Source organism: Cygnus olor, chromosome 4, assembly GCF_009769625.2.
Source record: "Cygnus olor isolate bCygOlo1 chromosome 4, bCygOlo1.pri.v2, whole genome shotgun sequence".
In the NCBI taxonomy this organism is placed as follows: Eukaryota; Metazoa; Chordata; class Aves; order Anseriformes; family Anatidae; genus Cygnus; species Cygnus olor.
The window spans coordinates 29,581,170-29,653,258 of NC_049172.1; the positions used below are offsets into that span (position 1 = coordinate 29,581,170).

A 72,089-nucleotide genomic window follows, 5' to 3' on the forward strand; every position below is an offset into this window, starting at 1 on the left:
AGCTGCGGGAGCTGGAGCCGGGACAGCTGCGGGAGCTAGAGCTGGAACGGCTGCGGGAGCTGGAACGGCTGCGGGAGCTGGAGCCGGAACGGCTGCGGGAGCTGGAGCCGGAACGGCTGCGGGAGCTGGAGCCGGGACGGCTGCGGGAGCTGGAACGGCTGCGGGAGCTGGAGCTGGGACGGCTGCGGGAGCTGGAGCTGGAGTGGCTGCAGGAGCCGGGACTGGAACGGCCGCAGGGTCTGTCACTAGGTTGATAGTAGCATCAATTGCAGCTCGATAGGCACAAGCCAGACCCCAGCACGCCACAGTGATTTGTGTCACTTTGGAACTGCCAGAGTCATGACACCTTTTTTTCAAGCATTCTACCAGTTTTTTAGGATTTTGCAGTTGTTCAGGGGTGAATGTCCAAAACACTGGAGGTGCCCACTGCCCTAGAAACCTGCCCATATCCTCCCACACTCCCTGCCACTCGCAAATATCCCGCCTCAAGACAGATCTCCGGATGAGATTCCTAAGTAGTTGTTTAACCTTAAACAAAACCTGAAGCGCATTCAGGAGACATAACAACAAGAACATGCTGGTCTGAGTATCCCAAGGATATTCAACATCTTGGAGAGCTACCGTAACTAGCTCGGGGGATAAGAGGGTGGTGAAGGAGGAAGGGAGAGTGAACAGGTAGGAAAAAATATCTTCCCCTGTCCCCTCCAGAGACTGACTCCCTGATGAAAAAAGGCAATAGGTGTAATTGCTAATAGTTTCTGAGATATGGTTTCCGAAGTATAGAGTCGACGACAGTGCTGAGTACAAATACCAGGTTAGAGTCATGACCAGATACTTCATCATTTCATAAGCCATCGTTACACCACACAGTACCATAACAATCTTAAACCAGGGCCCGGAAAGGGTAAACAGCACGACAGGGAGCACATACAGAAAGTAACTTGCTATAAAACTCAATTTGGGAAACAGGCACAGCAGACTTGAGATTAAGGCAATCAACATTGTGACTAGCAACTATTAAGCAGGTCGAATACTTATACCAATTTTAGTTTAACACACTCTGGTCAAATCTGTCGATATCTCAACCCTTCGAGCCCCACGTTGGGCGCCAAATGGGCTGTTGTGGTTTAGCCCGGCTGGCAGTCAAACACCACACAGCCGTTCGCTCACCCTCCCCCCTCCCTCTCCGGGATGGGGGAGAGAAATGGGAAAGTGAAGCCTGTGAGTTGAGATAAAGACAGTTTATTAAGACAGGAAAATAATAACAACAATAATAATAATAATAATAGTATTAATAGTAATAATGTGTACGAAATAAGTGATGCACAATGCAATTGCTCACCACCCGTTGACCGATGCCCAGCCTATCCCCGAGCAGCCGGCCACCCCTCCACCCCGGCTAGCCACCCCTATATATTGTTCAGCATGACGTCAGATGGTATGGAATACCCCTTTGGCCAGTTTGGGTCAGCTGTCCTGGGTCTGTCCCCTCCCAGCTTCTGCTGCATCCCTAGCCTGCTCGCTAGCAGGACAGAGAGAGGCTGAAAAGTCCTTGGCTTGGTGTAAGCACTGCTCTACAACAATTAAAACATCAGCATGTTATCAGCGCTCTTCTCATTCTAATCCAAAACATAGCACCCTGCCAGCTACTAGGAGGAAAATTAACTCTGTCCTAACTGAAACCAGGACACCAGTTACTTACTACCATTTAGTGATGTCATTTACACAAATTTAAAATTGAATAGGATGCTGATTAACCCTTCCCACTTTTCCTTATTTTAATGAGTTAAAGGTATCTGAAGGCAAAGGAAAATATCTAACCTGAGGTCAGTGCAATGGCATGCGCTGAATACATTAAATACTCTATTTTCAGCTACTAAAGTATTATTTCATTTATCTAAATATGAGTACTTTGCATGGTGCAGACTTTTGCTTTAATTACTCTTTTTTACTCTAATTTTTTATATAGGAGAACTAACTAGGATGAATACCTCTGTTTGCACATAAATAAGATCATTCATACTCCAGTAACATTATTCACATGCATAAAAGCTCTTCTCCAAATATTTGTATGAACAAAAAGTTTGCATGAATTTTCGGGAGAAAACTGAGCAAACAAAGGTGCATGCATTACTGAATCACAGAGAAATCAGAATTTGTAAAAAAAAAAAAAAAAAAAATTAATGAAAAAAATTATTTGTATTGTACCTGACTTGAGATAACAATTCTCTAAACTTAATCAGTTTTCAATAAGCTCTGGACTAAATTTCTATGTATTAATTATCTAAAGATCAGTAGAAATTTCTCTCTTACCTGAAAGTTTGGATAATCCTTAGGAATTCTACAGACACTGAAACTGTCTGTACAAAATTCACCTGTGAGATATTATCAAATCCCTTTATTTAAATGCCACCTCTAGATCAGGAAATTTGTAAACCTTCATTAATTTGGAGACGTTCCACTGATGTCTCCATCCATTTTGTCACACAGCTCTTGGGCCATACAATTCCTGGATAAATATTTTGAACAGAGATTCAAAGAAAAAATCCATCTTACAGATCAAGAGATACTTGAATATACAAAAAAATAATAATGACAATTAAAAAAGTATTTGATGACAGATCAAGTTCATAAATCATTGGTATGATTTACAATTACTTTCACTCTCCATTAAATGAAACTTTCAAAAAAAGAAGTGAGGAAAAAGAGAGGGAGAAGAATAGGAAGAGAGGTTAGTAAGACTGAAGCTGCTCCACCTGGTATGAGGAAGCTGGAAGTTTAAGCCAGGAAAGTTCAGGGTTTTATCACATATTGAATTACTTACAAAATGTGGGAAATCTCCCAAAAAGTTGAGTAAGTAGATTTTACTCTGTGATGATAAGTAGCCTAATAGAAGCATTACTTGAAACAAATTTAATGGATTTAAGCACCTATTGTAAGTAAGGCGTTCCAAATGTGATTCTCTCACCTACCAAGTAAATAACATGAGCATCAGAGCATTAAAGTCCTAGGCTAGTCTGAGTCTCTACTCCTCTCAACAAATTCAGGTCCACCCAAACATGATACACACATCAAATAGAAGTTCTTGGGCTTTGATGTCTAGGTATTAAAAATAATAATAATAAAATAAAAATAAAAAGCACAAAATGTTTTCCATGAAAATTCACAGCTGTCGCTCCTGCATAGAACACTTCATCTCTATGTCCCTTTACTTCTTTACAGAAATTATCACCTTGGAGGGAAAGGGGGTGCAATTCCTCTCCAGATAATAGCTCATATTTCTTCCTTAAATCACGGTGTTACTTCAGCCTCTGTAATTATCTGGCAGCTATGACCAATCCTTAAGTCAATACTATTTGCAATCCTAAAGTCAATCTCTGTCTTTCTTTGTAAATCTTTCTGTGATTTTGAATGTTAATAGGAAATGCAGTCTCTCTTTTTCTCTTTTGAGGAACTTCGCTCATTACCAGCAAAGTGAAACTTGCACCATTTTCTCTGGCATCACCTTCAGCAATCCTGCCTTTTAATCTTCTGATGAAGACTGATGTATATAGCACAAGTCCTCTCATTATGCCAAACCCTGTCTTGGAACAGACCTCTGGGAACTATTAACAAATTCACACCAGCCTTGGAGCAGTCCTCAGAGCCCGATTTAGCAGCAGGAAGTGCTACATGCCATACCATGCCATGCACCATACAGCTATTCTCAAAAAGCTGGCAGTTACATTTGAACTCAAACAGAATCATAGAATGGTTTGGCTTGGAAAGGACCTTAAAGATCATCTAGTTCCAGCCCCCTTCCATGGGCAGGGACACCTCTCACTACACCAGGTTGCTCAAAGCCCCGTCCAACCTGGTCTTGAACACTTTCAGGGATGGGGCATCCACAGCTTCTCTGGGCAACCTGTTCCAGTGCCTTACCACCTCCACAGTAAATTTATTCTTAATATCTACTCTAAGATATTTTATTTTAAAGCCTGTTTTTAGTTTAAAGCCATTACTCCTTGTCCTACCACCACACTCCCTGATAAAGAGTAAATGCTCTGTAGTTTGTGTGCAAAATTGCTAAATTTTGCTTTGCTTTAATGAACAGGAGTCCCTGAACCAACTGGCCCTCACCAGTGTTGAGAAAGAACATTTTATTAGCAGAGTTCACAGAGACATGGCTTGGGAACACCTTCTAACTCTTGGTCTAATGGAGTAACATTGGTTAGTAGTTACAGAATTGATTGAGTTTATAAGGAAAATTAATTGGCCATGAAAGAGAAGAAAGGAAAACCGTACACTTCAGTTAAATTTCAAATAAAATAGACTGAAAGTTCCTTCTATAGGCAGCAAAACACTTTAATGAAGTTTTCAGTGCTAAAGTATGGCAGATAATTCAGAAAACTGCAAACTCCATATTAAGTAGTACTAGCTAAAGCAGGACAAGCTTTTCTAGTCTGACTTTCAGCCCATTTTTCTATCTTTATCTTTTCTTCAAGAACTGTAAGTGGAAGTGAAAGTATCATAATGTATTGGAAAGTGCTTGTGATACACTGTAGAACATTGCCTATTTCCCAAACTGCAGACAAAAATATTTTAATGGTATCTCAGCAGTGGTCTGAACTATGAATTGTGCAATACTACTGTAATTCCAACTAATACCTCTAAAGTGAGTGAGTTAAGCTTGATAGATTAGTTCAAAAACACAACAGCTGGTCCAAGATTTTCCGAAGCTATGAAAGTAAAATATGTTGATTTTGATAGAAGTGGGAAGAAAAATAAATAAATAAAAACTATGTTTAAGTTTATTAAATGCTTTTTTCTTTCTTTCTTCCTTTTTTTTTTTTTTCCACTCCTTCATGCTGAAAATATGAGATGACAGCCATAGTGACTTGCTAAAAGAGAATAGAAAACATTGTATTTAATGCTTGCCTAAAGCTGTGGAACACTAAACTCAATGAATCAATGACTACTTTTTTTTGAGTCTCTTCTCCTATATAAAAAGTTAAAACTATATTTTTCAAAAGGATCGTTATTACCAGTGAGAGGGATAAGAGCTTTCCATTCTCAATAGGTGAACCATGTATTTAGGTGCTTAAATATTAGGTAAAACGTTCAACTCGGGTGACCAGTGAACATAGGACCACTCTGGCAGATAGAAAGGTTATCTGCCCTTTGCCCAATTGTCTTTGCTCTCTAGAATAAGTAACCCATAGCTTATAACCAACTGTTTTAATGGACACAACAAATCATTCTAATTAGTGTATAATTCTAGCTGGTTGTGTTCATTTTATTATATTTCTTAACTGCTATTGTGTTGTTATACAGACAGGTTTTGTCTGTTTTCTTTTTATTTTCTCTCATTATATACTTCTAAGATGAATGTAAATGTGATAAAGACTTATTTTTCACACTAATGAACAACTTACACTATTGAGAAACATCTGAATTGTTGCCAAATTCACATCAAACTCAGCATTGCTTAATTTTATTTTATTGTGCTATGCAAACTGTTTTAAGGTTACAGAGAATGCCTACTGTATGTATGGTGCCTCATGGAGGTTAGACTTTTATCACACTTCAGCAAACATGAAACAATCGATCAATAATATTATTACTACTACTTGATTGTGGTAGGCCTTATATGTGTACAGAACTCTGCCCAGCTTCTCAAATGGCTCACAAAAGAACCTGAAGTGAAAACAGCCTCTGCATTCGTGCCTGATGCTCTTAACAGCTGTGAGAGAAAAAAAAAAATTCCACCGACAAATTTTCACAGAATCACAGAATGGTTGAGGTTGGAAGGGACCTGTGGGGGTCATCTTGTCCAACCCCCCTGTTCAAACAGGGTCACCTAGAGCAGGTTGCCCAGGATCGTGTCCAGGCAGCTTTTGAATATCTCCACATAGGGAGACTGTACAACCTTTCCACATCCACTTAAACCCTTTTACAGTCTGAAAATCAGTGATTAGAACTACTTGCAGATATTAAAACGAAGATCCCATCTCAGATTAATTTCTGACCTATTAATTTAATCCAGTCTATATGCATAATTATGTGTCTAACCACAATGTGTATTGGAATTGTGACCTGTTAACATTTGTACTATATTTAAATTTTTGCATTGAAGACGACAAAGCACCAGTATAGTGTGCCTTAAGCAACAAGGCATTCCCTTTACATGTACAAAAGAGATGATAAAGTGAACTTACAATACACAGAGTGCTTCCGCATAAATTTTTCAGTATTTGTCATGAATACCGGACACATGGGCTTCAATATTATTTATCCTTCCTGTTGTCTGAAGTCTCCTTTTTTTTTTTTTTTTTTTTTTTTTTTTTAACAATGAAGTAATCAGTGAAAAGTTTTGGTGCTCTGAAAACCTGTGAGGAAAAAATAAAAGAAAAAAGAAAAAAAATCAGTGCAGCTTCATATAAAGTCAACAAACTCAAAGGTCATAAGACAATCAGTGCTTTCTTATGTTATGGGAGTCATCTTTAGGTCAAGGTTCTACCTAGTGCTTAGGTGAACAACTACATCTAGAGGCTTACTTTTCATTACTTTGTCAGAGGCATAAATATGGAACCTGTCAAACTGTACTGGCAAGAGCTTTGTTGCACCAAATACAGCTAGACTAGACTTGCTATCATCTACTGGTTTTACTGCAAACTCAATAAATTACCCAAGGTATAAAAATGTTGTCCAAAACATCTGCTTGGGCAGTATTCATGGTGAGGAGTGAGGTTTTCCAGAATATTTGAAAAACCCAGGGTCCAACAGTGCTTCCATTAAGACCAATGTCTAAATTCTACTTCAAAGACAGATGGAGCCATGATGTATTAACCAGAATAAAGAAGACTTAACTAAAATAAAAGAGCCTAAGCATACCTGAAAATCAAAAGGTAGCTCTCTATTCCGCAGTGATAATGAGGTGGGTCTTTTGTTTATTTGTTTGGTTAGTTGGTTTTGGAAAGATTTCTAATTTGAGAGCTATCCAGCTATTCATACATAATTATGTTTAGATATTATTTATTATTCAGATGCTAAAAATACAAGTGTAGAGAACAATGACAGATGGGTCTGATACAATAACAAATTACATCCCATCACTCATGAAAATGTGGCTGCTAATCAGTGAGTATAAATGCTTCCTGGTGCCTGTGGCAAAATGCCATTTTAAAGGCTATTCTCTTTTCTCCACTTGGAAGTGAGGTCTTTGGCACTCCATCCCAAACTACAACAAAGGAAAACTCTCTAGACACTAGAATGTGAGTCTGTATGGCCTAGGAAAAGTGAAAAAAGCTTTAAAAAATGTATTATTTGTTTTTGTGGTCCCCTTTTTGATTGTTCTCTGCCCATGTCACACCTCCCCGAGTATGAAACAGGTTAATACACACTTTTGGGTATGATAAGGTCCTTGCAAGTCAGACATTCTGCTTATATTTAAGATCACTGTACCCATTCCTGCCCTCACTCTTTTCTTTCTCCAGACCTAACTTATTACTGAATAAACAACACAGTTCCCTGCTGTGTAACAATAAAGAATTATTCTGACACTGTAATCAAGGGGAGGAAAAATACTTTTGCAGAGTTACAAAGATAATATCCAGGAACTTGCTAGCTCAGACTTGCAATTCATTTAGTCTGGTGGTGGATTATTGCATATAATGTTGCATATAACAGAGCCAGCTAATAGAGGCATCAATTCATGCAGAAGGGCACACGGGAGGGGGGCAGGGGGGGGGACAACCTGAAACTCTGCTGAGGACATTATATGTACTGCTCAGCAGTGGTGGTGACATGCTGCAGGGCACAGTCCCCAGCAGTCCCTTGCAGGGGCTCAAACATTGCAAAAAGACTGATGAGGCTTGAGCCTTGGACAGTTTTCTCTGCTACTCTTCACATGCCAGAAAAAACCTGAAGCATATCAAGCGTGACTATACTACGTGGTGCTGGGGGTGACGATCAAGAGCATGAGACATAGGTAGTTTTCTCCTCAGCCTGCTGGTGACTCGCAGATGTTGTGAGATCAACAACCAGTTGAGTAGCAGGTGTTGGAAATAAGGATTCTTTTTTTTAATTATTATTATTATTTATTTTTTTTACCCTGAGACTCTCTTCAAAAATTGAGGACTTCTGGGAACAGACAGGGTCCACCTTAAAAAGTGGGTCAAAACTATTTTTGCCAACAGGCTGTGCAAATTAGAGAGGTGAGCTTTAAAGTAGGAACAACAGGGGAGAGAGGCAACAACTCACAAGCAGACCATGTTGGCAAACAAATATTGAAGGGTGATGTGAACTGGAGTATCCTCGTGATCAAGAAATCAGGGCTGAAAGAGGTCCATTTCAAGTGTAAGCACAGAAATAAGGGAGTGCCTTCAAGAAAAGAACGTATCATGGAGAAGGCACTTGTACCTTTTCTGGGAAATGAGCACAGCTGGGTGTCTCTCTGAAGTGCCTGTACAATAAAGTGTGTAGCATGGGGAGCAAACGAGGAATTAGATGGCAGTGTGCAGCTGCAGGGCTATGAACTCATCACAGAGGCAGGGTGGGATAATCCACACAAGTGAAGTGCTGCAGTAGGTGGATACAGATTCCACTTTAGGAAGGACAGGACAGGACGGCAAGAAGGGAGAGTCAGCCTTTATGTGATAGAAGCAGGAATGCATGGAGATCTGCCCTGAGATGGATGATGAGGCAGCTGAGAACTTGTGGGTCAGCAGTAGAAGGCAGACCAAAGTGGGTTATGCTGTGTGTGCCTGTTGCAGACTGCCTGATAAAGTAGGTGAGGCCTTCTTCAGACAACTTGGAGTAGTCTCACGTTTGCAGGCTCAGGTCCTCATGAGGGACTTGAACAACCACAGTATCTGAGACAGCACAAAAGGGCACCAGCAATCCAAGACACACTAGTGTTGTACCTCAAGCATCAATACTGGGGCCAGTACTGTTTAGTGTTTTTATTAATGACTTAGATGATGGGACAGTGTGCCCCCTCACCAGGTTTGGACATGATACTAAACCTGGGAGTTTTTCAGGTTTATCTGAGCTTATCACGTGCCATGACAGCATAAACTATATGGTTACTCTGCTATTCAGAGGAACTTTAACAGGCTTGGGGGGGGGGGGGGGGGGGGGGGGGGGGAGAGAAAGGAATCTCATGAAGTACAACAAAGGGAAAAACCTAGGCTGGAAAACAGCTTTGTCAAAAAGGACCTGTGGGTCCTGGCAGACAAGTTGAACATGAGGCCCAGGCCCATGTGCCCTTGTGGCACAGAAGACCAACAACAGCCTCATGGACCGTACTAGGAAGAGCATTGCCAGCAGGTCGCAGGATATGATCCTTCCCCTCTCTTCAGCCATAGTGAGATGCCTCTGGAGTGATGTGTTTAGGTCTGGGCTCCCCAGTACAAGACAGACATACTGGAGCGGGCCCAGCAAAGGACTGAAAAGATGACTGAAAGACTGGAGCTTGTCATACAAGGACAGGCTGAGAGAGCTGTGACTGATTGTTTTGGAGGAGAAATGGCTCAGGGGTGATCTTCAGTGTATATAAATGCCTGATGGGGTGGGGGGGGGAGTAAAGAAGACAGAGCCAGACTTTTCTCCGTGGAACCAAATGATAAGAGGCAATGAGCACAAACTGAAATACAGCAAATTCTGTTTAAACACAAGAAAAAGAAAATACTGTGAGGGTGACTGAGCACCTGCAGAAGTTTCCTAGAGAGTTTGTAGAGTCTCCGTCCCTGGAGATACTCAAAACCTGCCTGGACACAGCCCTAACCAACCTGCTCTCTGAGCCTATTTTGAGCAGGAGTTCAGAGTAGACAATCTCCAAAGAGACCTGCCAAGCTCAACTTGCTCTATGATTCTCTGATATAGTAGCAACGGTGATACATGCAGCCTGCCAAGGTACATGCAGAACAGTTTGTACAGTATAAACAAGTCTGGAGCTTGAAAAACATTTACATCAGTAAATCTATAGGTGAATATAATATACCTGAAAACAAATACAATGAGAAAATGTCACATGGACTATAGTGGTAACCTGTTTAAACTACTCTTAGAGTCAGAGGGGAAAGGCACGGGGAATAAAAAGAAACAGTTATAGCTTGCCATCAAAGCAGACACAATCAACAGCGTGAGTTTATCAGGTGTCATGACAGTAATAAAAATGAAGTATATAATAGGGTGTATTTTATCACACATTTTCCTTTTTATAAGCTATGCTATATAGAAGAGATGCTGCATGCCTTCCCCCCCCCCCCCCCCCCCCCCCCCCCCAAAAAAAAAAAGGTGCTGATTTCTTCCTCTGCCCTTCAGCATGCCTCTATTTTATGAACTTTCAGTTCCTGAGTCACCAGTCCCAAGGCTTCCCTTACGCTCCTTAATACTATGCACATTTTCAGAAAGATGCAAGAAAACTCTCAGGGGGTTTGTTTGTTCTTGTTAGGGAATATATATAAGTGCATATATATAAATGTATAAATTGTACACAAATGTATATACATAAAATGTATAAATATGACAGGACAGGTTTTAATGGCCAGCGGCTAGCTAAATAGCTACAAGATATAGATAGATGTTTTCATATATAAATATAAATTATCCACAGATATAAATAATATATATAATGTCTAAGAAATTTCTGGATGTTTTCACTCTCACTATACATATTTGATTCTTTTCTGAATCCCACAAGTCTATTTACTATAGAAACTCTTAATGACAGAATGACAGAGAGTTCCACGGGTTAATTGCAATGTGTACAAAGTAAAGTGTTTACTGTAGTTCTAAGCACATTGCTTCTATATCACTGAACTAGAGCTTTTAGTGTATAATGAAAGGTAAATCAAAATAGTCTTTTCCTTCTCTTTATGCTTTTGCAACTCTACCATATAGTCTTTACTGTAATTTCTCCCTATCTCTTTTTCCATATCTTTACCTTTTCCATCTCTCTCCATATAACTGTCTATCATATTCCTATGATATTTCATCATACAGCACTGTATCCTCTGGCTTACCCTTTCTAGAGACAGGATAATCAAACCCAAACACAGCACTCAAGACAACTGCATGATGCATATGTTAGAGTTGCCCCATTTCTGAGGAACACAAGAAGGATATTATTTTGGGATCACTAATGCACACTGAGCCAACGTTTAATGTGCTGTATAGGTGTTGTTTTTTGTTGTTGTTTGTTTTTTACACATTGATGCAGTTAGCATTAAACTCAGGAATTTGTATGATTTGGGATCAGTGACTGTAAGCCTGCCACTGGCCTTCGAGTCAGATCACACTCATTCAGCTTGCAGTGTATGGGCTATGCTAATTTACCTTGTAAACTGGAAACCTCAGCAAAGTGACAGTTGTCCTTCCTTTTGTCCTTCATTTTTCACATCTATGAATTTTCAGTTGTCACACAAGCAATCCCAGAGCTGCCCTTAAAATCTTCACATCATTCAGAGCTGGAGAAACTCATGTAGAGCCATTTGGTGCACCTCCATGGCCTTCCTACAGGTTCCTGGGCCTCTGTTTTTTTGCTTGCACATCCTAGGAGCCCTCTGCTTGAATAGAGAAGCACACACACAATTATGCTTAGGGCGTGCATATGAGCACTCACAAGTTGGCTGAAACTGCACATCTTGGATGTGCACGAGTATTCTCAGCCTCGTCACTAATGGGCAAAGCCACAGCACTGAAAGATATAGAAAGAAATTAATGCTTTCATATTTCCAACGATCTAGGAAATCAACACATAACAACACATTCTTTCAGCAATAAGTAGATGTTTGATGGGAAGATATGAACAGAGATAGTAAATGTTGCCAGAATAAGAAACCAATTAAGCAATGTCCATATGGATTACATTGTGAGCACAGCAAGATGCAGAGCAGAGGGATTGAGTGCCATATGGAGTGTAGACAGTGATCCCATCTGGGTGTTTTCTTTGCTAAAGAGACCCACAATTTTATTATACTCATTCTGAGCTTCAAATTATACACATCTTAAAAATGTTTGAATTATTTTTATTTTATTGTGATTCATTTATGGATACACACTTCAGTTGGAAGTGTGCAGATTTCAGTTATAAAGAATAAATCTCTGTTACTGAGATTCAGTAATGTAGGGTGAGACTGAAAGTTCTCTGGCAGTCAGTAGCAGGAGAGCAAAAAGCTGTAATGCCATGGGAACAGAGCAGGAAGAAAATTATGTAAGGGCACAGTTATGTCCCTACATCTTTCCCTACACTCCAGGGGGAAATTAACCTGCATTTTTTCTCAACTTGCTCCCATTTCTTGCTCTACTTTTCTAGTTTCTGTATATCAGCTTTGTTTGTTTGAGTTAATTCTCCATTCAGCCATATAGTAAGGTGAAAGGGAGAGTAAGGAAAGACAACTCAGTTATCAAATGCTCTGCAACGTCTTTCTTAGGTGTCCTGCCCAGAGGAAAAATAAATAAATCCCTATACACCTACTTGCACAGGATAAGCCACAAAATTTTCCTTAAATAAAGCAAGGGACTCCTGTATCTCCAAAATATAGAATGCTTTTTTTTTTTTTTTTTTTTTGGAGGACATTTTAGTGAGCCCATTTAATTTTGCACTGGAGCAGAATCACACAATCAATTACACGTCTCAGCTGAACTTTTAAAATCAGCATATCACGCTCTGAAGCGCTTACCTGATCATGCCTGGAGTCCTAATGCTTTACTTATTGCTGGAGTTGCATGTTTCTTAATGATAAATTAGTGTGTTGCCCCTAGACAGTTCATTAACATAAGGGCTGAAAAACATGCATTTTCTCTTTCAGCACAGAATGTATACAACCAATTTTAGAGTATTCAATGCTGTTAGCTTCATCCATTTTTACATGCCCTACCCACCATCAAAAGGAACACAAAGCACTGAAGCAAAATGGCAGAGATCATACTTACTTGCTCCTATGACTAACCACAGGAAGTCCTGCTTCCATATCCAGCCCACTTTCAAGGAATTAGTCAGTGATTGCTCAGAGACCCAAAGACCAAGAGATAAAATGAGTTTTGTGGAGTTTTTACCACCACCAATACTTACGTCAGGTTAGATATAATGTGCTGAATTAAACACGTTTATCTTCATTCAGAATATATAAGGACCTTTCTTCATTTTCCGGACTTAATATGGTTTCTGTGCTCATGGACCAAAATATATGCAAAATAATTCCCTGCTTAAAAACAAGATCACCAAATGAGACAGTAATATCCAGTTACCAACTGCAGTTTGAATTTCAGATGACTGAATTTCACTTTTCACCAGCTCAAGGGCATCAAGAACTTTCTGTCTCACTTCTCATTTCAGTGTGCTTGATAAATTGTAGTGGACAGTAATAAGAAACTGGAACTTTTTGAATGTGGTGCCATGATAACGTCAAATACAGTAGAAAAGGCAAGTAGTGGGCACGTTTGCAGATACATTTCAGAAAAAAAAATGTCTAGGTTCAACACGACAGCAATAGCATCAGTGTTGCTTTCTATAAACACAGCTGCAAGAATAGTGATCTGACTGCAAGCTTGAGGTGCTACAAGTTTTGCTTCACAAAAAAAAATAAATTTTCTTTCACAGAAGCAGTAATGAGTTTCTAAACAGAAAAAAAAAATGTTTTGAAATAGGAATATGGAGACCGTTCTTATATAGGTTTTCTGTAACAGAAAAGAAATGTGAAAGCAATTTAGGAGATGTATGGGGGAATATGCATGTTATTCTTGTTACCTTGCTAGAGTGACCAGAATACCACAATAAATCATTTATAGATGTGTGAATCCATTGGAAACATCTGTCATTCACAAAACATGTAAAGAAAATTACTTGCTACATCTGTAAGTAAAGCAACTAGTTTTGCAAACACTTGGTATTCCTGTCTTATAGTCTTTCAGCAGGTTCCCTTGGCCCAGGATGTCTCTCATCTGTGACTTCAGCCTCAAGAAGGGATCTATCTAGGCTAAGTTTTTCCTTTATCAGAGCAGGTATGATGTAAGCCAGAGGCTTATAGACTAGCTTGAATCCTTTGAAGTAACTGGAAGTAAATTCCAATGGGATTTGCATCAAAAACTAAGCATATCCTACATATTACCATTAAAAAGCCCCAGTGATACCGAGTACATTTATATGGTACTGTATTTGTACTTCAAGCTAAAATATTTGTGTTTATGTTTTCCTATGATTTTCATTTCAAATAAAATACTCAGTAATTTCTCATGTAAAATCTCCTTCCAGAAGGTTTCCAGTTTTATTAGTTTTCTTTAGCCATTTGAAATGTCAGGTGGATCTGTTTTCTTACAAAAACTCTTTTCATATATAAAACTTTACGTATAGTTTTCCAATAAAAACTAGCAAAAGTAGTTACCATATGCCAGTATAGTACCCAGAAATAGGTAACAAATATTATCTATAAAAGTGTTGCGTTATTTGTTCTGTGTATTGTTTTTCTGCTATGTCATAGAATCATAGAATGGTTTGGGTTAGAAGGGACCTTAAAGATCATCTAATTCCAACCCCTCTGCCATGGGCAGGGACACCTTTCACAAGACCAGGTCACCCAAAGCCCCATCCAACCTGGTCTTGAACAATTCCAGGGATGGGGCATCCACAGCTTCTCTGGGCCACCTGTTCTAGTGCCTCACCACGCTTCACAGTGAAGAATTTCTTCCTAATATCTAATCTAAAACTACCCTATTTTAGTTTAAAGCCATTACTCTTTGTCCGTTCACTACATTCCCTGACAGAGTCCCTCCCCAGCTTTCCTGTAGGCCTCCTTTAGGTACTGGAAGACCACTATATGGTCTCCCTGGAGCCTTCTCTTCTGCAGGCTGAACCCCCCCCAATTCCTTCAGCCTGCCTTCATAGGAAAAGTGCTCCAGCCCCTTGATCATCTTTATGGCCCTCATCTGGACTCATTCTGATAGGTCCATGTCCTTCTGTTGGGTGCCCTAGAACTGAACACAGTACTCCAGGTGGGGTCTCATGAGATTAGAGTAGAGGGGAAGAATCACCTCCCTTGGCCTGCTGGTCATGCTTCTTTTGATGTCAATCTACTATTTTGCACTTACTATTGATTGTTCTATTTAGTTCATATTCCCTGAGCTTCTTCAGTTTTTGTTGTTTCGTTTGTTCATGGGGGAAGGGTTGTTTGATTTGCTTGGTTGTGGTGTTTTTTTGTTGTTGTTGTTTTTAACTACAGAATAAAAAGCAAGTTCACTCTTTAGAAAGTATAACCATAAAAGGAATCAACTGGAACATTTTAAGATCAAATCTATGACAATGGAAAACCAGGCCTGCAAAGAAACCAGAACACTGCCATCAGAACCATAGAAGGAAAAAACTCTCAAAACAAAGAACAGAATGTTAAAGATGTACGAAATTTTTATCACTGAATATGAACAAAGGTCATATTCCAGGCCAGAAAACTATGAATTCAATGCAAAATTACAGACATACTAGACATTCATTTTGATGACTTCAAAAAAAAAAAAAGTTTGAAATTCACCTAAAGCAGTTCTTCTAATTTCCAGTCTAGTCATCACCCAACAACAAAACATCTCACTCAATATGCAACTCTAATAAAACACAGTAGGCTGAAAATATACTTGTTTGTTGTGTTTTGTTTTTTTGTTTTGTTTTTTCCCTAGCCTTTTCTTCCTCTTTTTCTTGCATTCTTTACAATGAAATTGTTCCAGCTGTGGTAAACGTTTTTCAGGCATGAATCGGCAATATATTTTGCACTTTGATGTTCATAAGTATACATTTCTTTCCAAAAGAACATTTATTGCATTCTGATTGGCAGTTAGTGACACATTTTCTAGAAGAAATATATTTTATATTTAGCTTGCTTTCCCAGTTTCCACTTTTCTCTGTAACTAGATTATCTTCCTTTTTATGTATGGGTTTGTTTTTTTTTTTCCCCCCACTTATTTGTACATCTTCGGCCTTACCTACTACGAACTACCAGTCCAGCTCTTTCATTTATTTTCTTTAGATAAACTGTGAATCAAATTCTATATTTTTGTTCTAATAATTTCATACTTCTTCAAAAAAACATCAAAGCACACTTTGATCAAATGGAAAATGATCAAAGACTAAGCTTGTTTAAAAAAAAAAGGTGGAGATTCTTGTGCTTTTCTTCACTTTTATCTTAGCTCCCTGCTTTGATTATGTGTTTTATTGTATGAAGAAGGTTGATGGTCAAATAATGTAACACAAATTGAGAGCCAATGGAAGTATAAGTATTACTGAAGTGCTTGACCATTTCACGGTAATGTTTTTAGTGCAATGCTGGCTTGTGGAACAAAAAGAGTTATATTTCTCACGTATACACATAGGTTTCCACCTCAGGTTAAATGGGACTTTCATTTCCAAAAGGATCTACCAGTAGTAAAATAATGCTGCCTGTACATTCCTGTTTAACCCTGTAATGCAATGGAGTCCCAAGTACTCCAAGAGGCTGATGCAACCATTTTGTTTTGCTAGTACTAAGCTAGCCTGTGGATCCAGCCTACACAATTTCTGTGTAGGTCTATCTCTACTTTTGCAATACAACCACTTGCATTACAGCTAAGGTCACTTCAGATGTTAATTCAAATATAGACAGTTTGAATTATCACCACATTGGACATAAGACATAAAACTGATAAATAAAAAGAATGAAAAATAATTATTGGTTATTTTCATTAATTTCTTAATATGTACTTTTCTAGTCTTGGATTAGAGTCTCGTATTTTATTTTTTTTTTTCCTAAATGTACACGAAATCAAAGTTGTCATCATATGTTCTGTATACAATTCCTACATGTATATATTACAAAGAATGTTTTAGGAAGGAATTAAAGCAATCCCTTTAAAATAACAATAGAATCAACACATTTCTCAAGTGTAAGAATTTATATTTTAGTCTTGGCTTATGATTTTTTTCAATGCTTGCCAAACACTACTATATCTTTATTAATTCAACCACAAATACAGAAAATGGGGATGATATGTGAGGGACATGTGAAAATGGGGGATATGTGTCAAAACAAAGTGTTCAGGCAGGCTTACCTTCTGAAAATGATCTGAAAGGAAGAAAACAGTTATTTTGTAAATCTTCAAATCTTCAGAATGTTAATGAAATCTAAAGTTTTTGAACAGGTGTTACATACACAGCCAAAAAGTTCAGGGTGACCAAGTAGTCAAACAAATAAACAAACAGCAGGGAAAAAAAAAAAAAAGCTGTGATTTTCTCTAGATTATTTATTTAGTCCCAGCAGAGGACTGGCATTGCCTTATTCCACTCTTACCTTGTCCTATCACATTTTTAGTACCACTTGCCTCTGAATCTTACACCTTAGCCCATCAACACACTTTTAACCCATACACTCACATTTCACAACCTTGATCATCCTTTAACCACCATAATAGAACTGATTTAATAATCTTTTTCTGCCATACCTGGATGGGAAACAGTGAATAAAAACAGGTGGGTTTACAGATGTATAGCGGGGGGTAGATCTTTGCTGGGAGAACTCCGTGTGATTTCTCAGAGATGAAATGCAGTTTGAAAGATGACTTGATCGTAGCTTCTAAGTATTCACCTAAAGAAAAAGACTGGCAGTTAATCTAGCAAAGGGAACATGAGAAAGAGAGGATTAATCACCAGTCAGAAAAAAAAAAAAATCAAACTAAAGTGCAAATTATTAACCATGTTTTATGTGCTTCATGACTGTAATTAATTATCAAGGAAATGTATCATTATACAGTTCTTAATATCTACATTTTACCTAGTAACTGCTCTTTTGGAAAATGGCCTCAATCTAGTGCTATCAATTGTTGGCAAAATACAACGATAACTGGTTGAAATGTAAAATCCTGTGATATACAGGAGTCAACAAAATACATTCATATATAGAAAAAGATCAGGGAAAGTGTGAATTTGGTAACAAGTGGACAAAAATATTAATATATTATAGTGAATGCTGAGAAAGCTGAAATGTGTCACATTTTTCATCAGCCTTCATTAAAACAATAATTTGCAAGCATGTAGCTACCTAATATTAATTAATAGTAACAACAAAAAAGTGGTAAGGTATCAGGGAATGAAAAGTTTAGAGTTACATATTTTCAAAACTTTGTGACTTGTTGAACTTCCTGAGATACTTAAAGGACATGCTGAAAAATCTTTTTACAAAATCATCAAGGAAGAGTGAAGCACCAAAAAAATGGGAAAATAATAAATTATTGTTAGTAAATGTTAATGTATTATAAGTGAATATAGTAAGTAATAGTATAGTAAGTATGTGTGTATATATATGTATATATATACATATATATATATGTACATATATATGTATATATGTGTATATATATATATATATATATATATATATATATATATATATAGTAAGCATAGTATAGTAAGTTAATGGGAGGGGAAAAATGAGCATAAGGAAACTAAAGAAATATAGCCAGCTTGTGCTCAGTTCTGAGAAAACCGTGACATAAATATTCCAGCAAGTTATTTGCAAACATTCTGCAGAAGCAGTACATATCATATACTACAATGTTATAAAATACTCTCATAAAAAGATGGGAAGCTGAGGTTGATTTAACTGCTAGATGCAAAACTAGTTGGATAACTCTAGTCAGAGAGTATTTAACATAGTGAAATTCAAAGAGTGTTTTGGGGGACATACAGAAGCCTGTACTGAGTAAGGATCTATTCACTCACTTCATTAATTTACATGGATGGGGGAGCAGAGGATGTTAAGTGTATTTGCACCAAGGTGAGAGGGACTGCACCTAAATTTCAGGACAATATACTGATGAAAAAGTGAAAATTGGTGCAAGCCAACAATAGCCACATACATATAGGACAGGGGAGACAGAATGGAAAAAAAAAATGCCTAGGTAGCAGACCTGCAGAAAGGGATCTGAGATTTATAGAGGCATCAAAGGCTGAACACCTGTTCCCTGCTCTAATTATCAAGGCTACAGCCCTCATACAAATAGTGCAGGCTTGGTAACTGTGGTCCAAGAAAGTGAATTAACTGGATACAGCTTAGAGGATATCAGCAGGTGGTCAGAGGTCTAGGCAACAGAATATAAGAGACAAGACTGGACAGCTTTTTGACCTTAAAATAATAATAATAATTAATAAAAAAAATCTTAATCGGGTCGTGAGGATAGCGTTAATTACATAAAAGGCTGTGGAATAAAGGAAAAGTAATTTATTCCTGCCTTGCAGTGTTGTATGGGACAAGAAGCAGTGGAGCAGCAAATCTGCAGCAAAAAAGGATAGGATATTATGAAAGAACTGTGATGGTGAGTACTGAGGTGCTGGCACAGGTGACTAGTGAACCCACTATTAGAATGATTCACTGTTTGGATAATGTCCAGGTTTTGGATAAAGCTCAAACTTTGATATAGGTGATATTGGTATAGATGGTGCAGCTTGTATAGTTATAATCCATGAAAAAATCCACAGTACCTAGAAAGATGAGGTTTACAAAGGTTATATAGGTATAGTCACATCACTTGCATTTTAGTTTATGTAACAAGTAAATGCTGTGGCTACCTTTTGGAAGGTCAAGGGGCATTTTGTCAAACACACGAAGCAAGCAAAGGATCATACATGATATTCATATGACATTTCCACAGAACAGGAACTTAGTAATAATAATAAACCTATAAAATCCTATTAAAAGACCTTGAAGAAGACACCTGCAGAGATCAGTTTTCTGCTAAATTTGCTAAAGCACTGGATTCACTCATCTGTATTTTATTAACTGAAGATAATTATATTTAAGATAGGCCACTTCATTAATAAGCTGTTTTAGAATTACTACTCAATAAAATAAGAATTCAGAGTTCTTCATAAAACTGGGAAAGTTTGACTTTGAAATTCCAAATACCAAAAGCAACAAGAGGAATATATATTTTTTTTTTCTCTCAGCTTTTTGATGAAGAATTAAAAACTTACAAAGTTGTATATACACTATTTGACACAAACCAATTCAGTATGATTGAAGAGATATTCTGTGGTTTTCTGCATTAAAAATGCAAATAAGATGAAAAAGGTGTGCATGATGACCAAGTGCTTTTTTTCCAAGTACATACTTAACAATATAGCAAACTCAATTATTCCTCCCAATCTACATTTCATGCTTATATACACATAAAATCCATTGTCTAGTGCCCTCAATGGTTTTCAAAGTTGTTATTTACAGATTTTCAAGATGACATCAATGTAGCTATAACTTTTTGCTGGACTTCAGTTCATTAGTCTGTTCCTCCCTGTGGTAATTTCATTATGTCTTCAACCTATGTTCTAACTCCCACTGCTACAATTAGGTGTGAAATTTAGAGCTACCAGATTGTAAAGATATGCTACCTACTACCCAAGGGTAATTTAACCATTAATTAGTGGAGCAGCAGCTAACATTCCTCCCTTCTACTGAACAAGATCTTCAGAGCTCAAACTACCTCATCTCTAGGTGTATACTCTGTTAATCTCGAGGCTGAATGTTCCCATTAATCTCATACCGAATAAGAAGCCTTAAAAGCACCCTTTAAATTACCTCATAATTTCAGTGGAAATAAAATCTGGAGAGCTGGAATGAAAGATGCCATGGAAATCCACCATGGAGAGCAGTACCTCTATGGTTCTGGATGCTTTCACTTTGCTGCATCTGTTCACGGATGAAAAGCCTGAAGGGGCTGTACGCTGCATAAACACAAATATAAATTTTGTTTTTGAATTCAGTGGAACTACACTCATGGAGAATAAGTCTTTGGGGATTGTATTCTTCAAAGGCAGGGGAAACGAACGGGAAGACCACTTGTTCCTTCTGTTCTGATGTTGCTATTCATCATCTGTATTTTACACATACAAAGCTTGCAGAGGGTCGGGAGTGGGGAGAATGAGTTGTTTTTTTTTTTTTCTTTAAAGTATTTTTTCATCTTGTGGAGTTCACAGTCCCATCCAAGCTGCCTCAACCCTTTTGTTAAGGTTATAGACAGGAAGTCTGGGAAAAGGAATTGGAGACCCTACTACCAGAACATAATAGAATATCCCAAGTTGGACGGGAGCCACAATGACTTTCAATTCCAACACCTGGCTCCATACAGGCCTACCTAAAAATCAAACCATATGTCTAAGAGCATTGTCCCTATGCTTTTTGAACTCCGTCAGGCTTGGTGCTATGACCATGTCCCTGGCGAGCCTGTTCCAATGCTCAAACACCCTCTTGGTGAAGAACCTTTCCCTGCCTTTCCCAGCCTGACCCTCCCCTGTCCCAGCCAATCCCTCGGGTCCTGTCGCTGTCCCCAGAGAGCAGAGCTCAGCGCCTGCCCCTCCACTCCCCTCGTGAGGGAGCTGCAGGCCGCCATGAGGCCTCCCCTCAGCCTGCTCTGCTCTGGGCTGAACAAACCAAGGGACCTCAGCCGCTCCTCCTAAGTTTTGTCCTCCACCATCTTTGTTGCCCTCCTTTGGAGACACTCCAATAGTTTTATGTCCTTCTTACATTTTAGCACCCAGAACTGCACACAGGACTCAAGGTGAGGCTGCACCAGTGCAGAGTAGAGCTAGACAATCATTTTCCTCAGCAGTGGTTTTGCACTTATAATTACTGGGTACCAAGGTGATCAGGAGTAAATGCTGAGGGTGAAAGAGAGGAACCTAAGTATTACATTTCTTAAAAAGTGAGGTGCCTAAGTCAGGACACTGATCAGTAGTAACTAGATTCTATCCAGAATTCACAAGCGTAAATCTTCTCCTGGGTTTAGTCATCTCTGCATCCCTAAAGAAATGAAGGTGTTTTTTTTTTTTTCCAGGCACTGAAGAAATAATTAAAGAGAGAACCTTACACATCCCTTAGGCTTTTTTTTTTTTTTTTTTCTCTTTTCTTCTAAGATAGTTGCTCTTAAAGAGCTTTTGGCTTAAGGAATGCCCTGTATATAAACACATTTGTGTGGGTTTTGCTAAGTTTAAGTATCTATCTTTCTATTCACACCTTTTTGCATTACCACATTGGGCATCAGAGGTCCAGTGGAGTCCTTTTTTTTTTTTTTTACAGCATCCATACTACAGCATACTACACAAATAAGCACTCACATTTACAGTTCAAATATGTTCCTTCATTCAGCCAAATTTAGGAATGTGTACTTTTTTCTTCTTTCATAAGGCATGCAGCTAGTGCGTCTGGAAGACAAAAATTACATTCTATAAACACTATTAAAAACTATTAAAAAATTAGATTTAGTTATCCTTACATTTGTAATGATGTCCAGCCAGTCTCCAAACAATGATTATGTGGAAAGACAACGCCCTCCCCATTTTTTATTGCCAAACATCATGTTAGGTGGTTTGGGATATCCCTTTGGTGAATTTGGGTCAGCTATCCCAGTTGTGTCCCCTCCCAGCCCCTTACTGAGGGGCAGAGTGAGAAACAGAGAAGGCCCTGATGCTGCATGAGCACAGTTCAGCTATAGCTAAAACATTGGTGTGTTATAAGTATGTTTTTAGTTACAAAGCTGAAAACACAAAATCATATAGACTGCTATGAACAAAAATTAACTCCATCCAAGCCAAACTCAGTAGATCCTGTCATGAAATTGTAGGTTAGTTACTCCTGCTCTAATCACTGGTAGGGCAATACAGATATTACCTACCTCAACAATTATAATGATGCAGGCATTCTGGGATCTTACTTTCTCTCCCCGCCTCTGCTTTCTCCCCTCCCCTACTTTTTTTTTTTTTTTTTTTTTTAAATATCCCCATCCTAGCTTAGCATCCAAGGCCAGAGACAAATAATATATTGCTTGGATGTTGATGCCGCTGCTGCAGACATACTGCTAAACTCATAGTAGACATAAAGCCTGGAGGCTTGTGTTACTGCCATTGTTTCTGTGGCAGTAACATTAGACTTAATCTCTTCAATCTGAGCTGTTTTCTTTCCTTTTTGATAGAAATCTTCCATTTCTACTGAAATGATGTGTCTCTTCTACCGAAAAAAAAATAAAAAAATAAAATTACCTACACTTTTTTTCTTTCCCTCTATTCTATACACTAGTATACTTATGAAAAACCCCCAAAACTATTCATAGGTCTATGAATCACAAATGGTTAATAGTTTATATTAATAGATTGTGATTTTATACAAAGTAAAAAAAAAAAAAAAAAAAAATGTTAGCATGTGGTAATGAGGGCACTTACCCCTCAAAATACAAGAAGAGTCTCTGAAAAAGGATGAAGGTGAGAATCTGCTTTAGGCAAAGGAAGTTGGAAAATTAGATTCATGATCTCCAGGTACTTGAGCTCAAGATGTCTTCTGTATTAATGGACTGAATTCAGTTGCAAAAGAAGGACTAAGGTGTCTAACCACAGGAGAGAGAAATGCTTCTTTTCCTGACACTAGAAAAAGACTTTGAAAAGCACTAATCATGTTAAGTCCACTATACATAACAACTCACAAAAATTTGTTTGGCCATTTTGATACATTACCACGCACCATATAAATTTTCATAACACAATTTACTCTGCTTCCTGAAGATGAACAACTATTTAGGCCTGAAGGAACTATCATTTTCACTGAACCAAGTAACCCAATGTCTCTGTGCCATCTAAAGTTTGGATTCACAAAATAGACCATATTCATTTGAAAAATAAATAAATAAATAAACAACATAAACAAAACAAAAAAAACTCAGATTCTCAGAGAATAATGAAAACATTCTATGTAAAGTTATACTGCTATGCTGATATTTTCTCACTGTTACTTCTGTATGAATGATGCTTCACACTGGAACCTGTGTTAATTTACACACAAACTTTCTCTGGGGCGAATAAAAAATAATTACAACTTCGGGGAAATTCAGGTGCACAGAAAAGGGTACAATGCTTTGGGGTTTCTCCTCTGTACATTTATAGATGCTACTGTTCATTGCACTGAATTTACAGCCATAAAAACACCTGCGTTACAAGCATACCTGGGGTTGGACGCACAGCCCACCTGTTCTGTCACAGCACAGAGAAGCACTTGCCCAGAAATTCAAGCATAGATTCTTACTCAGGATGTGTTCATTGTCAATAGTACACACTTTGTCTTCTTTTCATGCAACTTCAGTGCAGATTTACTTAGACTGTGAACTGTTCCTCAGTCTCTGACCCCACTGCCTATACTTCTTATGTATTTGAAAAGGAAATAGGAATAGGAATTAGTTAGTCCATTAGTAACTCCATTTCATGAATTAAAAGCAGAAACAATGCTTCACTGGCTAGTACCTTTTCCAATTGTCCTTATGATAGTTATAATCTCACGCTACAAAATTAATTACATAGATTTTAGAAAAGACTGGATTCCAGAGGAGCTTTTCTCTATGCCTTTTTTTTTCCCTTTTTTTTTTTTTTTTGGTCTGTCTGTATTATCATGCATAAAAAAAATATTTCAAAAATTTGAAAAAAATCAAATACAGCCTGTGTTCCTATTCAAAAAAGCAATTGTTATCTCTAAATTTGAAGACTCCTATACCAGGTCATTCGCTCAGGTCAGTCTGTGCTTGGATGTTACTTTGGATACATTTATTTTTCTTTCTGCCCAATAGGACTGTTTTCCATTTGACTGTCTATTAGCATTGACATTTTCTCCCTCAGGCTTTATTCTTGTTCTTTTAGAACTTGATTGGAAGAATTTCGTGGAGTTTATGAGGCTTTTATCCCAAGGAAAATGTTCCATTTCATTTTGTAGCTATTCTGCTGCTGACATTTCATGACATTTTCTCTTCTTGTTGACAGTTTTGTATTTCCTTAACGAGTATGCTAGTCCTAGTGAAAGTGTTTAATTTGCTTTGTCCAGTCTTTACCATATACAGCACATACAATACACTTCTTAGTTCATTCTTGCATTAGCTTTCCTCTCTGATTGCTTTTTTCTGCACATTTGTTTCCTTTACAGTCTCTGCATGGAGTTCCTTTTACTTTGGGCGGAATCTGAACATGTATTTGCTGCTAGCCTTTAAAAAAATAATCAGGATTACAGCAGAACATTTTGTAGATTTTCACTTTAAAAATGTAAGTAAACAAATCTTGTAACAATATGATGTTGGAATTTCCTGTTGGAAAAGGTCAAATACAGCCTTTTTGTTTCTCCTCTGGCATGCCAGTCTGAGTGATTACTAATCTTTACAGAATATTTAGTGTGCTGACTAAAATCCAAGGGATTTTTTCTCTAACAGCTGCTGCAAAGGTGAGCTAGAAGAACAGACTCCTGTGCCAAAATGAATGTGATTGGACCTGCAGCTGCACTGCTAATGACAGGAAATATGGAATACTGCTGAAGAGCTTTCAAGCAGAGATATATGATGTATTTCTCAGCCACCAGAGATGAAATACCTGCCAAGATGCAAATAGCATCGTGTCTTACAACTGCAGGATCATAAACAACTGATGTTTATAGCAGCATTTTTAAAGGCTGTTAAAGTCTGAGCACTAAACAATAAAAGTAATTGGTTAATTGCAACTCTGCTATTGAAAATTAGAAGCTTTAAGGTTAAGTTTTCCAGAGGTGATACACTCTTTCTTAATCAATTAGATTTCAGAACGACTTTGGTGGGGAGAGGGAAGATGACAGTGAATTATAGCAGTGCTAAGGAATTAAAGAAGCGTTGTTTTCTGAAAATAAAGGCTCAGCCACACGGCTATATTTTTAGTTATGTCATTTGATTTTTAACCGATCCAGGTTTTGCAGTTTCAGATTTTCACCTTCAATGCAGAGCAAGTGATCACCCACTGTGTATGCCAGAAAGAGGCAAAAAAATTGAAAGGAAACTGGATTTTCCATACAATTAAAACTTCACAAAATTTTCCAATTCTAACATAGACTAAAATCAAACATTTTCAGAGCTTTTTTCGTGGTACGTGTGTTTTGGGGTACAGGTGGCAAGACTGTAGTAGCTGGGGCATCTGCAGGGGTGGCTTCTGTGGGAGGAGGCCAGGTCTGTCTCCATGCTGGACACAGCCTGGTCCCATCAGCTCCGCAAGAGATCCACCACAGGGCACCGTTGAGCCCATCAGTGAAGCTGGTGATACCTCCATGAAGACACATTTAAGAAAGGGCATAAAATGCCAGGAGAGAGGAGGAGGGAACAAGAAGAGCAAGAAACAGCAGAGGAAACATCAAGGCCACAGGAGGAGAAGGAGTTAAAGCTCGAGCTCCATGGCAGAGTAGATGTCCCCTGCAGCTTTTGGAGACCCAAGGCTGGAGCAGAAAATGTGAAGAGGAAGGAGCAGTAGAGAGAAACCACTATGTACTGACCGTAATCCCCGAATCCCTGCAACCAGTTGGGGCAGTGGCAGAAAAGTAAGCTTGGTATTTGAGCTTGGGAAGAGGGTAGCAGGAGGAGGAGATGTTGGTTTTTTTGTGTGTGTGTCCGTTACCCAGATTAGTAATTAAATATTTATTTTAGTTAGCAATAGATTAGCTTGTTTTTCCCTCAAACTGCAAGAAAGTCAAAACATGGAACAAACTCACCCAAAGCATGATTTGAGTGTTAGTTTCATACAGAAGTAAAACAAACATTGACCTATTTCTCTTTTCTATATAGATGTACATATATATGCATTCATTCACACTTGGAACTGACAATCATTTCTCGTCTCAAATTTTCATTTGATCAGTCAACAAAACACCTTTTTCTATAGATAATCAGAATGTTTCAATTTCCTAAAATTATTTAGTAGTTACAAAGCATCTTTCCGTGTTTATCATTTTGCAACTCAGATAATGAGGATAAAACCTGTAACATTTCTGGATTTATCTATTTTATGGTATACTACAGTTCAAACCAAGTGTAACTAAATTTTAAAAAGCGTGTCTCTCTCTCCTACTGTGTTGTTGATTTACAGGTCTTAATAGGCTATTAAAGTGGATCGAGAAAGTGAGCATGTTACTCAAAAGATGGTCCCTGTTTTTTTTTATCTCTGGTTGGGTGTTTTGTTGGTGGTGGTTTTAATCATTTCCTGTTTTCTAATCATTTCCATTTCTTAACATATTTAGGGTTATTTTCTGTGTGTTCTCAATTCATGAAATGCAAATAGCTCTGAGAAAATGACAGCACCCATCTGCCTTGTGCTCCTGTCTGTAACACCAGTGGCAACACTGCATGGCTATCAGCATAGAGATATATCCCACAGTAACCCTGTTCAGATTTTGACAGAGACAACCAGCACTGAAAATTACATACAGTTTGGCTTTGATTAAAACTACAGTGGCCAATATCATGGATATATTCTTGCTTGTGTAACTTAGTCTTCTGAGCAATAGCTTACCTTGCATGAAGCCACCAGTAACTGAGAAGCTCCAGGTACCATCTCTGTCTCTTCTGCTGGTGGCCATCATTTCCAGCATACATAGAAAAATCAAAATCTGCAGAACTACTGAATATCCTTCTCATTCTAGCAAGGAGGTAGAACACGGAGGCATTGAAGACTTCATATCTTGGGCCCTCCAGAACTGAAGCTGTCATTTGACAGGACACTGAATGCATCGGGAGGTTAAAACCTCTCAGGAGTTATGCTTCTACAGTTTAACAAAGAAGTTAGAATGTTACTGTCCAAGACTGTCCCAGATTATTTCATTGACAACTGAACTTGCATTTGCTATGGGGCAAGTTCATATATTGATGATCTGTCATATAATCCTCATATAATTTGTGCATATGGAAAATTAACATATTCATAGCTGCAGTCGTGTTACAAAATAGTTAACTATCCAAAACTCTCCTACACCTGTGACTGCCAATTTAAATCTACACAGAAAAGCTGAATGCTTTCGCCCCCATAAACGTTTCTCTATACCTTCACATACATTCCCACTCTGAAAATCATCTCTGAAATAATGCTGCTCCCTATTCTTTTACTAGTCTGTGGCAGAAAACTGCTCCTTAGATATATGATCCCATGAAGTTCAAAGACCCCAGAGATACCATGAAATGTCCAATGCTGGTATTAAAAAAATAACTGCAGTAAAAAGAGACTTTGTAGAGATGTTACGAGGAAGAATTGATGACTGGAATGTGCAATGTGCTTTATACTCTCTTTAGTTTTAACTTTGTTTCTGTTTTCGCATGGGAAGTACAAATTACATCCCTGGCTACCATTCAAGTGACATTTTGCGGATCATATAGAGCTAGATAAAAAACCTTATAAAGTGCATATTTGGAGCAGGTTTAATTCAAGCTTGATCCATTTCAAGAAATTGCATTCATTCGCTATAAATCATGATTTATAGCTCTCCCTATTAAACACCTTAAGGTTTCTGCAACAGCTGCCTGTTTTTAATTGCAATGCCTTTTCCAAATGAAAGCATAACTTGCTTGTTTTCTATTAATGTATATTTAAGCTGATTGGTAGTTTACCTTATTATTTTTGGTATTATCAAATAAAGGCAGAAATATTGAAAAACTATCCAATATTTACATATTTATTATGTTCAGGGTGGTTCTGGAAACAATTAATCACAAGAGTTTTCACCTTAAGGTACTGCTTAAACACTTTGTGCAGCTGTTAGAATTCAATTGCCACAGGTAGTGGAATAAAAACCAATAATATTGTACTGAATTAATTTCTGTGATAATTCCAATAAAACTGGTAATATTAGACTGGTTGCAATTTTATCTGTTTCAGCATATAGAATTAGATTTTTCCAAAATGACTTCCAATCTGGAGTAAAATTCTTTTAAGCGAAATTGGTAATTCAGAAGAATTAAAGGTTTAAATCTTCTTTGATTTAAACTCCTACTACTCTTCCACTTCATCAGTACTCATGTGGGATTCAATCATCAGTGTGCTTATACCACTGCAAGATATTACTGCATTTGTAACATCAGTTAAATTGATAGGGTTAAATGAGCTCCAAAAAATGGATTCACACTATAAAAATAGTATAAATTTGGTACAGTTTCTCAACTCTGGAGATTTATTATTAAAGAGACAAACATCTACCATAGAATAGCCCAGAGCTTCAACAGATTTATATTACTTCTGTGGTATAAGAAAACTCATTTCAATTCATGTCTAAAATCATCTATAAACTATTATTAATTTCAAGCATCAAATTTGTGCATATACATCCTCCATCTCTGTGGTGTCCTTCAGTAATCATCCAAAACAGCTATATCATTTTGATCAGATATGTTGGCCATTCAAACTCATCACATTCAAATAACTTTTTTTTTTTTAAACACCAAATTTCAGTTGAATAAAGAATAATAGAATAAAGCTTATGCAAAATCATGCATTATTTTATTAACCAGGCATCTCATGGTCCAGCTAACATTACTGCAGTTAAATACAGAGAATATTAGAATATAAGAATGTCTTTGGGGTCGTAAGATGTCTGATGTGCATTTTTTGGCTACAGCTGTGCTAGGTAAAGCCGATACTGTTCTTCGCTCCACATCACCCTTTCCTTCCTATTAATGTCTATTCAGATCTATTGGCTTAACCTAGGTATTGGCACTCCACATTAGCATAAGCTAATAGTAGGTTTTTTTCTAAGCCAGATAGTTTTACAGAAGCAAGTTAGTGATGACTGAGTGTGCTTAGGTTGGCAAACAGAAGTGGTGATAACTCTTAGAAGTGATGACGTACTGGGAGAAGCTATGAACTAATGTTTTCAACCATCTGAGCTGCATCTAGAACAACAAAACTTATTTCAAACTCAGAAAGACTGTGAGTTTGAGAATAGCTAGTAACTGCATCTATAGACTGTAGAGGATTAGCTATCTTCATTCTAGATAACACTCAACTGTGCCACTAGATAAAGAGTAAGTTATATTTTATTTTTAATGATTTATTTGTTGGGAATTATTAAATGAATTTAGATTTTTTGTTTTTACAGTGCTCAAGGGTCAGTCCTATTTATTATATATGTATGTTCTGAATATTCACACTTCAAATGTGACAAGAGTAGTCATTGCCAAAACAAAATAATAAATTTTATTACATGATTGCCAACAATAAAGGTTTTTGACTTATTAGTCATTTATAAATAAAGTGAAAGATGTTAAGCTCTGTTTTTATTGTATATAACCATCTATCATTAACACCTCTGACATCTATCATTAGTACCTCTGGTACTAAATGTCACAGATGCTGTAAGTGATATATTATTTTTATATTTCAGTCTAGACATATGGCTGGAAAATGAAACAGCTGTACTTGTTTGAGCAGCCTGGAGGCACTGCTTCTTAGGCAGCAAAAATTCTTATGATGGACAAGTTGAAATTTCAGGGACAGCCCTACAAACCCCTGCTGCAATAAATGTTCTTGGATTCTTCTACAACCCCCAGTAATATCAAAAAAGATAAAGACATGGGAATCATTTTGTGCCAGAATGAGACTTTTCAACTTCCTCTTGGCATAAGGGCTGCTTGTTGTAAGAATTTGATTAAATCAGATAAGGTTTCAAGATAACCAAAAGTAATTTGAGACCAACATATTTATATACATATATATGTATATCATCTGAACTTGGAGATTTTGTAAATGATTGAAACATTTGAAAAATCATATGCATGCACTCTCCTTGTTCCAGAAGTTCTGATATCTATTTGCTATTGTATTATGTTTAAATATCTTACCCTCTGAGGTCATTGGATAATGAGACAACACAGATCTAAGCATGTTTGACCTTAATATGACTTGTTTTTCAGTCCCAGGTATGAAGAATTTGATTGCTACAGTTAACATCATTCTGAGAAATTTGTGCATTACATTTAATAAGACAGAAAGCTATCTGATTTTTTTTTTGGGGAAAAAAAAAACGTTGACAAGAACCTACAGAGCGAGTTAGAAAGAAAAACTATAGCAGAGTAAAGGTGCTTTTTTATTGTAATGAAGCACCAACAGTGGTGTAGAAAATATATGGGTTCTAAAATGTCCTTTAGGAAAATTTAATGAGAAAAACAGCAGCACTAATGTTTTGTTAAGGCTGTAACTGCATGGTGCAATGAGTGCTGGGTAAAGTAATAAGTTTGAAATTGATTACATTGATTAAGATCAACAGTCAAAGTATTCTTATACTGTGTAAGAGAAAAAACAGGAATTTCAGAACATCAAAAACAGTTAAAATCTTGGTATAAAAGAGGAATCAATGCAGAACTTAAAAATCATTAGAGTTATAAACATATCGTTGCTGTGAACATCTAGATTACATATTGGATGCAATGACAGAATGACTCATTATTATGGCTTTTAATGAGAAAAATGTATGAAATCATACAAAATTACAGCTACCCAACCAGGAAAAAAAAAAAAAAAAAGTATTCTCCAAGAGTCATCCTTGACTTTCATTATTATGTAGGAATCTTGAATTATAAAGCTTCTGTGCTTGAAAGAAGTCATATCAAAATCTTTTTCTTCTAACTCATTCCTTAAGTATCAATCTCATACAGAGATCAGGAGGATGAATGGCATATGACTGGATATCTGGGGCAATCCAAAATGCAACTGCAGAAGTGCAAAAGTCACATGCATCTTCTGAAGTGCATCTTATGCAGGCTATTTACGCAGTTGGGCATAGAAACCCAAACTGTTTAAGCACCTTTTTTAGTTAACCTTCCAATTTGTACAGTGAGTTCTTCATGACTAGCTAAAAAGAACTGAAGATTTAGTGTTCAGTATTAGAACTGTGTATGAACAGGAAGAGGAGGCTAGAAAGGTAGTACTAGGCCTACGTATACACTTCACAGGTGATAAAGCTGCAGTGGTGAGGATATCACAAGATGAGATAAGGCCAAGAGTCAAAGCAATGGAATGAGACACTATTAAAATTTTAGATTATAAATGAAAAGACAAATTACAAGTACATGATGAGATCATAAAACAAAGAATGAAAAATAAAGGGTTAATGCTTTGATGCCTTTTAGGAATACCAAATGTACATTTGTTCTACCTTAATGATACATTAAGTAAAAACTCACAGTAGGTCATGATATCCTGAATAGTGCATCTGATACTATCAAATGTATAAACTGATTCAAATCAATGTAAAATGCCTATAAAGGGAGACTTCTGTATTACTTTTTTCCACCATCATGTACCAATATTTCCTCCCAGATTAATAGTTGTTATTCCTATATTGAAATAAAATCTAAAATAGGCTGCATGAGAACCAACGTAAAAAATAATTAAGCATTACCTCTCAGTTTTCTTTGTTATTATTTTAAAGATGTATGGTAAGAGAGAATCATTGTCTACAAGTTGCATCAACCCCATGAAATAACGGAATAGAATAAGTTAGAAGCACACAATTCCAAGAAGATAAAATTCCCCTGTATAGGTCTATCAGTACTGTACTACTCTATTTAAGTCATTATGTTTGAGAAACATTTTCCAGTATATTTTCTTCAATTTGTGCTTTCAATAGCAGATTAAATCTGTAAGGTAAATTATGATGTTCTGTGGGTATTTGTGCCACTGTCTTTTCCTCCCATAATGTTCTCACATAAACGCTATGATAATATGAATACATGCTAAACAACAACAAAATCAATATGATATTATAGGATCAATGTTTCATCTGAAGTTTTATATGTTTTCTTGAACATATGAAAAAGGGAAATTAAAATCCAGATGCTAAAAATTATATTTTGCCCAGCTAACTCTCAGGCTGGTAATCAAAGATTAAGAAAAATCCATCTCCTTTCCATAAATTCTATTTGCTACTCTTTTGTTATATGAAATTCTGTATATAGTTTGACTATTGTTCATAAGGCTGAACAAAGAAAGATATTTCTGGATCTTTATGCTGAATATTCTCATGTATATATGGTTGTACATGAACTTACATCTTATGGACAATACATAGGTCAGCAATGGACCAGGAACAACTTTTTGATTAAAGCAGTCATTAAATATTCCAAATTGTGGACAATACTAAAATTCTAATGAAAATTAAAAATAATTCTAGACTGTCATTGTATAAGAACAGTTTGGCAGAAAGAATTGTCCATCTACTAACTGTTGAATACGATTGTTTCAAGCATCAAAACTAATTCATACAAATCAAAGAGTTCATGAACAGAAGAAAACTCATCAAATAAAATACTTTAAAATGAACTTTTAACACATTTATATCATCTTTCTTGATTCCATGTTTCGAAATGCTATCTAATGAAGCTTTATCATTACCACTTTGTGCTGATTAAATACCATAATCCTCTTATTTGTGCAGATCCCTAGTGTTCCCCACTTTTATTAAAAGCAGGGTTCTAATGAAGCTCATGAGGTATCACTAGGTAATTACTACTTACAGTCTGAAACGAAGCTAGGTTCCAAGCCATTTGCATTTATGTGCTAAAACTAAATGATTAATGTGGATTTTCACACGTTTTTAGGTTTAATTTTTCAGTCTAATGAAACCATAAATTTCAAGCTTTCAGAAATATTCCTATCTCTTATTTAATTCAATATGTAATTGAGAACATGCTTTTGCTACAGATGGAGAGTCCTTTTCAAATTTGAATTAATTTGGTGTTCTGCTGAGCTAGTAGATTAAGTACTACAGATTGCCTGATGTTCACTACGCTAAATCTTAGCTTTCAAAGTAATGAAATGAAATTTTAGAATTTCACAAGGTCAAAAATATTTTCTGCAAAAACGATAGAAATAGTTTTTGCTCACGCTGTCTGCATTGAACAATGCCTGCAAAGTGGTGACAGCTGGAACAGTCAAAAGAAAAATTCTACTACACCAAAGCAAATAAGGTCCAAGTTCAGCACTGAAATTCACTATATATAATTTATTCAGGAATTATACCTCATTTGAAAGAAGCATATATTATGTTTAGCTCATAGTACAAACAACCCATACAAAATGATTACAAAAGTGTTATCCTTAAAGTACAGTGAAGTATACCAAATTACTAACACCAGACTGAGGCTAGAGGTTTTTGGAAGAGAATAAAAGAATACTAAACCAAAAAGAACTTTAAAATACCCACATATTTAACAGTAAATGAAAGTCAAGTATAACTGCCTCAAAACTTGTACAAATAATTTTGCCGCTGATAAAATTCTCAGGCAAGAGGACTACTGCCAAGATAGAAAAAACCTACTCTTTCTACATCAATATTCAGCACTGTTGAAGAATGCTCTTTTCTATGCCTCACATGGGCATTCAGCTAGTCTTCTGTTCTTGTGAGCTACAGGGAGTAAGGATATGTAATTATCTTGGCTATCTCAGCTTTTACCACCAATATCTACTGAGTGTTCATGGAATTTTTGCATGAGCATGATGAGGAACGCATGGCACATAAGTGTCCCCTGACTCATACTGTCACTAATAAAGTAATGCCCAACTCTCTATTATATCTACTATAAACAGTGTGTACCTAAGGGCTGCTTTATCTATCACTATACAGGGATTAACTCATAAATCTTCCTGTATAGCGACATGATGCTATATTTACTCCATGAATAAGGCAATCGCTTGATATTCAAAATTATCGTATTTTGTCTCTGGCAGGAGACACTAGTTATCATTATGAAAATGTTACAGGGTTAATCACTAAATCCAGTTGCAAAGTCCATTAAGAAGAAGTGTCCAAAATGTTCACAGCGATAATAGTAGTTAATAAGATTGCCATGGATGATTACACCTAGAGTCACCTAAATTACAAATCCCTGGGTTCAAATTTTCCAGTCACAGGGGTATAAAATCCAGGGCAGTACTTCGGTTTTGCACTATAATGTCTGTGACAAATTGTAATGGATGACTGCCAATCTAGTGATTTATGAAATGGAAACTCCTTCCTGTTTATATTGATGCAGATATTCCTTGAGGATTCTGCACAAAACACCTGTCCGATCACACAGTATGCAGAACATGAGACATTAGCTATCTCATAATTCTTTTTTTTCTTCTTATTTCTTAAAGAAGTGCTAGCTTTAGAGAAGCTGCAGTATCTATTTCACTTTCTGTCACTGGAATTTAAAGACACTCTCAGCAGGTGGAAACAGCAGACTGATAACCTCAACACTGGTGTTCTCCACAGGTCTTTGAAAGACGTGCAGCATCACATGTAATTCAAATGGTCGCTTTACATTTATTTCACCAACCTCTTCAGATTCAATTTTCCAAAACACCCTTACCTTCTGCAGAATTTTGCTTTTGAAGCAGTGCTCACAGCTATGAAACCAAGAGCGTGTCAGTTGCTCCTAACCCAGAAAACACAAAGGCCCACCTGGCTTCCTATAGACAGCATGGAAAGAAATTAGCCACCTGCTGAGAATAATCCTAATGGCCCAGCTGGTGAGGAGAAAGCAATCGAGAGCAAGCCAATGGAAGATTATGAACCCATGCCTGCATCTAACTAAAGCAAGGTGCTTCTGGCCACTTTGATTTCTGCCTGGAGCTTATTCTTTTGAGTGAAGGTCTACACTCATTTTTTTCTTCTCTTTTATTCAAAAAGAACTATAATGTTACTGCTCCATGATCAGTGGTTGCTGGATTCCTTCTAACCAAGGAGATATTACAGTGCTGACCTGAAACTGTATCATGAAACCCCCCCAGTCACACTTAGCAGGTGGGACTGTACCAGCAGAGCTGCATCATTCAAGGATTGTGTGGCTACTTCTGGTGTGTCCATCCTGTGTGGAAAACACATTTTAGATAGAGTTTCTCAAGTGATAGCCATCCCACTCAGGCCAACTTCTGGACTGTTGATGGGCCTAGCCTTTTCAAAGCAGAGCAGTTCTGGGCCTGAAAATGAGGCAGCACTAACAGGGCTTTTTGCATATTCCAGGTGAAAAAGGCAAATATCTCATGAATTCAGGCATTAATGAGCAATTTTAGGAGGTTAGCATCTATATAAACATATTTTAGCCATGGCACTTGGCCGGGTTCCAGGCTGTCCAGAGAGGCTGAAGAATTCCTCTAATTCCCCCTTTCCTGACATTTGAGATGATGGCAAAACTGTGAATATCTTTCTGAAGCCTCTTTGCCTCACAAAGTGTCCACAACAATGTCTTAAAGTGTTGAACTGATCGGTGTTGATATGACGAAGCAATTCTGGTCCTGTATAACATCAGCAGCTTGATAACTATTTGCCGTCAGAGGTTTCCGGTGGGAATTAGATATCAGTTTTGCCTTCTTAACCATAACATGGTATTCTTTTTTGGTCACATGTAAGTTTTTGTGCTAATATTCCAGTTGTGTTTCACAAAAGAAAAAATCAAAGCTGCAGTCCTTCATGAGGCACTACCAGCATTGGAGGTAACATGGCTGTGGAACTGCTACATCAACTATTGTTATTGGGACAGTTGAACAATTTAGGGCTATACACATTCCAAAAGTTTTGCTCTGTATATGTAGTATAGCTGACTGACTTGCATACCTCATTAAAACAATATAAAGATCTCATTAAAGTCTTTGCCTACTGTTCACTTGTAATGCATATTGTCTACAACGCTTGAATAACAGAGCGGAGTTTTTATTCTGAAACCTGTAGAGATGGAATGGTTGTGAATAAAAGATATTTGACACCATTTCTTTGCAGTTCTGAAACAGTTGAGAATGAATTTGATATAATGGGACTACTGCTCGTAGTTGGTGCAGTACTTGGGCCAGAGGGACAAATTTCTGGTGAAAATACGCTTCACCTAGAAACTTAAGATTATGTTTCTTTAACATAGAAACTCCACCATCATGTTTATATCATAACAGTCTGCCTCTGGGTTACCTATATTTCATGGACAATAAATGAAAATATTAGGAATTCAGTCTAAGACAAATTACCTTCTCTACCACTTTTGTAATAATGCACAGCACAGAAGATGACTGATAACGAAGCATGAGTTGCACTCCTTACCCCCCACTCAGAGAGACTTTTGAACACTTCCTTTTATCTTTTTTATTCCTCAAAGCACAAAAATACGCTGTTCCTAAAGCATGAGCTGCTACATCAGCTTTGTTGTGAGAAGTATCCCTAAACCTACTGTAACATTAAAACAGAATCAGTAAATGGGGTTAGGATTTTGGCCAGCGATTATATCTAGATTCAAAACTCTGCAACTTCTTTCACATTCCAAGAAAAGCAAACTAGTTTTGGTTTTCCATTCCTTTCATAGTCTGATAATAAAGGTCTTAAAAGGGATTGCATTAAAATTTTGTCATAAATGAAAACTTATTCTTGTTAAGACCTTAAGAATAAATAACATGCCGGTGGAACTGAGAAGAGCTGACACTTAAAGCAGGTTACTAATCTCAGATTTAAAATATGAAATTTCTAAATTTATTAAATAATTTTCAGCTGCATAAAATCCACCAAAATTTGGTGCGTTATATCTAGATAGAAATTCATACAGACTTCTTGGGGAAAAAAATGCAGTAATTATACTTTTCTGAATTCCCTACACAGGCATCTGCTAGGCTTGTTCTGTGAGCTTGTGGTGACTCTGGTGAGTGTGCCAATCTTATGGCAATTAGGAAAGCTGGTTTTAGGAATGTGAGAAAAGTGATATTCAATTTTCTCTTTCTTGAGATTTTGGGTAGCACTGATAAAATACATTGATTCATTCTTTAGATAGTAGCAATCACAGGAACATTTTTTCACCTGAGTTCTTATTCTTTTGTATCTTACAGAAATTCTCACTTATTTCAGGGATAATATATGTTAAAAAAAATAAAAAATTAAAACAGCAAGCACCAGATTAAGCTAAAAAGAGCTCTGATGAAGAACTGTTGTTAACAGTTGATGCAAGATTTTGTCATACATGTAATGCAATGTTTCTAAATCTCTTAGTGGCTTTTGATAATGCTGTTTCTGTAGTTCTCTCAAAACATGTCAGTTTGTAGAAGCTAATTCATTTCTCTTGGTCATGGCAGTACCTCTTTGTCACCTTGAATAAGTATTTTTGTGATCCTGTTCCTGCAAATTACAGTGTTCCCAAGAGTTTTTCAAAGGATTTTTTGCTTTTATGGTGTAAGTTATTTTTTCTAAATAGAAAATGAAAGACATTATTTATTTATGTATTTAGAAAAACAAATATAAAATTACCATCTAACAAAACCACATTTTAACTTCTCAGAGAGAGGTTACCAAAATCAATAGCCTAGAACATTTTTTAAATAAATAAAATTACACTGAAAGTTTATGAGTGCAGCATTTGAAATTATATTTCAACATAAAAGATTCAGAATTAAGACTCCTACACAAAGCTTTTTTCCCCTAGGATTGGATTATGTAGGATCAAACTCAGCTAATATATAAACATGTAGAACTCAGTAATATTTTCAATGAGGATTTCACTTCCATGCTGGCTAGATGAGGCTTATTGTCTTTCATAGAATCATAGAATATCCTGAATTGGATGGAACCCACAAGGATCTTTGAGTCCAACTGCTGGCTCCCCACAGGACCATCTAAAAATCAAGCCATATGTCTGAGAGCACTGTCAAAACCCTTCTTGAACTCCATCAGGCTTGGTGCCGTAACCACTTCCCTGGGGAGCCTGTTCCAGTGCCCAACCACCCTCTCGGTGAAGAACCTTTCCCTAACGCCTAGCCTGAACCTCACCTGACAGAACTCTATGATGTTCCCTTGGATCCTGTTGCTGTCACCAGAGAGATCAATGTCTTTACCACTACGATTGTAAGCATCCAGCTCGGATAATTTTCAAAGTTTACAAATAGGAAAAACAACAATCTAGTTTACAAAGATGAGACTATTTTAAGGTCTCATTATAATGTCTCAAAATAAGATGAGAAGTAAAACTATTTATGATTCATATCCACATGACTGCTACCCATATCTCACTTCAGAAGGTATTTCTGTATCTGCTGGTTCCCAATATTAAGTGTTAGGGTTATACAAACATCTGTACAGGCATGCTAAAATTCAAAAGGTGGTTATTTATACTGAACAAAGTCGTTGAGCTCTATGTTAGTCAACCTGAAGCCTGTGAATGTTGCAACACTACATGTACAATAATACCATCAAATACTACTGTTTCAGAAGCTTCAAAAGCAATCAATAGCATTCACCCACCTTTTCATCAGCATAGTACTCAAAAGGCATTTGCCAGTCATTTCTTTATAATCAAAACACTTTCAGAGTACTCAGAACAGCTCTACCTAAAAAAGATGGTGGTCCTTGTAGGGTACTCGCCTTGGACCTTCTATCTTTTCCAGGCTGTGAAGCTTCTCACACCATATGGGCACTTCAGAAAAGCACGTGCACAGGTACATAAATACACATGAAAAAAACTTGATTTGAAGAGGGCTACTACATGAATTCTTGTAGAGGGCCAACATTTAAATTAATGTTCTCTAAATTAGTATCTAAATTGTTCTCAAAATGGTGTTTTTGCATGCCAAGACCAATGTCCTAAAACATCAATGAATTTTAGTTTCAGACAAGAAAAATGTAGCTGTTAAGGACTAACAATTTTTTGAAAAACATGCAGCAACCACAGAAACATTCCTCAGCTTTTATAGAGTCAAGGATGATAAACAGTGCCAGCATACTGCGTATTTGTCTACTGAGCAGAAGTTTGCTATTTACAAACCATCATAAGGAAAATATTTTTTTTGTAAACAATATTTGTTATAAACACCAAGTAGAGCCATTAGTGACATTAAGGCCTATGAGCTCCTGAATATACTACTGAATAGGGTAGGTATTCAGCTCTACAGAAAAACTCAGAAAAAAAAATTACAAAAATGAACAGAAAAGATTTATGACAAAAAACATCTATGCACCCTGCCATTCCCTAAAGAGCAAACCAGCAATAGGTACTTCTCTTTGTTTATGACTAGCCTGTTCTAGACTCATCGCTTGTACAATTTCTGCCACACATTATATCAGACATAGATTGCTATTTACTTTTGATAAAGAGGATGGAATCATACTGTGGTTTCTTTATAAACTGCATCTTTTTTTTTTTTTTCCTTTTATCAGTTTAGAAAAAAATTATAGCAGCATACATAGCACTGAAAGTCATGCAGGGCACGAGATTTTTGTACTATGCTCACATTGGTGCTACCATACTGGCTACAAAAGCATCCTTTATTCAGACCTTGATAAATTTGCTTGTGACTATGTGTATAAGACAGAACATTACTTCATTTGAGAGATTTCATAAAGAACTGCTCTCGAACGATTTTCTAAATCTATTTCAAGGAATTTGCAAAGTTTATGCTCCTCTTCCCTCTATCCTACATTCAAAATAGCCCATACTTCATGCGTTTACCACTTATGACTGTTCAGCTTTGATGCCACTTTGCTCACTCTCTTTTCCTGAAACATGACATGCTACAGCACAAAATGCAACTCTTCACATACTTGGGGTATTTTGACTCATAAGAGCATTTGTAGAGAGCCCAAACACAGTACAATACAAAGCAAACTAAACATTAACAAATATTGTTTGCATTGCTTGTAAAGCAACTGAAAAAAATCCACATCTACAGCAAGCAGCTACAAGCGTCTGCCTGATACCCTGCTCTTGCCTGACTGGGAGAGCTCTGGAAGTGCTTTGTAGGACGTGATACAGCACTCTTATAAAGGTAAGGAACAAAAGCAAAGTAACTGAAGGCTTGATTCAAAATGCTTAGAGTCAGCAAAAAGACTTCCAGCAACTACTACCGGTTTTGCATCCTGCCATTAGAAAGCTATCTGTACCAGACAATGTATTTTTCTAGCATTTGGAACTCTCCTGTCACAGGAACTACAGTTTAAGTAACCGCTTAAGTATTTCAATTGAGATTCAGGTTTTGAAGTTTTTCATTTGAATTAATTAATTAAAATGAAAGTTATATATTTTTTTGCAATTAGTATAATTTAATAAGTGTTAATATTCAATATTAATCTTGTCCTGTTACAACAAAAGTTTACATATGACTTACTGCTTTTGAGATAGCAGAGAATGGTCAATACAGAATGGCAGAAAATCATTTCTGTGTCACATCTCATTAATTTGTTATCAATAACTGCATACAGAAAGATGAAGAGATGAGTGTAAACTGTGTCATACAGTAGGGAAAATAGAATCATATCACTTGCCATTTTAGTGTTTGAGTTCTTTTATTACTGATTTCATCTTGGAACTAGATTAAATAGTCAAGGAAATCTGATGGCCAGCAGCACAATACACAGGTGCTACCTGCCTTATTATCGAAGGACATACAGGGGACAAAGAGAAGGTATGAGTGACATCTTGCCACTCTTGTTTTCCACTTTTTGTTTCTTTGTTTGTTTTCTGCTAGTGCTAGTGATTTTTATTTTATTTGTATTTACTCATGATATGTTAGGATAAAATACAGCTGTCAAAAAACACGTTGCTGGATGCTTTTATTTCTAATTCTCCTTCCCTGCATATCTGTGTGTGCCAGGAGGCATGCTGGCCAATTAGAGCACAAATAAAACAGGCCACTTTCTTTCTTTTTTTTTTTCCTTTCAGACAAAACAATGTTCCTGTTTTCTGTTGTATTAATTTGTTTAAGAAACAACTGTTGTCAATTTTGAAATTTTAAAATGTTAACATTTCTAACTTCACTTTAAAGTGAACTCGTTTATTCATGGTGTGTTTTTAAAATATCAATATCTATACATATCTATATATTTAAATAAAAAATATATAGCTTGTTTACCTGCGTGGCTGTGATTCCACTGCAGAAACTCTACATTTTCTAATGCAAAATGTCAGACATGCCTCTGGAAAAATCAGAAAGTATTTGAAGGTGTTGATTTTAGTCTATTGCATACATATAAATAAGGATAAAATAAAATGATTTTCCTAAACTATTCTACTTCAAATGCTTTGAAGTGCTACAGGCAAAAAGTGAGAGGGAACTCTTAAATCTTTAAAATTTAGTATAACTTGTATAAACCACACGTGGGGGAATTTTCCAAAGGGCAGTCTCAGGTAAGCAGCATCAGTAGCAGACATCAGGCCAGGACATTCAGAGAAAAAAAATAAATGCAGCTTTCCAAAGTTAATTGAGCACTTGGGCATCGTTCTGCTTTTGAAATATTCTCTCAGTCCTCAATATGTTAAGGTGGAAAATGAGCATTTAGTCAATGACCTTTTCAAAATCTGCTCCTGTAACGTGCTGTTTTCACTGTTCTGTTCACAAGATCATACAGAAAATCCTCTGACAGAACAGATTTCCTCTGGTAATGCTGATTCAACAAAGCTGAAATCTTCTGTGGGAACCAGTTTTGGGTGGTTTCCAAATTTTAAGGCAATACCAACTGACTTGCTGCCAGCTACCAGCTTCTCTGTTCTAGAGACCAAGTACTCCAGGCTCTCAATAACTTGTTTTGTGGTATATTTGGGGAGACAGGGCTCCCAGTGTTTCCCAAGACCTCCACCATAAGCAGAAGTGGCAGAAAGATGTTGCAGAGTGCCCTGCAGTTTCAGAAAGATCCCAGGCACCCAGTATGGCTTGTTAACCATAGTAGCCTGGGTAGATACAAATGGTGAGTCTCAGAGCAGAGGAAGTGGCTTTGTGAGAGGTTTTAATGCCCAAGTAGTTCTAGATATTGAGAACATGGTAACTTCAATAGCCCCAGTTTTGTGGCAGCTTTTTTATGCATAAGCTGCTGAAGGACGTGGCTTGCTGCTGTTCTGCTTGCCCACAGCCTGGCTATGCAATGTGATGCCACTGTCTAAGAAAAGGTAGAGAATAAATGTTTGGACACACAGCGCTGAAAACCAAACCACATGTCTACGTCTTATGAATGGCTTGTACTAAAAGCTAAGAGCAAAATAGAAATAGCAGATCCAATTACATGCATGTTTAGTGAATTAGTTTTATAAGATAAGAGCTATAAAATGCTATATCAGGTGAAAATATTGTAACGAGCAAGAAAAATCACTTCAGCCAGAAAAACCTGTTTAAAGGAAGACATTGAAATTTAAAGTACAGGGAAGTGCTTGGAGAAGGTATTGACTGTCTGCAAAAGGACACAGGCAACATGAAAAGAGCCATAGCTGTATCTGCACTGTGGCTAGATGAAAGGTTCTGAATAAAAGCAGGACAGAGAGGGTGACAGTACTGAACAAAAGCAAAAGTGTATCAGAAGCCTGCTGTGCCTATTTCTGAAAGCCAGCATTCAGGAAACAGGGTGCTATTAAGTAGTTATCTCAGCTCCAAGTGTTACTGTAAAGGTCAGTATAACTAGACGTTAAGCATCCAGGGTAAAGTTCTTCTGACAAGTGATAATTAGCTGGATTGTGGAGTTCATGACTGAGTACCCTTTAGAAGTTATTTCCAAACAAGTCAGCTGGTCAGTGTCTTAGTGAGAAATATCCAAAGCAAGCCTTTGGTGCCAGCTTGTTTTAGATGCCCATTTCCTGGGCTAATTGGTTCTCGATGCTCCCAGGCAGCCTAGTGGCCCTGCAGTTTAGGGCACAGGCCATTGTAATTCACCAGAGGTATTTCCAGTAAGCTAAAAAATTCCACATCCACAGTTGCTACTATATTTGGGAACCCCATGGAGGAAGACATTGTGATTTTATTAAATGAGAGAAAAAGAGAGAGAGACAGAGAGAGAGAGAGAGAGAGAGAGAGAGAGAGAGAGAAACAATCTAAAACAGCCTTCTTAACAGTAAAGATCTGTGCTTTCCACTTAGCTCTATTGTCCATCGTTTCAGAAAGATACAACTAATACTCAAAGCAACATACAGCCCACTCCACATGCAAGGGATAATCCCTTTAATTATGATAGTTATGTGGAAACCTGAAGTGTTTAAATTCACAGGACACATTTCACAATTTTATCACATTTCAGTACTTGGTTGTTGCAAAGCAAGTTGATGATGAGATAAGGGACATCATCTACAGCTTCTAAGCCCAAATGGATACATCTTGAATAAAAAGCTTATAATCATTCATTATTTGTCAATTTCTCAAGACCCCTTGGCCAAGCATTCCTAGGGAGGTTAATCCAAAGCCACAGACAAGATATATATTATTATTTTCTGCTTGATTTTTCACAAAGCTTTTTGCAGTGTGTAGTGAGCAAACCCACAGAATTTTCAGGAAATAGAAGGGGATATAATTTGAGGAGCAGAGCAGGACATGACAAGACCTGAGTTTGGGAGCACTTCACAGTCTGCAGAGGCATAACTGTCAAGCAAGTATGATAAATTACTTACCAGGTTTGTTCTTTTTAAAAGAAAAATTCCTGATGATAAGCCTGTGCTCTCCCTCTCCATGCACATGTATGCATACACATAAATAAAACCCTATTAATTTCTAGTAGAAGGTGGGATTGAATATTTTATACCATGTATATACTGGAGATGCACAAGTAGCTAATATACTATTTGCTTGCACTTCTTCAAGAATGACAGAGAAAAAATAAGAGCATGACTCAAAGAAATTTGGTAAAGTGGCATGTAGCCATACTGTGTCCTTGTGCTACCTGTCTACAAATCAGATTGATTAATCCAGTGTATACAGCTGTGCATCATTCTCATCATCATCAGTCATAGATGATAACAAGAACTCCTCTGCTCCATATATCCCTATTCTCCTCATCGGTGATTTGTTCAGACAGCTCCTAAGTGGCTGTATAAATATGACTGAAACAGCATATAATAACAAAATAAAATAAAGCCTAACTTGAGTACACTAGGTACAACTTTCCTTCAAATCCATTAGTAAAATATGAATTAACATCAATATGATTTTTAGCAGGGTAAATGTTGTTGGACAATTCTACCTAGGCATACTTTATCGCTTTGCACTGTTTCTGACCTGTATTTCACAAGCAAACATGGAAAAAATCAACCCATTCCTGTCCACCATCCATGCCTGCTTTCTCTCTTGCCTGCTAGGTGATAGCATTAGCAGAATGATCTTGATGCAGAAAATACAACTAACTCGGCCACCTTTTCTAACAATTGTCAGTGCTTACCTCTGGCTTAGTCTACCTTTCTTGCATAACAGTTGAATTCTTCTGGATTACTACATTGGCTCACCTCCAGCTTATTTTCAAACAGCATTTGGAAGACCTTCAGCTTCTTGTCTTGTAGTTAGAATTAAGAGGGAAAAAAAATAAATTTCAGGAAACTTTCAGAGAATCCTAACATTAGTTTCCATTCTGCTTATAGACAAAGGCAAGGTCTTTCAAAGCTTACCACTCAGAAAGAGTAGAAGAAAATTACACTTTAAGGTAGCTTAGGTACCTTAGCTCATAGATAAACCATTAATCCATGGCTTCAGTGGACTGAGGAAGCTTAAGTATGGCCAGGAATGGGCACCCAGCTTTTCCAGAAGTACAGAACTCTCATTTGTCCGCCAAAAATCTTAATTCTGTACCAGCTATGACCCCAGTGAAATGGTATGGTGATATACACATAAATATTAAATACATAGAATATTAAAAAATAAAAATAAAAATAAAAAAACACCACCAGAAAATATATATGTATAACCACAGTCCTCAGAACATTGTTGTAATATACCATGTGAATTCTTATCATAACACTTTAAGGAATAGATATGAAGCTTATTGCACTGGCCCTAAATTTGTAAATGGTTCCTGCATGCAGCTAAGGACTGAATTTGGCCTACAGATTTACTTACTGCTTTAGAATTTGCTGTTGAAAATGTTTAGATAAAACAATTTAGCAATTGAAAAGATCCAGGTTTATACACTTTAAATTTGCAAAGATTTAAAACTTTTTCAAGGTTTCCTTGCTTAAAAGTTTGAAATTTAGAATTAAAAATCTTGAATCTAAAATAACCTCAGAAGAAGTATTATGTAAATTATTAATTGATCTTCAAACCCTATCAAGATCTATTTCTTTCTTCCAGTTAATTCCCTCTTTTCCATCAGGTCTTATTCAAAGACACTGTTTACTCCATCATATGAATACTGCTCACACAAGATCACTGGGTGGAGGATTTGGGCCCAGTACTTTTAAGACTTAAGCAGAAAAGCCTCCTCCTATTTGTTCTGCACTTTCTTCATTAAATATAGATTTCTTCCTACTATTGGATGGGTACTATGTAATACCTGGTGTTAAGCATTACTGTGCAGCAAACCCTGCAAGTAGTACTGTGGGATTAGTAAGGGAAACAACAGAGCTGAGTGCCGGGATTGCAGGAAATGCCCTCATTATATTGGTTTAAGTTTTGATCACAGGACAAATCCAGGCTAACATTCATGACTGAGCTTAATATAGCATTTTGCTTTGCCTAGCTACATACTATAAAAACTCTGAGCACTGAAGATTAGTTGCTTCTGGAAGTAGCAAGTGCTAATTTTTTATTTTTTTTTAATGTAACCGTGCAGCTACCAGCTACTTTTTGTGCAGCTATCAGCTATTTTTGTATAAACATTGAAGCTACAAAAAGATATTAAAATGCTTTTAGTTAGCAGGGGAAAAACTTTTAATCTGAAGCAAATTGTGTTTATTACTTCATTATACCACTAAATGGAAATTAGACCTTAACACTGGCTCATTTCCAACACTTTAAATTCTATCAATAGAATACAAAATAAGAAACAATAATGCAACAAGGAATTTCTGTTAATTTGCCAGCTTGGCTAATATTAGCAGCATGGTTTCACTATGATCCAAAATATGTGTTTCAGAATGAAATTAGCCCTCAGTTGATTTTCCAGTTTTCAGTGACAAGGTAAATGAAGTGTCTTCATTTTTCTAAACTTGCTGAAACCGTTTAACCATAAGCCAAATGTGCTATTTTACTCTCTTTCCTATGAAACAAACCTGAGAGCAAATCTTTCTTTGCTAGCTAGAAGTGGTATAAATTCCCCAGTTTGTTATGCTTTCCATTGCCCTGAGCCACTTTGCTCTTGGCTTTCTACTAATACCCACAATGTACAGAATATAATTGTCTGAATTACACCAAACTGTAAAACAGCCACTAACTAACTCCATTTATTGTGAGAGAACAGTAGAACACTAATGTGATCAAATTAAAGCTTCCATGAAGAGAGAAAACATTTGTACAATAGAATAAAAAGAGAATGAATACTGACAAGAAAATCTATTCCTCAGAAGAATATGGGTCTTATCCTTGTAAAAATCTCAAAGAAAACTAGTCCTCAACTCCTGTACTGTCAGCATTCAAAATCCTAAACCAGACTTCAGTGATACCAGGTACTTTTTAACACCTTGCAAGAGTCTAACTTGAAAAGATCCTTTGATATGGCTAGCTACTGTTCTAAGATAAATCATATGTATATCTTTGCATAACAAATGTGATACTCTTGAATTTTTAAAATATGTGACTCTATTCTCTCTTACATCTGCATTTGAAAGTTAATCTACTTTCCCATTTTGACATCCTACAGATTTAAGCTTCACTTGGCTCCTGCTTGCTTAATACTACAAGAAATAAAGTACTCATGGGAGTTCTGCCTGAAGGAAGAGTTCAGTTGTGACCCAGAATTATCATCTGAGCTGCAAGAATAAAATACATTGCAGTTTTATAGAAAATATAAAAAATAAAGTCCTCATCCTTCATCACCCAGATGCTTCAAAAAGGACATCACATATGATAATGAGCTGTTCTAAATGGTGAATTATGTTTTGTATTTATTAAAACTATAACACAAAGTGTGGCCTGTTTCTCATTGTAACCTAGTTTACTTCTTAGCCAAGCATGCAGACAGATTGGCCAACCTGATGTGACTTTCCTCTGAAAGAAAAAAAAAAAGAAAAAAAAATTAAATTCAAGGGATATTATTTCCTCAGTCAACTTTATAACCATACATCAATCTTCTCTACACAGTGCTATGAAACAATGGACTAGTCCTCTTTTTAAAAGGATATTAAGATAACAGGGGCCAAATATGGTTTGACTGACACATAACAATCTATTTTGAACAGCAGAGTGAATCCTTACTGCATTGTTTTTTGTTACAAGCTAGTTGGATGCGTGTTCTTCAATTTATGGCTACTGTTTTTTGGGAGTGCTACTCATCTTGGTTCGGTCCTTAGATGCAGTAGTAGATTTGGGGGTTGCTTGATTCTCTTCATACCTATATCTCTAGAAACCTTCAATATATCCTGCAAAATAAGGTAACATTCCAGGAGCTAAAACCAAAATTATTTGTGTCTGCCCTTCACCTAATTAACCACCAAATCTCTTTGTTCTCTGAGGTAACCACATAAGTCCAAAATATCATGTCCCTTAAAAAACAGAATGTTCAATACTTCAATTTGAAATTCATGTTCATATACCTGATTTGGAAATAGAAACATGAATCTAGACTAGATATTTAACACCAAGACTAAACATTTTATCTTTAGAGCTGGGCAAAGACTTTTTTTTTTTTTTTTGCATTCAATTTTATCTAAACAAAATCAGAAAAATAAAAAAGTATCTTGGAGGTCTTTGCAACCATGTTAGATGTCTTTTCATATGATTTGTAGAATCAGCTGTTGGAAAAAAAAATCAAGAAATGAAAATGAAGTACAATTTTTCATGTATGTGGAAATTCTCGGAAGGAATAAACATTTGTTTCACAGATGAAGTGTGGGAAAACAAATGTTTACAAACATCTCTTCTAATGTTAGCAGGCATTTAGAGATAATTAAAGACCATAAAATATATTCTTCAAACTTCAAGACTATACTCAAGAATTCCCTTGTTCACCCTGTTTTTTCCTCCTGTAGTTCCAGGGAAGCCATTTACAAATAGGTCGCTAGTCCAAATGTAACAACAACAAAAAAGAATTCTCGTGACAAATCTTATTTTTTCTACTACTTTAAAACTGTTTCTAGTTGTTTTAGCCTATTGCTTAATAGAGCAATGCTTATTAGCAGTAAAAGGTATGTCTTAGTTTTTATCAAACATTCTTTTTCCATCTTTTAGATACTGTGTCACAAGAACATTTGGCTCAAAGAATTTTCATCCCTTATATCCAGCATAAAAAGTGTATGCTTCTTAAATGGTTGCTTATGTTCAGTCTAGCACAAACATGGCTCTGACGTCATACAATATCTGACTTTTAACAGCCTTGTTTGTGAAGGCTGACAGTACTTACAGTCTGGAATTGATACTACCAAATTCTTTGAAATTGCACAGCCTCCAATATTTGTAGCAGGAATTCCAGTCCCCTGGAAATCAGGTAGTCTGCACACTACTTAAGTGGCCTCAAGAAAGTAGCTTAAAATAAGCTTTTCTATCCCACTTTATGATGTCAGGGTTTGGAGAAGAATACAAATAGGGAATTTTGAGGAATAACAATGCTCTTACCTTCAGCTTTTTCAGTGTATACTTACTGCAGTGGATACTGGGTTCTAGTTCTTTCTCTAAAAGGAGATACCTTGCTTTTCAAAAATTGTTATATGCTTATCCCTGTCTGGGTATAATCTATTGTTACCATGGAAGGAATGGAAGGGCTGATGATAGTAGTTATTTGATTCTACACATATTCCCACATTACCTTTAGAAAGGCTTAAGGCTATGGTGAATCACAAGTGAATCATCTGATTGGAACTCCTGCTGCAGTTCCCAGGCTTAACTCTTAAGAAGGCTCAACTTTGCAAGAGTACAAGATTAAACTCAACAAATATTTTCTTGTCCATAATAGATTGTTTATTAGAGTAATAATTTACCAAATAAATAAATGGCAGTTGATGTTTTTTTTTTTTTTTTTTTTTGGTGAACAGTGAAAAGCAAAAAATCCTTACTTACTAAGGAGATTTTTTAAAAATGGGAAAAGATCAGATCAGTTTCATGGCAATTAATTTGTGTTTCTGTGTATGTAAGACCAAACTCAAATTTACAAATGTAAGTAAATTACAAGTTAGGTGCATGAATATGATGATTATGGTTAGACAAAAGCACACATCTGTGTAAGAAAAGCTCTCATCTCTGTAAGAAAAGTGGCATTTGCAGATATTTCATTTCTGAACAAGACATCATTTCTTGTGATTGAAGACTGTTAACATAAAGAGAAGAAAAAAAATCTGTAGCAGAATTATTTCAAGTAACTGCATAAGTAAGACTACTTAAAAAAAATCTTTAAATAAGCATAATTCACTTTGAAGATTTTAGCTGAACTACAGAAGGTCAAGATTTTTATTATGGTTATTTACAATATGTTGCTAGTAAGTTAATAATTTTTAGTATTGACACATTATACTACAAGAAGAAAAAACTACCGTTCTTCAGCTGTAGTACTTACTATAATCTATACTATTTCTTTTCCAAACTCTTAGGTATTTAAAAAATACATAAAGAAATTCCAGAAATCTGGTACCAGTACAGGACTTTTTATGGTGTTTAAGATAGTGTCAGCACTTGCCCTATAAATCTCTGCTTTCAAAGGTTTATTACTGAGCCATAAAAATCCGTCCATTGTATAACTTCAGTTAACTCTCATTTTAGTACTCATTTTCCCCCCACTCCTCTATCCAGAATAGTTTTTCTTTACCTAAATTACAGAAATATTTTAGAATGACTCTTTTATGTGTTATTTTCTTTCAAGCCCTTACACTTTACAAGTACATACCATCGTATTTTGGTGTATAATATATAATGAACCTTTTAACATAAATGAAAGGTGATCTCTCAACTTTCAAAGACATAGATTAGTAATAACTCAATAATTCTAATACATTTAATCCCAAAAGACTGAACTTCTACTTTAGCTCATCATTTCAGTCATTACTGAGAAGTTCCATAGATGTTTCTCTTTGCTGTTGCCACAGCCCCAGTAGCATCACCACCTGATTCCATATTAGTCTGCCAGTATATGTAAAAAGCTTTGAAAGAGACTCACGGTTTTTGAAATATTTCCAGAAATCCCACATCCTGGTGCATGTGTTGTCTCTTTGTATCTCTGTGACACAGACATGGGCCATAACACTAGCCTTATATATTTTAAGCAGACTTTGGTGTTTCATTATCACCCACGTCTGGTAAGAACAATCCCCTCTCTATCATGAAGGTATTCCATTAGATTTTGTATGGTCTCATAAAGTCTTAGCTGCAAGCCATAAGAATTGCTAGCAGACACAGCTACAATACTCTCCCACACATATGTTCCTGCACACATGGGGTCCTTATCCAACACCATCACCAAGCCCTCAGACTCACATTATCCAGAACTCCAGAGCTTCCAGCAACCATGCGTAGAAGAGCCCCAAATGACATATGCCTACACACACATCTAGCATCCTCACCCAGACAGTGATATATCTATGGCAACATCTTGTACCTTAACAGCTATTCTTTACCTTTGATCTGTTTGGCCTCTCTGCTCTTTGTACCAGCTTTACAGTCAATGAGTAAAGACCAGCACAAGCAGTCATATGTGAGCAGACACCAGTGTTGTTCACGGCTTGTTGTGTAGCAATCTGCAGCTAGACAAGAAACCTTAATTTTGGATCAGAATACCACATACTAAATAACCTCCCTTACAATGCTCACTGCTGCCTTAATGCATCTCTCTGAAGCACAACTGTTCTCTTACAGTAGAGCTGCTGTATTAATACATCATAGTATTAATAGTGCTGACCCCCCATGAGTTTTGAATAGAACTATCCTACTGATATTCATGGACCCACTACATCCAAATCCTCTGTGTAACCCTGTACGTCAGACCTTCTGAAGCAGGCAAAGTAAGCAGCCCTGAACTACACACAAAGCCGTTTGAGCTGGGGGTGAGGAGAAGGGTGTGTGGGGGGGTAGGTTCTAGAGTTTTTATAAAAATAGGTCTCATCAAAGACAGCTGCTCATGTGGTAAGCCTTGTCGATACTCTTTTAGGTACTCTCAGGATTAGGACATCCATGTAGATGTTCAGTGGTTTCAGGAATTGCAAACACAGATCTAGAGGATAAACATATCAGGTATGACAGCAAGTGACCCAGCCTTTGCTTTACAATCTGTTTTATGCCCCTTCCTTTTCTCATACTAGATGATTCTCTAATGGAAGGTGTTTGTGCCCATGGCGGGGGGGGGGGGGGGGGGGGAATAAGATGACCTTTAAGGTCTCTTTCAACCCAAACCATTCTATGATTCTATGATTCTCCCAAATTTAGTCAAGGCATTAAGTCTCCTGTCCAAGGTTTTCTTAGTCTCATCTTCTCATCCTGCTGGAAAGACAAGCGTCCTCTCCTCTCTTGCTTAGGCAGTCTAGATGGCCATCTTCAGGAATGAAGGAGACAAACTTTTAAGAACAGATCTTGGCCCCCATGAGAATCCATGGGATTCTTCCTACTGGTGTTAGCTTGTTCAAAAACCCTTTGAAATGACTAAACTACCTGTTCACTGTATTCGGCACTGGTTTCCAGAGTAGGTGAGTTTCCTGTTTTGAGCAAGCTATGGAATGTCTAACACGGTCAAACATTACTACACATTCACAGTCTTTGCTGCACTCATGAGGACTGATCTCACAGAGCAAATGGTCTGTGTTTCTCAATGAGTATGTTAATTTAGTGTAATAAAAAGGATTGTATTGATTTGGCTGTCAAACAGGAACTCACAGACATTCCCAGAAATAGGGTAGCATTCTCTTGTCCTTTCTATCTGAAGAGAAGGAAAAAAAATATCACACTGCCTCCCAGTGAAACTTCCTGTTTTCACTTTCTTATTTATATTGGATTTATAAATATATGTTTTTACTTGCTTTCATCCATTATATTTTTTTTTCACTGCTTCCTTCATGTTGACTCAACTTTCTCTCTCCCCTGAGAAATGATGCTTTCAACTGATCTGTTAAACCTAGTTCTTTTCTCAAGAAAGTGATAACAGAAAGCAAGTAAAATTAGACTATCTACTTGTTGTTTATATTAGCACTCTCCTATTTGAAGCCCTCTTAGGAAAGGGAGATTCATATGTCTATATATGTCCTAATCTTTCTAAGTAACTGTCTGGGGAACTGACAAAAAATCTAATAGACTGATTGCTTTCTGTTGCTTTACCCTCTTCTCTTCATGTTGCCCATTTAAGATTTTAAACTCCACTGGGAAGTGCATCAGATTTGTATATAGTATTTCTAATAGCACACATATGGCCCAATGAAAAACAGAAATAATGAGACATTCTAGACTCTCATTGCTTTTCACTTACTCAGTGTGATCTATGGAGGCTGCATAGCTTGGATTCTCTTTGTGAGACTATCACTAACTTTCACAATAACCTTCAGTAAATCAATCCACTCTTTTCCCTAATTATGAAATGGTGATAGTAATATTCTGTAAAACACAAAGCACTTTAAGTCCTAAGTGTGGTCATTACCATCTAATCAGCTTCAATTTTTTTCATTTCCTTCACAGAAAAATATGTATATTAAAAAGAAAAAAAAATCGCCATACTACTTACCTTCTACAAGGCCTTTTCCCAGCATGTAAAGGACACCAATCCACTGTTCTTTATTATGTGGAAAAAGGACTCTATGTTTACAAGTCATCATCAAATGGCAGGGGAGGAATCTGATGAAAGTAACGTTTCAGAAGTCCTTAGATGAGACTATGTTTTTTTGTTTTTTTGTTGTTTTTTTTTAAATACTTAACAGTACATAAGAGAGAGTTTCTATTAGATTATAGGATTATATGGTCTTCAACTGTATCTCTCATTCTGCAAGAATAAAACTTTCTTGCTTCAATGGGTAGCTGCTCAGCTATGGCTGCAAGGTTACATTCTTTCTTAGAACAAAAGTTACCTGAACCTAGGCCTTTCTATAAATAGATGTCTCCAGATGTTAAATTTTCATATTAACACTTATGCTGAACAATCAGACTTCAAGATGAAATGCAAGTGAGATAGTTTTCTCTTAATTTAAAGATCACAGGTAGTTTCACCTATCAACAGAGTACATCCACTCTTCAGAAATTTTAAACTTATTTTATTACTTTTGAATCATTTCTTAATGGCAGCCACTTTTCTAAAAATAATGTTATCTCAACCCTGCAAAAATACAAACTTGTTAGTAATAGACTCTAAGTACACATCAGCTGGCTGGGATATAAGAAAACATAAAAAATAACTGTTTAACTTTTGAAACATTTTTCAAATTGCAGAGAGAAGTAAAGAAATAAAGGAATCAAGTTTCACAGCTAAAATTTTCCTCCACTAGTATTAATAGCCATTCTTCTTTCAGCAAGACAACAGCAAACAAAAGAAGCTGCTTTGTTCTGAACCATCTGCTTTATTGTATTTAAAATTACACATAATGATTATATGAATTTGAATATTTCACATTTCCGGCTACTGAGAGAGAAGAATGTAATTTCATAGCCTAACTTTTCATTTATATTTTGGCTCATATGCTCAAAAGAGAGAGACCCGTTGCTCTTACTCAGATCATAAAGTTAGTCAAGAGTTTGGAGAATTACATACAAGAGATTCAGGATTGCTCCAACCTACACTGAATTACCACTAGCACCACATGAACATACAAGTAGCCAAAAATGAGACAATTCTGTCCCTTTTTCCAGGGAACTGACTCAGCACCTGTACGTAAATTAATCAGATAAACTACATTTATGATAATCATTATTAGGGACTTTGTGTATGCAAGCATGTGACTTTCAAATATTTATTTCTATAGCAAAGCCATTACTGAAATCTAGCCAAGCCCAAAGCTATGTCTCAAAACAGTATCAGGCATTATACTCATTTTCTTGATTTCAATTTTTGTTTCTTTCTCATCCTCTTCACTCTAAATATCATCAAAAGCAACAAACTAAAGTAACTGAATGAAGGATGCTTTCAAAAGAAATCTATTCAAGCACATTGGCAGGAATAATATAAGTGAAATAATGACTAGACATGCTATTCTCTCTTTTTTCTTTTTTAAAGCAATCCCAGCAAGTTGTTTTTGTTTTTTTTTTTCAGCAATCCCAGAAGTACAAGTCAAAAAAAATAATAATTTAATTGAAAAGTCTCTGTGAACAACTTTTTTTTTAACGTTGACTAATATAGTTCAATCAATGATCGGTTTAGCGTCCTAATATTCCTTTGGATCTGAGTAAAGGTATTACGACTTTGAATTCGATCCTGAGTTCGGTGAGGTGCAGATTAATAAGTTTATTATGAATAAAGGAATACACAGCACAATTGGATGTCTTTCTAATTAGTACTTTATTTAATTGCCAATTTAAGGAATTATGCTATCAAGCCCAAAGAAAGCAGAAGGCACTCTGGGCACTAACAAAAGCTTGTTAAGAATATCCATATACTCTGGATAGTCATTTGCTGAGACTGAGGGAAGTTTGATCAATCAGAGGACTGATGCCCAGCAAACCCTATAATCAGTTTAGGGCAGGTGTGTTCCGTGAAATACTGACAGCTTTTTGGATAAAGAGAAATTTCTATTGTGCATATATGTGATCTATCATTACCATATACATATATATATATATTTTACATTTTTCTTATTTCATTTGTTTTTTCTTTTAAAGGTTTCCTTACCTTTAGACAATTAGAGTGTATTTCCAAATGAGAAATTTTTTCCTGCTGCAGGGAGGTTACTGAGTACAGTTACTTTTGCTGGAGTCGTGGGGCACAAAGTAGTTTATGTATTGATTAGGAGTCAAATTAAACATTCTGAACTAGAATTTTTTCCTGCTTCTAACCATGTGGCAATAGAGCTAAGTATGTAAGTTTTTCTCATAAAATATTTATTGGTAGAATGTAGTAGATATATTTATTACAAAATATTATGATACAGTAATTAAATTATTTATTTGACAGAAGAGAAGAAAATGGCTAAAAAAATATATCCATTGACCATTTTAAAGTGCTTAATCACTGTTTTCAAAAACATGATGATCTTTACCCTGATATCCTGCACTGTAATAATGTGAAAAGGTGTTATAAACCTCTGGATTAGCAGGGGATCCCTTAATATGTACTGATGACACAGATGTCACTAAAACATCCTCTTTTGTGTGAGTGGAATAGAAGTGAAGAATTGATGGCAGAGGCATTCCAGAACACCACTTCATTCTTACTAACTTCTAGCTGGTGTAATGGCAGTTTGGATACACTTAAAGACTAGCATAGTTTATTAAGATGGTGCCAAAAGCAAGCTAACAGAAGGTTGGCATGAAAGTTACCTTTGCACCCAATTCAATAATGCCAAAATGTGTTGAAACTGCTTCTGAATTCATTTTAATATCTAATATAGACATGACGAATTTCAGTTAAAATTCTGAGCACTTGACACACTTCTCAGAATTTTTACGAAAATAGCATTGCTTACATTTATTGCCTCAAACTTTGCATTGAAAGTATCCAGCACACAGAACAAACAACTAGGATAGTGATGAACACATTATGTAAATGCAGGAACAGAGAGGAAGCTAACCAACAGAGATTAATCTAGAGGAATGGACTGTTTCTTCACTATGTTATTGTAATCTATGAATTTATCATAACACCTACCTGTCTCAGGCAGGGAGTTTACTATTTCCTTTCTCGTCTGAAAGGAGTAGAATTAAACAATCACTTGAAAGTGTTGCTGATAAAACTGAATTATTTTTCTCTTTCAAAGATCGTCAGTGCTTTTACAAGTTATTAATCTCCTACTGCATATTTTAAAATTTGATACACAATTGTTATTTACAAGCAGTGTGAATTCATTAGCTTTATGAAACTGATAGTTATTATGCATGAGTAGCTTCCTGTCTGCCAGGACTAAAATGAAAATGAGATACTGAATCTCTAAAGGCTTTCCTAGAAGGAACATTTATAAGTAAATAGCATAACTAAACATTTGGTAAATTGGTACTAATGTACACTGAATCATGTCTTACCTATTTTGAAGAAAATCTTAGCAGAATTTGAAAGAAAGGACTCTGCTCTTTAATTGCCAATGTATGACTGGAAGACCTAAGTGTAAGGGTAAGCTTGCTCAGGACGGATGCAGACTTCAGACTTGTTGACACCAGAAGTCCTCTTCATATTTCTGTTATGGTTACTAACATATTTCTTTTTACGAAAACAAAACGTTTCTCAAAGCCATATCAAGTTTAATATGACAGTTTAATAAGAAAAGGAAGAAAATCAGAATTAGAAAAACAAACAAAAAACAACAACAATAACAAAAAAAAAGTGCTGCACGACCCAATTGCTCGCTAGCCACTGACCAATGCCTAGCCATCTCCAAGCAATAGCAGTTCTCCAAGCTGTCTCCCCCCAGTTTTATTGTTCAGCATGTGGTATGGTATATTTCTAAAATAAATATCCCTAAAATAAAGCCTAGTAGTAGAAAAGAATGTAAAGCTCATACAAATACAGAAATCAGGAAAGACCACACAACTTCATAAACCAGACATAAGAGAGATATTAAGAGGATGAAAATAAGAACTTGTAAAGCTCCTTACAAAGTGCGCTCAAGCTAATAAAAACTTTTGTAAAAATATACAGAAATAAATTAGCTAGTGAATGAGGTAACGTGATGAAACAAGTGTAAAAGAGTTCATAGGGCCATGGCAGAGGAGCGTGGTGAATTTCTGCACATTAGAGCAGGGCAGCAAGAGCTTAGGAACTAATAAATAAGCTTACACTGAGACTGGTAATTGAATGGGGTGACAACCAACAAAAGGAACTATGCTACCCTGATTATATAAAACAATATTCTAGAGCTAGCATTGGTACTCTTACTTCTAATGCTTCAATTACACAAAAGCAGTGCACAAGGCACAATGGCTCCTTCACTTCACACACACTGACTGGCCCATTCCTACAGCAAACAGACACTTTCCTGGCCAGCAGCCACACCATGCAGTAATGTGAGCGAAGTCATGCTCCACATACTGCCCTATGAGTGTCTGAGAGAGGGTCCACATGCTCATGATGCTGGAGAACTGTCTTTGCTGCCCGCAGAACACTCTTATCCATGCAGACCAGGCTCCATGCGCACAGCTGTGCCTCAGGCACAGTGCTCTAGCTGGCTCTTCTCTTTCCTCCCATCAGCAGTCAGGTCTGTCATCAGGTGTCCTCCAGGATCTTAAAAAGATCTTCAGCCAAGCATTTGCCATGGACTGTGCTTATCATAATTACATCCAGTCTAGGCATCTCATGAGTTGCTTGGTAAGGTAACACCTCACTGTGATTTTATACAGCCATCATAAGCGTCCAACAAATCATGCCCTTCTGCTGTTAGTTTCAACAACCACCATTAAAGGTCAGCAGGTGGTTTGTTTTTTGGTTGGTTGGTTGTGTGGTTTTTTTCATTATACCAAAACCTTACAGCTCATTTCAGTTCTAGTACCATCATTTTAAAGCTATATTTTACACATTTATCTCTGGCAGAATTTAGGCATCAAGGGAGCTAAGCAGGCTCTTCCATGCTATGTTGAGTACTGTGGACAGTCCTGGCCCCTGCACCTCCAGCAAAACATCACGGAGTTAGAAAGGTACAGAGAAGGAGTAAATGCCTTACAGGAAGAAATGAAGAAGGCTGGAATTCTTCCACCTGAAAAGAAGGATGATGAGGTATGCTTGAAGTTCTGCAAAATCACAAAGGTGAATGAAAGGGGAACAATTTATTCAACAAATCAAAACCAGAAACAGCCAGCACTCAGTGAATCTATTAGCAAGAAATGGGCTTCTGAAATCTGTTGCCTCAGAAGGCAACAAATTCAAAAAAGAATTAGACAAATGTAAAGACAACAGGTCCATAAACATGTACTAAAGCAAATATGCAAAAATGTACCCTCTAATATCCTTAATCCAATAACTGTAGATTTACAATTTCTTTAATATCAAGAACGTATAAGTTTGTACAACTTATCATTCTTATTCTGTTCTTGTACGTTTTTACAAGGTTTTCAAGACTGGACAGAATAAAGTCCTGGGTAGCTTGGTCTGACTTCATAGCTGAGATTTCTTGGAGTAGGAGGTTGGACTTGAGGGTTCATGAGGTATATTTCCAGCGTGTTTTACTTTATGAACTTATGATTGCAATATGTTTAAGAAATAAGGAAAAATAATACTGATAGCCTTCTAGTGACAGTAATTTCTTCAACAGAAAGGCCTCACCATAGGAAAAAAGTATAGGTATACTGAAAGGCAGAAAACAAAAATTCAGTTTAAAACATATTAAAGTTAATGGAGCATATTATGCACCAGCTTAAACCCCATGCACTTTCACTGCATGGAGGTGGAGGATCATGTGTAACTTGGTCCCAGAAGAATTTCAAGTGCCTACCCAGAAGGCAAATCTTAGCTCACAGAAATGTTTCCTTTTTCATCTGGAAGGAAAACAGTTGAGATTGTTTGCTTAACGATACCTTTATCAATAATGCTCCAAAGTGAGAAATTTGCTTCTGTACTGATCCAAGGGGAATGTAAATGAAGAAACAAGGCTGTCCATGAAATAAAACTCTCATTTGCATATTGTTTAAGCAGGATTCACAAAGGGCTAGGTTACCACTCTTCTTTTCCAGCAAATGGGTAAGATAATTGTACTTTACCTAATATTTATCCTGATATTGAAGGGTAAAGATAAAGCAGCATTTTGTATTTTTTTTTATTAATATTTCCAAGTAAAAGATAAAATCCATATATATTATTTCACTTTTGGCCAACCAGTGTTGTTAAGTTAAAACTTCATTGCAGTACAGCTGTAACCAGCACTGCGTTGGCCATTATAATAAAATTATGTCAATTCGGTTACAAGTTTTTGTGAAAAATCAGTAGGGAAAACTGAACTCTAGCCAAAAGACATAACTCTCAGAAAAAAAAAAAATATGTATCTTAAGTAGGCTACTAAAGGTATATTAATTTTATATTTTAAAAGATATTAGATAATTTATTCTCAGATATATGGAGCTGCATTCACATATTTAGTCATGAAAAGAAAAACATAGTTGCCTAAATATCGCTTAACATGAACAAGAATGTGCTTTCCTTCCCTGTTCTGACATTTTATGCTATTCTGATAATTTACAATTGAAGAAATACAAAGTGAAATTGAATAATTCATACTGCTTCACTTCCCTATGATGTTATGCACAGTAATAATGACTATAATGACATAGACATGAAGTTCTTTACTCCATGCAACAGCAGCCTTTTCAGAAGTTTCAAAAATAAGCATTGAGAGCTAGGAGTAAGCATTTCCAGGCATGTTTGTTTACAGCTCCCTGAGGAAGCAGAAGCCTATGGAAGACTTGCAGATGCATAGTCATCATTTATCAGCATCTTATCCTATCAGCAAATTTAACTAGTGTTCCAGAGAACACCACACAGCAGTATTTTAAAAAGAAAGGTGATACTCCAAATCACAGCTGAAATAAATGAAGATATAGTAGAGAAGCGATACATTTTTTATCTAATACATACAGGGATGTACTATTGATCTAGACTGATATACATACTGATGTAAACATGACAGTGCGACCAGACAAGTTCAGGGAAAAGCACGTGTACTTGCAATGAAAGCCAAAAAATGACCTTTCTGATTCTCTTAAATGCAGATAAACCAACTATTTCTCTGCTTTGTAGTCTAGATTTGGTTTGGCTAGGGCATTTCCTGAGCTCATAGTTAGAATTTGGAAAATTTCAAAATGTTCTAGAACAATCCAAAGCTGCATCCCCTTCTTTCCATGCCCATTCGTGCATCCTCATGCATGAATTTGACTTGCTGCTGCCACATTCAGTTTGGAAAATGGAATCCCACACCTACCTTAAAATAAAATGACAAAGTGACATGCATATAATCATCTTAAATGGTTTTGCTAAACTTAGTGGTTAGAGCATCAGTCAATAGTCATATTGCTGACAAGGACTTGGTAGTACAATTCAATTTTTATCTCATGAGGAATGGAGGGGAAAAGATTTGATTTTCCCCTTCTCTGCCTGAGTCTTTAAGAGAAGCCAGGTTTCATCGTAATGCTATGCAGCAGCCCACAATTTACTACAGTCACAAGGAACTTCATATTATTCACCTACTTTCTGCTAAACTAAATATAAATCAGGGTCAAAGCAATAGTGGATGATAGAGAGCAAACCTACAGATTGCCTCATATCCAAGATATAATATCTCAAATTGCCTCAGATTTTGAAAACCAGCATCTGTCCTTGCCATGTCAATATTTTGATCTAAAAGGCTCATGACTGAAACATTTCTATTAACTATTTTATTTCCACTGGGAGTGAATCTGAAGCTGGTAGTGAAAATGTGTATCTTTCCATTGATTTTAATGGAGTTATGCCAGCTGGCATCACCTAAAAATTTCATGCCTTATTGCAGATTCCACACTTCATATGACTTAATTCATAAACAAGGTAAAACCTCATGGGAAGAGGCCATGCCTCTCTGCTGCACTGTCTCATTACCAACACTTACAGAAGATTAGATTTTAGAATTCATGACCTGCTAGTACTTCAGACAGAAACAAAGCTAAAACAGAAATGTAAAAAAATAAAGCTGTTTTATTACCTGGCTTGTGTGATTGTACATCATGTTCAGCATCTTGCCTTCTCAGTCCAAAAGTATAGAAATAAACAGATGGCAAATAAAATTCTTAAAGCATCTTTGAAATACTATTGTTACATCCAAAAAAGATGAATTTCCCAAGGTCACCTACATCATAAAACATTAAAGGGGAGTGAAGGAGTAACTTGAAAGAACCTGTAACTAAGCTTTCAAATTACAGAAGCTCAAATTTTGCTCTTAATTTGTAACTGTTTTCTCTGATTTCTGTTGTTTAATGAGACAGAGAAGTCTGGGCTTTCTTTCTTTCTCTCTCTCTCTTTCTTCCTTCCTTCCTTTCTTCCTTCCTTCCTCTCTCTCTCTTTCTCTTTCTCTCTTTCTTTCTTAATCTCTTTCTCTCTCTCTCTCTTTCTAGTTCTGACTATTCCTGAATAATTCATTATTATGGAAACCCTTTATATTTGAGATATATCTTAGATCTATATCTAAAAGGGATTTAAATAGCACAGCACTGAAACATATCATTTTACTTTCTTGGTCCCCTTAACAAAATCTATACTTTTGACTTAGCCTCCTAAATTCAGTTTAAGTAGTACAAGGAAAAAATAGGTTCTCAAAAACACAAAAATCAAGGAGTACAATTGGAAGTCAACCCCGTATAATGTTCCTAAATTCAGTGAATGAGACAGTGTAAAAGATATTCTGCAGCCTAGAGCATGGGCTACAGGGAAGGATAAATTTCAGGCCATGTTCTGACTACCTGAAGTAAAACCCATGCATAAACTTGGAAGTAAACCTTGTTGTCTAATGGTATATCCTGCAATACGGCAAACATCCAAACTTATAAAAGATCAAAAGCCTCTAAAAGGAAAACATGCCAGAGGAAGAAGCCTGCAGTAATTAAGGATACTACCTGTGTTAGTAAAACAGTCCAGAATAAGGGAAAAGTCCTTCCTTTCCCTAAATCTGTCCACAAATTTAATCCAGGGCAAAAGAATGGCCATGCAAATGACCTACAGGCTAAACTAAAGGTTTCCTCAACATGATAGAGATGACAATCCACCCCTGGTATCTGTCCTTGCCTATCGTTAGTGTAACTTCACTCTTTCAGAAGAAAGCAAGAAAAGACCTTACCCCTGCACCCATCCCAGCACTTCTCTGAAACCAAATCACATATCATAGGAGAGGATATCCTTTCTAGCTAGGTCAGAAACATTTAAAGACAGCAGTAATTGAATGCAACACAGATGTGGAGCAAGAAAATGAAGAAGAGTGATCATATCCCCTTTCAATTACTAGTTGGTACTAAAATAAAGGGTCTAGAGCAAGTTACTCTGTGCCTTCCAAATTAACTGACAATGAAGAAAGAGAAAGGGAGGGAATGAAAAACCATTAATTGCTCAATGTGGTATTGCAGTAAAGAAATGCCATCTCCTCCAAAATAATATGTGCAGCAGTCATCACTGGAAAAACTGGCAGAGGTTCAGAAAAGGGAGTTTAAGTCTCAGAGGAAGATTCAAAGACATGATCAAAGGGATGGAAAAATGCACACCAATGTTAGAATTGTTTTACTTACAGAGGTGATGGAAAAAGACTGCTCTTTTTATCATGTATACCAATCACAATAAAATCGTATGCACCAATAGCCTGGAAGTGCTTGGAAACTTCTGATCTCCATTTCTTGTAATAGGTGGAGAGGGGGAAAATAATTAAAGGGTGATAAATTAATCACAAACACTTTTTCTTCCACAGAACAGAATAGAAGTAACTGTTTCCAGAAGCTGCTGAGGCCAAAAACTCAACAAGATCCAGAAAGAGCATACATATCTGATGAATATCCTGAATTTTTGTAAGTAACAAAACCTTTATTTTGGAATATGTATGTATAAAATTTCATGACTAAGAGCAAAGGCTTTGTATCCATCAGAAGTCATTTAAGACCTAGAGGCACAAAAAGGAAAAAACAATTGTAAATTATTCTAGATTAACCAAGCCAGAAATTATTGCACTTTTTTTTTTTTCTTTTCCTGTAGCTATGGATACAGTAAGCATTTTTTAATGTCAGAAAGAAATTACTGGACTAGATAGACCACTGGTCTAATCCAATTTGACATTTCCTAAGACAGAAAGGAGATAAGAATTATCCAGAAAATAAGAGACATTACACAACATTTTTGGTTAGAAATATATCAATAGCAACAATGCTACCTTCCAAGTAACCTGCTGCTTAAAGATCTAGGTGAAGTGAATGCTGTTGTTTATGTGACAGTTTTTATTTAAGTAATGCTTTTTCTCTGATTTTCTTCTTGCCCTTTCAGTTATGTATTTTTTCTTGCATTTGAGTTTAGCATATGCTTTATCTTTACCTTATCTCTACCTTGATACAAAAATTATCCTAAAAATCAGCTTGCTGCATGATTAGGTAAATTATAATTCATGGTGCATACCGTATTGCACATCCTCATCTATACATTGCAGATATTGGATGTTTCACTGTTTTAATGGCAGTGTAGCTATTGAATAAAAAACACAGAGATGTCTTTGAAAAGGGAAACAGAACATTTATGGCCTCACTTCCAAAAGTTATATCCCAATAAATATGAAGAATAGAAGAATAAAGTGTTATGAATTCCACAGTCATTTGCTGATATTACAGTACGTCTGTGATAAACAAGGCTAACCATGTTGTTGAAAACAGTATTTTTGTACACTTCACAATTGTATGCTTTTATATACTGATTCAGTTTAATAAAATGTAAATTTGAAGTCTTATTTTTCCACGTGCTGGAACATTACTTGAGCATTTCTCATATGTCCATTATAACCCTGTATTTCCTTTATCATTAAAACATATCATTAAAACATTAAATCATGAAATTCTTCACATGTTTTCCTCAACAGGTTTTTTTGGATCTGAGTATTTTGCTTATATACTTCAAAATTGGTTTTGCCATTAAAAACATAATATAAAATAAGCCCAAATGCACCAAATTTCCTAGCATTTTACAAAACTACTTTTATTTTTTCTTCACTCACTTCAAAACATACACTAGCATCATTTCCTTTGGGTGACTAAAATTTTCAGAAAATGTTCTTTGTCTGTCTGCAAAGAATTGCGTAATCAAGTGGATTTGGGCACACAAAAACATATCAGGCACTATGTACAGTAACATGGTCACCACATACCCCATTTAAAGCTTATTCTTCCCCACCTACAGTTTATTTCTTAAATAACAGGAGGACGTACCAAGAGATGTTGAGGTGTCTGAGACGACATTATCATGAAGCATTATTCTTTATAGATTCTATTTGAAACTAGGGAGAAACGTTCTCCCTCTGTAACCCTGCTGGCATACAATCAGAGTCTTTCTTACATTACATCAAAAAAGTACAGCTTTGACTTTATATCATGCTGCATTTCTGACTGTTTGGTAAAGTGGCCTGAGACCTTATTTTTCTTAATGGAATATTATGAAGCTTTGATTTTATAAACACAGATACATAATATCTCATGGCCTCTTTTCAGTTTTTTTTTTGTTTGTTTTGTTTTGTTTAATAGAAGCAAAACAATCTCACAGACATGATATGGGATTTGAAAGAGGTGTTTTCTCACTTTTTCCCTGCTGGTTCACCAATTAAAAAAAAATAATAATGCTAATAACATTTACAAAATGTTATTGTTAATGCATTAATTAATTATACATTGAATTGTACAAGAAATATTTTAAAGGGTTTAATTTTGAAAATTTTTATACATAATCTGTACTAGTCTTTAGAAAATTAAATCTGGAAAATCATATTCAGACATGTTTCTTTACTAATATTTTTTAAGTGTTTTTCTACATACGCAGTAAGAATTCTGCATTATATTCATCGAATTTGTCCAGAACATCGCCATGTATAATCTCTGGATAAGCATGTGAGCTTCAAAGCGCTCTTCAGAATTAATTCGGTCACACAGACAGATGAGAGTTGTAGGGTGGTGAAAGGACGAGAGCATCTGCTGTCTCACTGTATCTGTAAATGAGTCCATGTTGGACTGCTGAAAAAAATCTTGATCTCACTCTAATCAGTGACAAAATTTTCACTTTCAGTGATGAGACCAGAGAGTTTTTGTAACATAAACGCTATATAGAGTGGAATAATATGCAGTTTATATAAATTGAGACTACTCAACTTTTTCTTCAAATTATGTTGAAAATCACCAAAGATCTCTTTCTAAAGATCATTACCTTCCTTTCCTGAACCTTCCTTTCCATGTGTTCTGGTTTAATTTATTAAATGGTATTTCTGTCACTAAATTGCAGTCTCCATTGGCAGACTTTCCTAAGACTGTACTTTTCACTCACATGAGTATGCCAATGCACCAGACAAAGTATAACCTGAATGTGGCCAGCTGACACTTTGCAGCAACTGTGAAGGAAGTATGCCCACCACAAGAATAAATAACTTGGGAATGAATTACATTTATTTGCTTCTGCCATTCTAAAGCCACATCCATTCCCTTGCAGATTATGACTCAGCAATTCAGATACACAGGAATTGATAGGGCTCAGGATGCTCCCATACTGGCAGGATTTTAAGTCAGAACGCTCAATATGTGCTTGGTTCTTTTTTCGTATTTGTTCTCGTCTGTTATGGCTATGTGGGCTTTTGTTGTTGTTGTTGTTTTGCTTTTTTGTTTGTTTCTGTTAAGCTAAACTCTTTTACTATGCACTTGAACCAGATTAGGAGTACACAAACTTGTCTGTTATTACATTACAGGTAACACAACAGATAACAAGATTTTCTTTGTTTTGGACTATGCTGATGTACCAGCATTGCCCAGCACTGGAGAATCCACAACACATTCAGAGAGAACAAGTTCCCTCTGAGGAAGCTGGCCAAGGGTTTCTCACCATCTGCAGCGAGAAAGGAGTATTTCTGCCAACACATAAGGTCACCACTCTGAAATAGTGGGAAACCCAAATGTCAAACTGCTTTTAAGGTAGAGCTAAATTAGTATTGGTAGAACTGATAAAAGGCATTGCATGATGCAATTTGTAATAATAATAATAAATAATAATAATAATAATAATTAATAATGAAGCTGTGCATAGCTAACAAGGATATAAATAGAAATGTCTGATATTTCATTGTTTGCCCCACAAACCAATTCAGGCACCTTTTAAGCTAAGTTGGTTGGCCAGTGGTCACACAGGTGCTGCAATTCTTTTGTCAGTGTTCCTATTCTCATGTGCAGCATCTCCACCTTATCAAGCAGCACAAGAGGGGTTCACATTACAAGTCTGCTATCAATAACTGCCAAGTAATGAAAGAAACCACCCATCATTATTCTAAGATCATAAAAGCTCATGAAAGTTTAAAAAAAAAGCCCCAGATCACTCATTTTCTACATGTAAGTGGATATTTTTCCCCCTCTGAGTGTTCTTGTGAGAAGAAAATGCTAGATCTCACCATCTTTGACTGAAATGCAGTATAGATTTTGAGTCTTGAGGAATTAGATTTAAATCAGCAAGAGTTTGTTATAGAAAGGATTTTATAAATGTATCGCTCCAAGTCTTGTCTCCTAATGTGATCTGTGAGAGAATCACCTTTTTCTCAACCACTGAAAGTATTTTTTTGCCTGAATAATCACTACTTCAACAGAGTATGAAGTAATTACATCTTGTCTTTTTATATGCTTCATGTACATTAGTAGTGGAAGTTATACACATTATTCTTGAGTGCATATTTTCTATATAAAAGTTCAGTATCTTTACAAAAACCACTTGAATTCATTAGGAAGTCAACAAATATTGCAGAAACGCAGGAGTCCTACAGATGGTATTCTAAAAATGAATTTTCTAGAGAATTGTTTTTTCTTTTTTTTTTCCCCATCCTGTATGCTGTAGAAAGTGTACAATTAGCTACGAAATTATATACAATAGTTCAAACAATACTCTGTGAAATGTGCCATTTTTCACAAATTCCCTAGGACATTTCTACACTACAGGTGTCACTACAAAGCAGCATATTAAAATAATTATCAATCAATTATTACAATTTGGTCCCATGGCAATTTGATTGCACTTTATAATAAACATTCACTTCTTTCTAACACTGAGTTTATTCAACTTTTCAGACACAATATACTTTTGATCATGGTATATTATCAATATTTAAAGGACTACACAGATTTGAGGGTCAATCGTTCTCCATCTTGTTCAGCTGAATATATCATAAAAGAAGTTAGAGAGAGATTGTTTGGGGATCATTGGGCAGAGAAAAACAGTTAAATGAAAAAAAAAATGTCAGTAACATACAGTTTACTTCACAAGGGAAATATGTTTGAATTTGGCTATGAAATAAAGGACAGGCATATATCTGGAATTGTTAATCAGTTTATTGACTACGCTAATCACACACAAAGGAAAATTACCTAAATAGGTAATTAAACTATACTGAACAGAGAATATTGCACTATGCTTAATGGCTCAGTACTATCTTATTGGTCTTTAGCCATGAGACCACCCTGGGTTTTGGCACCTATGAAATCACCAGTTTAGAAATCACAGTATACACTCACACTGATCCAAAGAGATGGAAACAAACAAATGTATGAGTAAATAGGGAAAATAATTTCTTCCACAGGGAAGGTAATGGAAATAGCTTTGTTCAATAGCTGATGTCTTTACAGATGCTCTGATCCAAAGCAGTAATTCCAGTGGCATAAATTATGTAAACTTAAAGACAACAGGATTAGCGTATAGTAGCAGAGATTTCTAAAATTTTTCTAATTATATAGGAAAAAAATATGAAAAAAAATCCAAATTTGTGGACCAAATCTAGAAAGAAGTTGGTATCATATATTAAGAGCTCTTAAAAAATGAGACTCATTATAATTGTTACACAATTTGCATAATGTTTGTGCAAATTCATAATCTAGCTTTGAAACTAGCATTCATTGGCAGTGAGACATCTTTGCTTACAAACTGGAGCACTAAAACCACTAGGTGTCACTTCTTTTTTCTTTTTTCTCTTTTTTTTTTTTTTTTTAATTTTCTTGGTAGTATGAGGTAAAAAGAAAAAATGCTTTTCCAGAAAGATTGAAATACGTGACAGCACCTCTTTAATGCACATTTGTAAGGTGACATACATTCTGTAGAACATCAAATGTGCCATTTGAATCCATTCATTCATAAGAATGTCTGATTTTTGATTTTACAGTAAGGATGTCTTTTACCACCAAATTTTATTCTGTTTTGCTTTGTTTGGGGGGGGCGAAATATGAGTTGAAATTAGTATGTCTGATTTAAGACGCTTGTAATCAAAGGAATTATTCTTTCTTTAAGGTACATAGAAAGGGAGATTTTGATTTTTGAGCCAGTGGCAATATTGCCACTGATTTCAGTGGGGACCAGAGAAAGGCCTGTCATTGACGACACTCTTTTAAGAAAGAGGAAAAAAAATACACAAAATCCATAAAATATTCACAAATTCTATACTGATGAAAGAATGTTTGCTTCACACACAAAGATAAAAAAACAAGCTGCAGCATTTCAGCAGGATCAAATTTCCAGTAATTAATATCTCCAGCTTATCTTTATGCAGTGGATAACAGAACTAGTTCTCAGTATCCTGTATTGGATCATTGGCATTAAAATTTCAAAACAATAAATGTCTCAAATTAGTACCATGCCCTAGTGATACAGGTTTTCCTACTTACAGAGCTAAGTATCATTAGTACTTACCATCAGTAGTTACAAAACAAATTTCAGTGTTCAATGGCATATTGATAACTGTATCAAATCATCTGTAAGAGTCAGATGTACTGTCCTAGATGAAAAATTCTGGAGAGAAGGCACTCAAAAAACAGAAGGGGTGGAGTAGGAGTGGCAAGAACAGTAAGGATTACAGAAATTCAAAATAAAGTAAGCAGTTATATCAAGAATATAGTCAAATCATAGAAGCCGAAGAAAAAGAGAACTTTTTTCTACAACAGACCTTCTGTCTGCAAAAGCATCAGGGAATAATACAGCAAAAATTCATTTCTTCAGACAAGTCTGTGTATTTCTCTTGCCAATAACTTTTATTTGTGGGGAAAATTGAGAGCCAGTGAAAAATAGCTTTTTTCAAGACTGAAAAATAAGTCACAGAAGATAGCTGACAACTAGGACAGAAACAAAATGAAAGTAATTTTGCATTGCCTAAGAATCCTGTTTCCTAATTAGTCTACAGAGATATTTTGGAATGAAACAATCTTTTAGAACCACTGGTGTAATTAACAAAGTCAAAGCAATACTTTCCATCAGCAGCCCAGAATGCATGTGATTTTTTTCACCCTTCTTTCCCTATTTAAAGCTAATGGAACATATAGTACTCCAGCTTTTGCTTCTGGAATCTCTTTTTACTGTATTAGCAACCAGAATAGCATCAGGAGAAAAATACAGCAGTGATAGCAGTATTACTGCCACGAGAGGCAAAGGATACCAAGGAGGGATGTGTCTGTTTATGGAAGGAACATGTGCCCGTGTGCCTCTTTGGCATCAAAAATGATGCATCTCATTCAGCTAAGGATTAAGCTACAACAGAACTTCTGTCTTTAGCCAAGCTTTTTCTCTACCTTCCATCTCCTCCCTCCATCTACACAAAAGGTGCTGATCAAGTAACTGATAGAGCTGTGAAAGAAGGGAACAAAAGTCCTAATAAGTAATATATTGATCTGTTCCCTCCTATCAAAGTTTTGGCTAATTTTATTGAATTTGACTTGCACTAGCTAGAAATCATTTTCCCCATTTTATCTAACCTATGAAAGTGATGTTAAATATTCATATACACATATTACTTCACAAGGATCTCAAAGGACTTGAAAATTGAATGTATACCATATCAGAATCTTTTCAGACACACATGAACTATAGTTAGCTCTAGGGTGAACTGCAGGGTCTATAGTGATTTTACAGAATAGTTTATAATAGGAATTGAAGATTGCATACATTTGGAACTTCAGGTGAAGTTAGGTAAGAAGAAAGTAATTACCCAAACAGGAATTTGAATAGAGTGCTAACAAGTCTATTTTTGCAGAATACTGACATTCTTTTGATTTTGTCAGTCATGTAATATCCAAAATCACCTCTATAGTTCAGAAGTCTTTACTCACTGCTGAGCCATAGGTTCAGAATTCACAAAAAAAAAAATAAAAAAAAAAAATAAAATAAAAAAGCAAACCACTATCATGTGATTTTCTTTCTGGTTTTACCAGGAGGAAACAAGCCTTTTTGATCACATTTATTTGTTCAGAAACCAGCTTGTTTGATTACATGACTGAAAAAGTACAGCCCAAAATGTATTTTGCCAGTGGAAAAGCCATCTGAGATGCATTTTAGCAGTTGAACCCAGTTCTCTGTAGTGACACTAGCATTCTTTTCTTTGTCTTCAGATCAATCCTAGGAACAAACATGCTCTGTATGTACAGTGCAGGAGCAAAGGCATGACTTATATGTCTGTACTGTCTTTTGGGGCTGTCATAAGGTTTCTGTCTACAGTAGACTCATTCCTCTAAAATAATAAATCTAAATGTAAGTCTAAATAATTTCTTAATATAGAACCGTATGTAAAATCTAACCAGCCTACCACTGAGAGTTCAAATTATTTTAAGATGTATAGGACTGCCTCTGCAAATCTTTTGACCCACTTCACCTCATTGTTCCTCATGAAATTAGATGTGAAATTCCCACTAGATTCTTTGAAAGTAGAATTAGTCCAATGTTAACCAGTTTTAACAGGTTAACTATAACTGTACCTTTCCTCCTGTATTCTACATTTGTTCTATTCCAGCTGCTTTCCAGCCCTTTCTTTTTCTTAGGTTGATTTGTGTTCTTCAACCTACAGCAGATTAATATTATTTCAGTTGAACTATTCCTAATCTAACCTCAATATCTGTCCATGTTTAAGTTGATATTCAGATGTTAAACGTCAGTACATCACTGTGCATGACGAGGGGTTTATTTTGAAGTTATCTTCAGTGCCTTGCCTGTTCTCTCATATCCTTATTTAAAAAGAAAATTAGAGTAATTAATAAGCAACACCTATATGGAATTTTCTTGTGATTTACAGGTGAATTGTGCAACTTAATGATGGGCGAACTGATAGAAAATGGATTCCATCAGTTCTGTTCCCTAGGATTAGCTCATCAGTGAATACATACGCTGTAAGAGAAACATCTCAATCCAAGCTCAATCCAAGTTTAAAAGATTTTTCTGCTACGCAGAACGTGCTAAATAATTCTAACTAATCTAACACTCAGAAGATTATTTCCCCAGTAAGTAATCCTGAACTATGCCATTTTACCGAGAAAATGTGACTACTGAAGTCTTTCTTCAACTTTTGTCTTTTCCATTTAGTATTGTGGTACTTAAATTTAAAAAAGAAACAAAAAAAATCATTTTTCTGGAACTCTGGATTTTGGACTGCCCAGATATAAATCTCAATACAGCACACCTCAATCAATTTTATTGTTTTAGTTTCGGGTTCACATTTTCCAAAATGCCAAAACCTTCACAGTTTACGTTTGACTACATAAATGCAAATGACCCTGTTAGAAAATGTTAGGCTGAATGCAAGGAAAGTCATTTTTATTTACAATTATAGTACAAGCCTCACATGTGTAGTATACTAATCTTTACTTCATTACACAACTGCAGTTCTATAAAGTACTTTACACCCAGAATAAC

General features: G+C 36.2%; 1 long non-coding RNA gene across 1 annotated transcript; it reads right to left on the reverse strand.

Annotated features, from left to right (window-relative positions):
- Nucleotides 1-23,468: 23,468 nt before the first annotated feature.
- On the reverse strand, nucleotides 23,469-35,218 carry LOC121070139. The gene is made up of 3 exons (XR_005819920.1): nucleotides 35,140-35,218; nucleotides 27,314-27,563; nucleotides 23,469-24,999 (listed from the first exon to the last, which is right to left on the reverse strand). It is a non-coding gene; the product is annotated as an uncharacterized LOC121070139 (long non-coding RNA).
- Nucleotides 35,219-72,089: the final 36,871 nt, after the last annotated feature.